The following is a 62,532-nucleotide window of genomic DNA, read 5'->3' on the forward strand; positions in this document are numbered from 1 at the left end:
AAAAAATGAAACTTAGAACACTCCCTAACACCATACAGAAAAGTGAGCTCAAAATGAATTGAAGACCTAAATGCAAGATGGGACATTATAAAACTCTTAGAGAAAAACATAGGCAGAACACTCTGACATAAATTGCAGCAAGATGTTATTGATATACTTTCTGGAGTGATGAAAATAAAAGCAAAACCGAACAAATGAGACCTAATTAAGCTTAAAAGCTTTGCACAGCACAGGAAACAGTAAGCAAAAGAAAAAGTAAGCCCTGGGAATGGGAGAAAACATTTGCAAAGGAAGCAACAGACATGGGATTAATCTCCAAAATATAAAAATAGCTCAGGAAGCTCAATATGTTTAAAAAAAAAACTCAGTCAAAATTAGCAAGGAACTTCCCTGACTGCACAGTGGATAAAGAATTAACCTACCAATACAGAGAACACAAGTTCGAACCCTGGTCCGGGAAGATCCCACATACCGTGTGACAGCTAAGCCCATGCATCACGACTACTGAGCCCCGCACTCTGAGCCCGTGCCCCACAACAAAGAGAAGCCACCACGATGAGCAGCCCGGGCAATGCAATTAGAGAGTAGTCCCCACTCACTGCAGCTAGAGACAGCCCAAGTGCAGCAGAGAAGGCCCAGCACAGCCAAAAATTAAAAACTTACAAAAAATAAACTAATTAAAATTGTAATTAAAAAAATAAAATAGATAGTTAAGAAAGATCTACTGTACAGCACAGGGAACTCTATTCAGTAGTATGTAATGACCAATATGGGAAAAGAATCTGAAAAATAGTGGACATATGTATATGATTCACTTTTCTGTACATCTGAAACTAACACAACATTGTAAATCAACAATATTCCAATACATTTAAAAAAAAAATTCAGGTCTCCCCACCTACTTCTGCCACAAACAGAACAAACAAAGACAAAATCCACTAAATTAAGTTAATTTTGCTGCATTGGCATAAGTGGGCACCATTGAGCTGCCTGTCTGAACAAAAAGGACAAAAGTAAATTCAGAGAGAGTAATTGGAAGCACCTTGAGAAAAAGGAAGGAAAAGAAAAAGATTTCTGACAGTTAAGGCTTATATTGATATCCAGAAAGTTCTCAAATAGTGTCTAATCAGATCGAGTAACAACCTGATTTGTTCTTGTAGACATTATGTATGTATGAGTGTGTGTGTTTAATTCAACTTTCTAAAATTTGGTTTTATGACGTCTATGGGGCTTCCCTGGTGACTCGGATGGTAAAGAAGCCGCCTGCAATGCGAGAGATCCAGGTTTGATCCCTGGGTTGGGAAGATCCCCTGGAGAAGGGCATGGCGACCCACTCCAGTATTCTTGCCTCGAGAATCCCCATGGATAGAGGAGCCTGGCAGGCTACAGTCCACGGGGTCACAGAGAATCAGACATGACTGAGCGACTAAGCACATCACAGAATGAAAATACAGACAAAATCAACGAAGGAAAAAGTTCCTCTGAAATGGAATCAGGAAGTAGAAGAAAACTGTAAGCCAACACTCCAAAGAGAATTAAATATAATCCAACAAACATTTCAGGATATGAAAATCACTATACATCAAAAATTAAAAACTAGGGATTTCCCTGATGGTCCAGTGTTTAAGACTTCACCTTCTGATGCAGGTCCAGTGTTTAAGACTTCACCTGACCAGGGATGAAATCCTGTCAGGTAACTGAGATCCCACATGCTGCAGAATGCAGCCAGTTTTTTTTTTTTTTTTTTAATTCAAAAGCTAAAGAGCCAAGTACTGATGTGATGAAGAGATATTTGAATCATCTAGGGAAAGAAATGGCAGAAAAAGACAAAATTATTTCAGAAATGCAGATTAAATAAAGTACCCAAGAGAGAATAAACTCAAATGAAAGTGTAATAAAAAGACATTGGAGAAAGACAGAAAAACAACAAAGAAAGTGACAATGACATAAAGAGAAAGAAATGGAAAAGCTTCAGAGTGGGGGAGAAATGAATGGCAATGGAATTTTGGACATTGAAGGAGGAATACACCCTTTTTTGGGATCCTTGAAGAAACAAAACAAAACAGAGCAAACATTTAAAGTCATAGGGAACCCCTTGGCAGTCCAGTGATTGGGACTCCACGCTTCTCCTAAAGGGACCATAGACTCAATCCCTCGTGGAGGATCTAGGACCATACATGCCACACAGGCAAAAACAAAAATCAATCAATTTTAAAAAGGCAAAATATGGGACTTCCCTGGTATTCCAGTGGTTAAGAATTCATCTTGTGATGCAGGGGATGTGGGTTTGATCCCTGGTCAGGGAATTAAGATTCCACTACTTTGGAGCAACTAAACCTGGGCACTACAACTATTGAGCCCTCGAGTCATAGCTGAAGAGTCCATGCGCTGCAATGAAAGAGCCTACATGATACAACAAAGACCCAACACAGCCAAATAAATAAAGTAAAATCATAATAAAAAATTTTCCCAAAATAGAAAATCACCTGAAATTACACATTGAGAGGGCTGATTAGGTACCTGGGAAAGCAGCCCAGAAGGTCAACTCTGAGACATATTCCTATGTCTATTTGAAGACATATGTCTACTTGATTTTGAAGATTAAGATAAAATTCTTAAGTCTTCCAAATCAAGAAATTTATGAAGTCATAAGAATTATACTGCTATTAGACTTTTCAAAGCTAATATTCAAAGCAATACAAAGTGGAGGAACCTTAAAAATTACTCAGTGCCTGAAAGTATGAACCAAGGATTTTATATCCAGCCCAGTTGTCTTTCGAACATGTACAAGAAATTAGGGAATTTAATTTATGTGCATATATATATACACGTGTGCTTAGTCACTCAGTGGTGTCCGACTCTTTGGGACCCCATGGACTGTAGCCTGCCAGACTCCTCTGTCCATGTGATTCTCCAGGCAAAAATAGTGGCGTGAGTAGCCATACTCTTCTCTAGGGGATCTTCCCAATCTCGGGTCGAACCTGAGTCTCCTGCAGCTCCTGATCACAAGTGGATTCACCTGGGAAGCCCCAATCCTAGGTGGCTCAGTGCTAAAGAATCTGCGGGCCAATGCAAGAGATGCAGGAAATGCAGTTTTGATTCCTACATCAGGAAGATCCCCTGAAGGAGGAAATGGCAACCCACTCCAGTATTCCTCCCTAGAAAAATCCCATGGATGCAGGAGCCTGGTGGGCCAAAGTCCATTGGGTTGCAAAGAGCCAGACATAACTGAGTATGCAAGAAATGCACAAACAGGAGGGTGGGGGCGGGGGGGGGGGTTGCGGAAACCAGGCAAACTCAATCTGAGGAACAATGTACAGAAAAATTGACCAGCACTCATCAGAAATGTCAAGAGCATGAAGGTCAGGACGAGATTAGACCATCACAGATTGGCGGAGACTAAGAAATGACAATTAAATGCTATTTGACATCCTGAGCCAGGAAAAGAAACAAATAAGTTCTGTAGTTTGGTTAATAATAGTGTATCAACCCGACATTCCTGGGTTTGATCATTAAACTGTGGATGGTAAGATGTTAACATTGGAGGAATGTGGATGAAGAGTATTTGGGAATTCGTGTCTATTTCCCCAACTTTTCTTCTAAGTCTTAAAATCATTTCACAGTACAAAGTAAAATAGATAAATGGACTCCAGTGCTTCTTTCACTCATAAATTTTATCTCAGCATTAAGTTTCTATTGAGTTTGTGTCTTTAGTGGTTAGCCCACCAGTTGACCCCACACTCAGGTGTGATTTATTTGGGAGATGAACCTGAGAGGCATGAATAAGGCAGTGGGGATGTGAGAAATGGAAAAGTGGGAATTAAAATAACAGATAGAAATACGGTCTTTAATTGACTTACCTGAAAATAGTGAGCTTAGACTGCTTATCCAGTGTGTGTGTGTGCTAAATCCCTTCAGTCATGTTCAACTCTTTGCAATCTTATGGAATAGCCTGCCAGGCTCCTCTGTCCATGGGATTGGAGTGGATTGCCAATGCCCTCCTGCAGGGGATCTTCCCAACCCAAGGATCGAGACTACGTCTTTTGCGTCTCCTACATTGCAGGCAGATTCTTTACCACTGAGTCACCTGGGAATCCTATGCTTATCCAGTGGGACCAATGTAATCACTGGGTCCTCTAAATGTGGAACAGAAGAAGCAATGTTTGAGCTACACAAGGTGAGAAAGACTTAGTCATGGCTGGCTTTGCAGATGGAGGGAAGGAGCCCCCAGCCGACAATTGCAGGCAGCCTCTAGAAACTGGAAAAGGCGAGAAAGCAGATTCTCCCCTGGAATATTCAGAAAGGAAGTCAGCCCTACTTGATTTCAAGCCCATGAGACCCATTTTGGACTTCTGACTTTCAGAAGTGTAAGATAACACATTTGTGTTGTCTGAAGCCACTAAGTTTGTGATAATTTATTACAGCACCAATAGGAAGCAAATGTGTACTTAGTCACTCAGTTGTGTCCAACTCTTTGGGACCCCATGGACTGTAGCCCGCCAGGCTCCTCTGTCCATGGGATTCTCCAGGCAAGAATACTAGAGTGGGTTGCCATGCCCTCCTCCAGGTGATCTTTCCAACCCAGGGATCAAACCCAGGTCTCCCGCATTGCAGGCCAATTCTTTACCATCTGAGCTACTGGGGAAGCCAAAACACACACCTAGAAATAGTGGGCTTTTTCAGATTCATATGAAGAAAATCATAAAACTTTACTGAAGGACATTTTTAAAGTACCTGAATAGGGGAGGGTGGGTGGGAAAGGGATAGCCTGGGAGCTTGGGATTAGCAGATGCAAACTGTTATATATAGAACAGATAAACAACAAGATCCTACTGTGTAGCACAGGGCACTATATTCAGTATCCTGTAATAAAACCATAGTGGAAAAGAATATGAAAAATATATATGCATAAAATCACTTTGCTGCACACCAGAAACTAATATTGTAAATCAACTATATGTTAATAAAATAAATTTTTAAAAGCTAAAGTACCTGAATAACAATTGGTTCATAAATAAATGAACACATAGCTAGACAGACACATATAAACATATACATATTGTATATATGCATATTCCCAACCAAAATTACAAACTGATTCAAAATGCTATCTGGGGACTTCCCTGGTGGTCCAGTAGCTGAGAGTCTGCCTGCCAATGTTGGAGACAGGGCTTCGATTTCTGCTCTGGGAAGATCCCACCTGCCGAAGGGCAAACTAAGCCCGTGTGCCACAACTTCTGAAGCCTGTGGGCCCTACAGCCCAAGCTCTGCAACAAAAGAAGCCACTACAGTGAGAAGCCCACGTATTGCAATGCAGCGTAGCAATCCCCCTTCCCGTTCCCCGCTTACCACAGCTAGAGAAAGCCTGCATGCAGCAACGAAGATCCAGCACAGCCAAACATAAATAATTTAACTATATTAAATAAAAACTGTATGTGGGGGACTTCCCTGGCAGTCCAGTGGTTAAGACTCCATGCTTCCAATGCAGGGGGAGGGAAATACAGGTTCCATCCCTGGCCAGGAAACTAAGATCTCACATGCTACGTGGTACAGTCAAAAAACAAAACGGTATCTGGGAAATCAAATACACACAAAAGAGAAAATCATATTGAAAAAAGACAATATCCTCGGGTGCATCAAACAGATTATCAAACTACAATAACTGAAACAGGCAAAGGAACAAAAATAAGTTCAGTGGGACACATAATGCAAGGTATGACTTTATTAAGGGGCTACCATGGAGGGACAGATACCATTAAGGGGATACCATGGAGCTGAGCCTATTGACAGATGAAGAAAAATGATCTATAGTTTGTGCAGAGATTGGTCTTAGAGGATCTCAAAGTCTTCTGAATAGTAACGGGATGGGCATTCACCAAAGCGGAAAACGGAAAGGGGTGGGGCCCAAGAAGAACCCTCAGAGTGCATGTTCCAGTAGCTGATCTCTGCTAATGGGGGGCGGGGGGTGGCGGGGCAGGGCGGGATGGTGGAGGCAGCAACTCTCTAAGGTCTGGGCAGGGGGCCGAGGGCTTCTCACAGATCCAGGGGTTTTCTGTAACACATCTGCCATCATTCCAGCCATCGTTGTGCAGTTCCACACAGTCCTCATCTCCGTGGTTGTTGGGCTCCCCTTTTTTCCAGAAGCTGTGAACCGCATCAGCGCTATGAGACCCCTACTCCACTCAGTGCCCACCCCCAATTTTGGAGGGGCTGGTCCCTGGACTTTGACAGCAAATTGCCTAGTATCAGCCAGAGGCTGGTGAGGAATTCGGAGGCAGGGTTTTTGAAATGTGGGTTCAAACACCACACCCACCAGAATCAGTTCTGGGAAAGTTAAATGTGGGCTGCCCTGGTGGCTCAGACGGTAAGGACTCTGCCTGCAATGTAGGAGACCCAGGTTTGACCCCTGGGGTTGGAAAGATTCCCTGGAGAAGAAAATGGGTACCCATTCCAGTCTTCTTGCCTGGAGAATTCCACGGACAGAGGAGCCTGGTGGGCTAGAGTCCATGGGGTCACAAAGAGTCTGACACGACTGACAACACTAACACAAAGTTAAATGCAGATTCCTGGGCTTGTACCTAGACTTACAGAATCAGAGTCCCACCCAGCTCCTACCCCCTACCCCCGGAGGAAGGCAGGACTCTGCATCTTCACCAAGCTTCTCAGGTGATGCTTTCCAGTCCAGAGTTTGAGTACCCTTGTTTTGGAGTTCCCGCCCACCTCTCCTGGGCCATTGTCACTGGGAGGTTACCTGAGTTGGACAGGACTGTCATCCACCCACCGCCAGGACCCCTCATTGTGGTGGTCGCTGAGGCCGATCCAGGTGGGTTTATTATTTCTGGCATACCAAAAGTTCAGGAATTTCTGCGGGTGGGTGGGAAGAGGAGTATCAGGAGGAAGATCCCTGAACGCCACACATCCCATGTCTGCCCACATCTCCATGGTCCCCCGCCTCCCACAGAAGTTCTTCTCACAGTCTAGCCTAGAGGCCCTATTCAAGTTGTATGTGTTCACACGTGCATGGAGGCTGTGGATGTGTGTTAACGTAATACACATGTGGATATGTCTTAACTTATGTCTCAGTTAACATGCATTGTATATGGCCTCAAGGGCACTCTGAATTCTCTTCCTATCCATACATGGGCTCCTCTCATCCATGTTCTTCTCTCACGTGACCTTCCTGAGTCCATTATGATCCCTCCTCCAAGAAGCCTTCCCTGATTGTATCTCACCTCTCACGCCCCCGCCCCACCCCCAGCTGCCCATCTCTCAGAGGGGCGGAAGAGGGAGGCAGAAGGTTCTTTGTTGACCTGGCAATATGGCCCAGCCTCTCGGGGGACCTTGCCCGGCCCACCTCCTCCTCAGTACTCTCGATGATAACTAGGTGGGCCCCAATAAGCAGACAGGCGGAGACGGCAGATCTCCAGTCACTCTGGGTCCAGGAGAAGAAGTAGCAGCTTCCGTCGAAGAACTCCCAATTCTGAGGACAAGGATGGCACAGGCCAGCTGGGGAGGAGGGGTGGAGTCGGGACAGAGAGGTTGCTTGGCTCCGAGTCTCCAGATCTTCGGAACCCAGGGCTGGGCCCTTCTATTCAGCTGTCAGAGCAGTTTCTCAAGAAACCCATGAGGAACACCCCAGCTCTGCTCTGCCCTCCTCAGCCTGGCAGCTGCAGTAGGTGTGGCCCAGCCCCCCACCCACCATCCTGTGACTTCCTCTTGACCTTGGTGTGGGTCCCTTACCTAGGGTGGCATTCATCCGGGTCAGGTGCTGTAGGATCTCCTCCAGGTTTGATTGCATCTGCTTCTGTGCAACTTCAGCTGCAGGGAAAGGACGTCAATTATTACACACCTACTGTGTGTGTGGTGCAGAGAGCCCCATGAGAACATCATGCGTGGATGTCAGGTGACCCGGAGAGCCCATCATACAGACGAGAACACTGAGGCTTAGAGAGGGACTTGCCCGACAACGCCAGCTCACCAGGACCTCCTGCAGGGGTCCGGTCCCCTCCCCCACTCCTGCCCTCTCTCCTCCACCCCTGGGCAGCGGCGACTTGTCCACAGCCATAGAGCGCAGAGCCCCCTCCCTACTCAGACTCCGGAACTTGGTGTCCAGCCACTTATCCAGGCTGTTGTTCTCACGGTCTCCTGAATCTCTCTGCAGACACCGGATCCTGGAAACTACAACGGAGCAGAGAATTCCCCCTTTAAGCACTGACCCTGAGCCAAATCTACTTTCAAGGTCTCCCCACGGGGAGGATGAGCTACCTTTCACATGAGGAAACAGACTTAGGGAGAGTGACTGGCCCATGGTCACACAGAAGGTGACACAGAGCCCGAACGACCCAGCCCTAGTAGGTCTAGGGACTGTGAAAAAGGGCAAAGACCATCCCAGAGAGAAAACCCAAAGGGACCGAGGACCCCAAGCCCTTGATGGTCACTCACCTTGAACCAGAGTGGTCAGCTGGAGCGTGAAGAAACCCAGGGAGATGAAAAGGAGCAACAGGAGAAGCAGAGGGGCCCAGGTCACACACTCTGTAGGACCAGCAGATGGGTGGGGCTCGGGGCCGGGGGCAGAGTCTGCCCCCACTCCACCCCCTAACCGCCCCCTTTCCCCCCGGCTGCCTGCTCCTGAACCAATCACCCCAGTACCTGGCAAGCTCCTCAAACTGTGCAGTAGTCTAGGGTGCCTCTCAGCCAGTCTCTGGCCCCCAAATGTCTCCTCCTCTGGAGAGAAGAGAGCACACACACGTGAACTTGGAAGTCTGCAGAGCCCTGCTCTCAGAGTTGCAAGCTGGATGCCAGACCCCAGCACCATCAGGACCCTGGGGCCCTGTCATCCCCACCATCACCCCAGACTGGGGGCCCAGCCTCACCAGAGTCATCTGGCTCCTTGGGTTCATACATCTCTGCCATCCTTCTCCCCTTTCTGTTCCTCTTTCCAGCTCTTCTCTGGACGATGGTTTTTATAACCTCACATATTTCCCTCTGTAGCCCCTCCTCAGACCTGTTCTTTCTCAACTCACAAAGAATGAGGAACACGATAGGGATACACTTCCTTCCAGAAAAATCTGGGGAGACATGAAGCGGCTGACACAACTAAAGGAAAGGTCACTTAGGGTGGGGCAGAGGCTGGGCCATCAGCTTTGCAGCCAGAAGGCACTAGTCCAACCCCTATCCAACTCTGGTACCTTCAGCCTCACGGTTCCAGAGCCTCAGTTTCCTCACCTGTGAAATGGCACAATTAGCCTGCCTAAAGGAAATTGACCCTGAATATTCCTTGGAAGGACTGATGCTGAAGCTGAAGCTCCAATACTCTGGACACCTGATGCAAAGAACTGACTTACTGGGAAAGACCCTGATGCTGAGAAAGACTAAAGGCAGGAAAACGGGGTGACAGAGGAGGAGATGGTTGGAGGGCATCATTGACTCAGTGGGCATGAGTTTGAGCAAAGTCTGGGAGATAGTGAAGGACAGGGAAGCCTTGAGCGCTACAGTTCATGGAGTCACAAAGAGTTGGACAGGACTTAGTGACTGGATGATAGCAATCCTGCTTCACACTATAATATGAGGTTGAATACAGTGCACTAGTAATGGATATAAACTGCCTATTCTAGTGATGAATACTCAGTAAGAACAGCACTTAAGCATGTGCCAACCATTCTCCTTGGTGTGTGTTCTCCCTCACTGCTACAAGTAATAAATCTAGATTTGTTAACCACAGTGTGTTCCTGATGGTCTAACAGTTCTCACCATAGCCCTGTGAGAAAGGTAGTTACTGTCCTTTACAGATGAGGAAATTGAGAAACAGAGAGGGCAAGGAACTGCCTGAGGTCACACAGCTCAAAAGCAGTGGGGCTGGGAGTTGACCCCTGAACCCACTTAACCACTACACAAAGCAGTTACTTTTCCCCCCTTTGTAACTACTAAATATAATATAGACAGTCACTTGGAAACTTTGTGTATCAAACTTCCAATTTACTTCTATATGGACCCTATCTGATTCAACTGAGTATATATAACTGTCTTTTTCCCCTTAATCTAAAGTGAGTCTTTTGTAGACAGCATATAATGGGATCATCTGTTTGATTCTTTCTGTCAATCTTTACCTTTTAGTTGGAGAATTTAACCCTTTTATGCTTAACATAATTACTGATAAGGTAGACTTTCCATCTGCCATTTTGCTATTTGTTTTTCATATGTCTTATTTCCTTTTTATTCCTCAGTTCCTTTATTACTACCTTTTTCATGTTAAATAATTTCTTCTTTTTTAAAAAAAAGAATTGATTTATAGTGTTAACTTATGTAAACTGGGAAGCCAAAGAATTTATGTGATTTGCTTTATTACAATATTTGCTTTATTGTGCTAGAACCAAAATTCACAATACCTCCAAGGTATGCCTTGTAATATAATATGGCAACTATGGATATCATATTCTACCTCCTCCTGAAGGTTTGTTGTCATTGCTATTTTCCATAGTAGTTGTTTCTTGTTTATTTAATGATTTTTCTGAACTAATTCTGCAAAGTCTCTATTCTCTGTCATGTACAATCACTTAAATCTCTACTTAGCTTTGTGTTTAGCTAGTGATTGAACAGTCTTCCTTGAAGATCTGAAACTAAAAGTCTTCACGCAGGATCTGTCTGTGTTTTGACACATAGTCAACACTCAGTCAGGAAGCTTGCAGCCCAGCCTTAGCCGCCACTTCCCGCTTTCTTAGAGCCTCGAAGTCAGCCAGAATTAAGAGCTTAGGAACTTGTCAGATCTTTCCTGGGTATGCTCACAGTCCTCCACATGCATGTGGACTTCCAGATTCCCAGGAAAATGTTGGAACTTTTCAAAGCCTCTTATGTGCATGCTCAGTCGCTCAGTCATGTCCGACTCTTTGCAACCCCATAGACTGTAACCCACCAGGCTCCCCTGTCCATGGGATTTCCCAGACAAGGATACTAGAGTGAGTTGCCTTTCCTCCTCCAGTGGGTTGTCCTGACCCTGGGATTGAACCCTTGTCTCCTGCATCTCCTGCATTGGCGGGTGAATTCTTTACCACTGAGCCACCTGGGAAGCCCTTTCAAAGCCCCTAGGGACATCTCATTCCTTAACTTTCCCTTTTAAGACTTTTTGGTTATGTTATTATTTGCCCCAGCTGTTAGCCACTTCCACAGGGAGCTGTGATGTTAAAATATTTGACAGACATCCCCTGGGGAGAGGTTTTTAGCATTGGGCAAGTTCAAGTGAGGTCAATGAAAGACAATCTTTGCAAGGGTGGTCTTCCAGGGAACCACTAGATAGACCAGGTAATACTATTCCTTGGGAACGAGGCTTTATAAGAGCTCTGACTCCATTTTTCTTCCTGTACCAGAAATGTGACCTGTTATTTTTTAAGGCTATCTTGTTTTTAAATTTTATTTCATCAAAGTATAGTCAGTTTACAATGCTATGTTCATTTCTGCTGTACAGTGAAGTAGTTCAGTTATTCACATATATACATTCTTTTTCATATTCGCTACCATTATGGTTTATCACAGGATATTGAATAAGGCTCCCTGAGCTCTACAGTAGGAACTTACTATTTACTCATCCTATATGTAATAGTTTGCATCTGCTAATCCCAAACTCCCAATCCTCCCCACCTCCTTGGCAACCACAAATCTATCCTCTACGTCTGTGAGTCTGTAAAGCTATTTCTGGGTTGGAGAGTGGGGAATGGGACTAGGGCAAGTTAAAATTCCACCAAGCTCACTGTTCTTTATTGAGATTCAGTCGTATTGCTTGTCTAAATACTCCCTGAATTACTGTAAGCTTTTGGTTGATTGCCAGCATTCTAAAAGTGTTGATTCTGACAAATTCTGCAGTTTTTCCATTGCTTTCATGGAAGGGCAAAATTTTTACTCTGCCATTTTTGCTGACATTTCTTTTTTTTTTTTTCATTCTGTTTTTTGATGCTTAAAGTGTCTTTGATTTGGCTACTGGGAGCCTTTCACTCTGGCTCTGTGTCCATTTGACATGTGCTTATCAGTTTTTTGCTGATCAGACTTTCCTTGCCCAAACCCTGGAATCACCCATTTTCCAAGAGACCTGGTTGCTTTTAAGTGGAGAATGACATTTAGAAACCAAGACCTGAGTGTTAAGTGCATCATCATTATTAGGGTGTCATTGATCCCAGGACCTCTGAGTAGACAGACAAGAAAACAGATACAAACACATGTATTTCTCTATCAGTTAGTTCAGTCACTCAGTCATGTCAAACTCTTTTCGACCCCATGGACTGCAGCACGCCAGGCCTCCCTGTCCATCACCAACTCCCAGAGACTGCTCAAACTTATGTCCATTGAGTCGGTGATGTCATCCAACCATCTCATCCTCTGTCGGCCCCTTCTTCTCCTGCCTTCAGTCTTTCCCAGCATCAGGGTCTTTTCCAATGAGTCAGCTCTTCGCATCAGGTGGCCAAAGTATTGGAGTCTCAGCTTCAGCATCAGCCCTTCCAATGAACACCCAGGACTGATCTCCCTTAGGATGGACTGGTTGGATCTCCTTGCAGTCCAAGGGACTCTCAAGAGTCTTCTCCAACACCACAGTTCAAAAGCATCAATTCTTCGGCGCTCAGCTTTCTTTATAGTCCACCTCTCACATCCATGCATGACTGCTGGAAAAACCATAGCCTTGACTAGACGGAGCTTTGTTGGCATATTTCTCTATATCTATCACAGAGTTGGAAATGACTGAGCGACTAAGCGCACACACATATATGTTGAAAACCATGAGTTCACACCAACACTAAATACAGTAGAGTTCATTTCTAATTTACTCTCCGTTCTTTTTTTTTTTTTGGGGGGGGGGGTCACACAGTTTGCGGCATCTCAGTTTCCCAAGCAGAGACTGAACTGGGGCCAGGACAGTGAAAGCCTGGAATCCTAACCGCTAAGCCACAAGGGAATTCCCACTCCATCTTTGTAACACTCCTCTCTGATGGTGGGAAACCTGATTCCCATTATCCTGGATGTATTTATTTACTTATTTCATCAATCCCACCATATGTATAGCCAACCTCATTTTCCCATCACCAACCCTTATACTGTGTAGATTCACTGGGCACTGACCACCCCCACCCCACCGGCCAGGCAGACGGGCCCTCATGTTGTCCTTCTTACCTCACTTGGGCTCTGACATCCCACACCACTCGTCTCTCCACTAGGATGCTCTCCTCCCCACGTCTGGACTCCAACACTCTAGCAGCCACCATTTTGAATGCTTCCTTCTGTCATCTAAGAACTGACTGATTTACCTTGTCCCCAAAACACTTCTCCATCCATGTAAGCCTGTCCATACCGAGAGCTTGTGCCTGCTTGTCCCCTGGTATAGAAGCTGCAACTGCTCTTGGCTCACCTACTAGGAGTTCTTTTATCGTTAATTTAAAAAAAAAAAAAAAAAAAGGCCATACCATATGGCATGTGGGATCCCAGTTCCCCGGCCAGGGGTCAAACCTGTACTCCCTGCAATGAAAGCACAGAGTCTTAACCACTGGGCCACCAGGAAGTCCCTGAAGGGCTCATTTTTACTTCTGAAACCCAGCTCCTCGAGGCTTCCTTGCATTTACCACTCTGACTAGTTCTATTGAAAAGTATGGGGTCTTCTAGTTATCACCGTAGAAAGGAGGATCTTTGGGAAATTTCTGCATTCTCACCAGCGGAAATCCTGTCATCACCCTTTCAACACTTATTTTGTGCTAAATGCTTTTCAGACACCATCTCAGCAAATCTCCACAACACAGCTACTACTGTCCCCATTTTACCTATGAGCAAACAGATTCAAGGGCTTCCCAGGTGGTGCAGTGGTAAAGAATCCTCCTGTCAATGCAGGAGGTCAAAGAGACGTGGGTTCGATCCCTGGGTTGGGAAGATCCCCTGGAAGAGGAAATGGCAACCCACTCCAGTATTCCTGCCTGGAGAATCCCATGCACAGAGGAGCCTGGCAGGCTACAGTCATAGGGTTGTAAAGAGTTGGACATGAGTGAGCAACTGAGTACACACACACAAACAGAGGTTCAAAGGTCGCATCAATTGTCCATGATCCATCAGCTTATAAATGAACACATCATTTTCTTTTCTTATATGGGTTTTTTGTTTTTTGTTTTTATTTTTTTTTTTTTTAGTTTTGGTCATGCCCTGTTGCCTATGGGATCTTAGTTCCCCCACCAGGGATGGAACCCTCATCCCCTGCATTGGAAGCACAGAGTCTTAACCACTGGACCACCAGTGAAATCCCAAGCACATCATTTTCGTTCATCACTGTGTCCCCTCAATTCAAACGAGCTCAAAAAATACCCATTGAAGTGCAAAGTGGGAATTGATAGTTTTGCGTCTCTTAACTGAGAAGTCTAAGAGAAAGAGAGCACCAAGGAATTGATGCTTTTGAAATGTGATGTTGGAGAAGACTCTTGAAAGTCTCTAGGACAGTAAGGAGACCAAACCAGTCAATCCTAAAAGAAATCTGTCCTGAATATTCACTGGAAGTTAAAGCTGAAACTGAAACTGAAGTTAAAGTTAACTGAAGTTAAAGCTTCAATATTTTGGCCACCTGATTCAAAGAGCTGACTCATTAGAAAAGACCCTGATACTGGGAAAGATTGCATCAAGAGAAGGGGGTGACAGAGGATGAGATGGTTGGATGGCATCACCAACTCAATGGACATGAGTTTAAGTGAACTCTGGGAGATAGTGAAGGACAGGGAAGCCTGGTGTGCTGTAGTCCATGAGGTCACAAAGAGTTGTACACAACTGAGTGACTGAACAACCACAGTAAGCAAAAGAGAGAAGAGGACAAGATTCAGGTTCAAAATCTGAACCTAGCTGTCTCACCCAGAAGATAACCTTCTAGACCAAAAATTGGCAAATGTTTTCTGAAAAGGACCAGATATCAAATATTCTAGGTGTCATTTCTGCCACAGTTATTCCACCGTACCCCTGTAAAAACTGGGACAATATGTATCAGTGGTTGGGTGGGGCTGAGTTTCACTAAACTATTTATAAAAACAGCTGGAGCCAACTGTTCAGAGGAAGGAGACCAAATCTGTTTTATTCACTGCTACATCCCAGTGTTAAGAACACTGACTGGCAAGTAATGGGCAATTCAAAGATGATAATAAATGAATTATCACTTGTATATTCTTTTTTCCCTTCATCTATTTCTCTTTTTAAGTTTTTTGTGGGGGGGGGGCATGCCATATGGCTTGAAGGATCTTAGCTCCCCAAACAGGAATTGAATGCACGCCCTTAGCAGCGAAAGCAGAGTCCTAACTACTGGTTGTTTTTCAGTTGCTAGGTTGTGTCCGACTCTTTGCCATCCCATGGGCTGCACCACGCCAGGCTTCCTGTCTTTCACCGTCTCCCAGAGTTTGCTCAAACTCATGTCCATTGAGTCAGTGATGTCATCCTCTGTCGCCCACCCCTCCTCCTGCCCTCAATCTTTCCCAGCATCAGGGTCTTTTCCAATGAGTCAGCTCCTCACATCATGTGGCCAAAGTACTAGAGCTTCAGCTCCAGCATCGGTCCTTCCAATGAATATTACCTAACCACTGGACCACCAGGGAAATCCCATCACTTGTATATTCTTAATGGAAAAGTAGTGATACAACCAGAGTGAACTGTGCTGGTGGGATGGTTGGACAGAGCATGGGAGATTCAAGTGTGCAACATGTTCAAGGTGTTTTGGAGGAGTTTTTGCTCTTTAAAGAAAGGAGGAGGAATGGGACTCCCATGGGGGTCCAGTAGCTGAGATTGTACATTCCAATGCAGGGGACACGAGTCCAATCCCTAGCTGGGGAACCAAGATCCCACATGCTATGGACAAAAAAAAAAAAAGTTTCTTTAAAGGAGAGAAATAAATTAATTTTATTGGGCAACTGTTTGGTACCAAGAGACCTAACTTTTCTCATGACAGACCTGTGAGGTGGGTCTGAATCATAGAATGAATGCTTATGTCCAACATCCCCACCTTGGTATTCCTACTTTGAAACCTAATCCCCAGTGAGATGATATTCAGAAGTGGGGTATTTGGGAAGTAATTAGATCAAGAATGGGATCAACACTCTTATAAAAGAGACCCCAGGGACTTCCTTGATGGTCCAGTGGTTAAGATTCCAAACTCCCAATGCAGAGGACTACCTGGTTCAATCCCCAGTCAGGGAACTAGATCCCACATGTTGCAACCAAGGGTTCACATGTTGCAACTAAGACCCGGCACAGCCAAATAAATTTTTAAAAATTTTTTTAAAAAGAGAGACACCAGAGAGCTCTCTCCTGCTTCTGCCACCTGAGGACATAGCCAGAAGGAGCTGGTCTTCCTTGGACCCGGAGGCATATCCTCAGGTTGTGCTAGTGGTAAAGAACTCGCCTGCAATGCAGGAGGTGAAAGAGACGTGGGTTCAATCCCTGGGTCAGAAAGATCCCCTGGAGGAGGAAATGGCAACCCCCTCCAGTATTCTTGCCTGGAGAATCCCATGGACAGAGGAGGCTGATGGGCTACAGTCCATGGGGTCACAAAGAGTCAGACACAACTGAGCACACACACACAAAAACGCAAAATTCTCAGCAGACACCAAATCTCTCCACATATTGATCTAATTATTTTATTTTTTGGCTGTACTGGGTCTTTGTGGCAGCATGTGAGCTCTTTGTTGTATTGGGCAGGTTTCTCTAACTTAGTTTCTAAGCTCAGGCTTAGTTGCTCCCTGAATGTGGGATCTTAGTTCCCTGACCAGGGATTGAACCCCCTGTCCCCTACATTGAAAGGTGAACTCTTAACCACTAGACTCCCAGGGCAGTCCCCTCACATGTTGAGCTCAGACTTCCAGCCTTCAGAACTCTGAGAAATAAATGTTGGTTGCTTAAGCCCTCAGAAGTCTATGGTATTCTGTTACAGCAGTCTGAATGGACTAAGATGATCTGTGTCCCCATTTCTCATATGGGGAAAACTGAGGCTCAAGAGTTGAGGAGACACACCACTCATGGCCTCAGAGTTAGAGACACAGTTGGGAAGGTGGTGGCTTTCCCATCTCCAAAGACACATCGGCAGAGTTGGAACACCAGCCTCTCAGAAAGGTGAGACAAGACACTCTACTGGATGGGCTATTCCTACTACGTTCACTACAAACCTCTCTGCCTTGTAGGGCTTCCTTGGTGGCTCAGCTGGTGAAGAATCTGCCTGCAATGCGGGAGACCCAGGTTCAATCCACGGGTTGGGAAGATCCCCTGGAGAAGGAAATGGCAACCCACTCCAGTATTCTTGCCTGGAAAATCCCATGGACAGAGGAGCTTGGAGGGCTGCAGTCCATGGGGTCACAAACAGTCTGACACAACGGAGCAACTAACACACACTGCCTGGTGTTCAATACTTCGTGATTGGATCCTGAACTGGCCACCCCATTTTTCTCTCCTGGGGCTGCAGAGGCCTGCTGAAAAACTTTCTGTTCCTCTAGGAAGCCACATTCTCTTTCACTTCCTGACCTCTGCACGTGCTGATTGCCCGAACAGAAAACACCCATTCTCCAACCACCCTGTCCCATCTCCTCTTGAACAATCAGTCCTTCAGGATGTAACCTTTCCCCTAGAATATGATCTTAAGAAAGCTCCGGAGTATTTTCCAGCATCCTTGAGCCATTCTTCAAGTCTCACCGGACTCCAACGGGGTGTCCTGCAGACTGAAGGCAGTTCTGACATCATCCACCTGGAGACCAAATCAGATCTGTTTTTTAAAAAAAAAAAAGCAACTGCGTATATGTTAAAGATCTCGTTGGCTTTATCCAGTGACGCATGAATCGGGCAGCATCCAGTTTGGCAGACAGAAAGGAGCTCTGAAGGGCTGTACAAGGCTAGAGGTTTTCTAGGCAGATGGGAGCAGGGTCAAGGAAGTTGTACCTGAAAAAAAAGTGGGTGGGTCATTGCAAAGTTACTTTCCAATAGAGGGATGGCAGGGGTCTATCAGATGATTCCTGATTGGCTGGTTTAAGATTTCATTTCTGAAACAGCTGAAACTGTCAGGAAGACTGAGTTAGGCTTTATGGAGGCTTTCACCGGCTAAGTCAAAGATATCCCTTGGTATTAATAAATGTCACATTGCACTTGAAAATATGTGGGTTATTTTTAAATATCTTTTGACATTGATTTCTGACATAATTCCACAGTGATAAAAGAACAGACTCTGTATGGTTTCAATACCTTTAGACCATGAAATTTTTGCACCTTGTTTTATGTCCCTAGATATGTCCCTGTGTCTCCTAGTTTGTAGTCTATGGGAACTTGAATAGAATTTGTATCCTACTGTTGTGTGAAAATTGTATAAATTTTAATTATGTTGAATTGGTTCATAGTGCTTTTCAGGTCTACTATATCCTTCTACTTTTCTGTATATTCATTCTATTAATTTTTGAGAGTTTTATATTGAAACTCCAGCTAAAAATCTTAACTTATCTACTTTAAAAATTTTAATATATAGTGGAACAATTGGAGAAGGAACCCACTGCAGTATTCTTGCCTGGGAAATCCCATGGACAGAGGAGCCTGGCAGGCTACAGTCCATGGAGTTGCAAGAATCAGACACAACTGAGTGACTAAACCACCACCACCAGGTATATGTAACTTTGTATTTTCCAAGTCTCCTGTAAATGTGTTATCATGCCTTCATAGTTTAAAAAAAATTTTAAAGAAAAACTGGGTTAGGTGTCATGAAACTTACCATAAGTAACTCCATTATTGGTCTGCTGCCTTATTATTTTTTAAATATTTATTTCTAAGTTGCTAAGTCATATCCGACTCTTTGCAATCTAATAGACTGTAACCCACCAGGCTCCTCTCTCCATGGGATTCTCCAGGCAAGAATACTGGAGTGGGCTGCCATGCTCTCCTCCAGGGGATCTTCCCGACCCAAGGATCAAACCCACGTTTCTTATGTCTCCTACGTTGGCAGGCAGGTCCACTAGCACCACCTGGGAAGCTCCATTTATTTCTGAATGTACCTTTATTTTTGGCTGTGTTGGGTCTTAGCTGTGGCAGCGGGCTCAGTAGTTGAGTCCCTCAGGCTTAGCTGCACCTCAGGCATGTGGGATCTTAGTTCCCTGACCAGAGATTGAACTCATGACTCCTGCATTGGCAGGTGGATTCTTAACCCCTGGAGCACCAGGGAAGTCCAGATATATTTCCTATTGTATCACAGAAGCCGTCCTAGGTTCCCTCCAGGCTGGGTCAGGGGCCTCTTCTGGGCAATCCCAACCCCTTTTTCAGGTATCACACAAAAGTTCTCTGCTTTCAGATCTGTGTCCCCATCCAGATTGTGAGTTCCACAGGAGAACGTGTCCTTGGAATCAAAGCAGGTGTTTGACAAATGTCTAGTAAACAGATGAGATGAGTGAAGAAATCTTGTCTCATTCTATTGCCTATTATCATCTTCTTTACCACCCAGACATGCACAACTGCCCAGTCCTCCGTTCCCACCCAGAATTTCACCTCTCTCTTCCACTGACAAATCACATCTTTTAATACCACCTTCCTCCAGGAAGCCTTCCTTTCTCAGCCACTTGGAGCCCCATCCAAAACCAGGTGAGGAGCAGACTCTGTCATCCCTTAGAAGATCTCACCTGACAGCAGGAAGATTTCCCCAAAGACTTGCCCCCGGTTAGACCCCACCTTCCTCCACAGCTCTCTGACGAGTGCCACTCGCTGCTATAGAGGTGTCATTGAAATAGGGCTCAATGGGCTGGGCTGGCCTCACAGAAACTTGCCAGCAGCAGAATTCCAGAACCACAGCTAACATCGCAGACCAGGAGAAGACCGTCCTGGGCTGTGGGCCGGAAATCAGGGAACCAACAGCCTAATGGGTTTCGCGCCAGGCTGGACAGCGCCACCCAGTGGTCAAGAAGGCTTCGACATAGGTTAACAGAACAGACACCTTCCTGCCTCCTTGACTTCGCTGCGGCTGGTCCTTTTGCCTGGCATGCCGCTCTTCCTCCTCTCTCAATGTCTTACCTGCTCTTTAGAGTGACATCACAGTCCTCCAGTTTGCTCGTTTCCTCACTTTAAGCCTTAGCTCCTCTAGAGCCCCAGGAAGGAAGGCATGCCCCACCACACATTCTGCCCTGCAGTAAAATGTCCTGAGCCAACTGTTCCTCCAGCCTCCACTGCTCCACTCCTGGTCATGTGGGTAAACTGTGCCCCATGTCTTGGAACAGGAAGACTTCCAGGAACAGGACCATGCTTCTTTCATCTTTGGGGGGAAAACCTCTGGGTTATCATCACACTTCTCAGAAGAGGGCTGTTTTCATTCCTGCATTCACCCCTGCCCCAAATCACCAGTGACGGTATCTACCTTTCCTTTGAGAAAAACAGCAGACCCATTTTTGTCTTGGTCCCACCCGTGAAAAAGAGAGCCACTTCCTCCTTCCCACCTGAACTCCACTTTCCTGGGACTCCCCTGATGGCCTTACCTGCTGTGTCTCCTTCTTCCTCCTGGGCTGTTCCAGCTCCATCTCCCTTCCTTTTCTTTTGCCTAACCTTGCAACTTGCCTGTCATTGATGAATCTTTGCTATCCAAATCCTCTTCTTCTGTTGGGAGGACGAGAAAGGAAGAATGCCAGGGATGGAGTGATTGTTCAGTTTCTCCAGGATTGTGGCCAGCCTGAGGTTGCAGAGGGCAGCAAAGTCAGAGGGAGACACCAGGGCCAGAGCTGAGTAAGAAACCATCCAAGATCCAATAGGTCAAAAGTGAAAGCCCAGGGACTCCCCTGGTGGTCCTGTCATTAAGACTTCAGGCTTCCAGCCCAGGGACCTCCCTCCTGGCGCTAATGATAAAGAATCTGTCTGCCAGTGCAGCAGATGCAAGAGACGCAAGTACAATCCCTAGGTCAGGAAGGTCCCCTGAAGTAATAGGAAATGGCACTCTGCTCCAGTGTTCTTGCCTGGAGAGTCCCAGGGACAGAGGAGCCTGGCGGGCTACAGTCCATGGCGTCACAAAGACTGAGAACATGCACACCTGCGCAAACACACACACATACTCTTTTCCAGTGCAGGGGGGCATGGATTTGATCCTTGGTCAGGAAACTAAGATCCCACATTCTGTGTGGTGTCACAAAAAAAGAAAGAAAGCCCAAACTGGTTTTAAACACCAAATGGCCACAGTTAGGGTATAGGGAGACCAGGGTGAGGCTATACAACCATCTTATCCTGATGCTATTTTAGGTACTTGGTCTTTAATTATCTTCCTTTCGAGCATCTCCTACGATGTTTAGTCTGCTCAGTTTTCAGACCTCTCCTTTTTTGGATCCCTTCGGATATCTTGTGTCATTCTATGATCTATTTCCAAATTGTTCTTTGATTTGTTTGTTTCAACTCTGGCTCCTCTACACAAAGTTATCTATTATTGTATAACTAATTGCTACAAACTGAGTGGATTAACACATATTTATTATTCCAGGTTTTTGTAGGTCAGGAATATAACCATGACTTAGTGGATCCCTTGCCTAGGATCTTTCTTGATGACCTAGGCGATGGGATGGGGAGTTGGAGGGAGATTCAACAGGGAAGGGATGTGTGTATATATATGACTGATTCAGTGTTGTGCAGCAGAAACTAACACAACCATTGTGAAAGTGAAAGTCGCTCTGTCGTGTCCGACTCTTTGCAACCCCATGAATTATACAGGCCATGGAATTCTCCAGGCCAGAATATTGGAGTGGGTAGCCTTTCCCTTCTCCAGGGGATCTTCCCAACCCAGGGATTGAACCCAGGTCTCCTGCATTGCAGGCGGATTCTTTATCAACTGAGCCACAAAGCCAAACCCAAGAATACCAGAGTGGGTAGCCTATCCTTTCTCTAGCGGATCTTCCCAACCCAGAAATCAAACTCGGGTCTCCTACATTGCAGGCAGATTCTTTACCAACTGACCTATCAGGGAAGACCAAAAACATGTCAAAGTAAAAGTCGCTCAGTTGTGTCCAACTCTTTGCAACCCCATGGACATTTCCAGGTTAAAATACCAGAGTGGGTAGCCTTTCCCTTCTCCAGTGCATCTTCCCGACCCAGGGATCAAACCGGGGTCTCCTGTATTGCAGGCGGGCTCTTTACCAATTGACCCACAAGGGAAGCCCAAGAACACTGGAGCGGGTAGCCTATCCCTTCTCCAGGGGACCTTCCAGACCCAGGAATCAAACCGGGGTCTCCTGCATTGCAGGTGGGTTCTTTACCAACTGACCTATCAGGGAAGCCCACAACCATTGTAGAGTGGTTATATATTTCAGTAACAAAATAACTACCTTCAGTGTCAAGCTGGAGGACTCATACATTCTGATTTTAAACAATGTAAATCTATGGTAACAAAAAAGTTCAAAACAGTGTGGTTCTGACCCAAGAAAAGATGTGTTACCAACGAAAAGAATTGAATGTCCAGAAGTAAACCCATACATTGATGGCCAGTTGATTTTTCACAATGGTGCCAAGTCCATTCAAAGGGGGGAAAGTAGTATCTTCAACAAATGGTACTGAGACAACCAGATTTCCACAAGCAAATGAATGAAATTGGACACTTGGATCACACTGCACATAAACATTAACTCAAGAGTGGAACAACAGCCTAAATGTAAGAGCTAAAACTATTAAACTCTTAAAAGAAAGCATAAGGGTAAACCTGTATGACACTGAATTTAGCAACAGATTTTTAGACGTGACATGCAAAGCACAGGTGACCAAAAAAATAGATAAACTGGACTTTATCAAAATTTAAAACTTTCATGCATTAAAGGACATCTTCAAGAAGGTGAAAACAACCTACTGAATGAGTGAAAATACTTGTAAATCACATGATAAGTGCTTGATGTCCAGAACATATAAACAAATTCTGCACCTCAAGAACAACAAAAACATACAATTCAGTTTAAAAATGGGCAAAAGACTTGAATAGACATTTTTCCCAAGACGATGTACAAATGGCCAATAAGCACATAAAAAGATACTCAATATTATTAGTCATTAGGTAAGTGCAAGTCAAAGCCACAATGAGATAACAATTCACACCTACTAGAATAACTATAATTTTTTTAAAATAATAAATATTGGTAAGAAGCTAAAGAAATTGAAACACTCAGACTTTGCTGCTGGGAATTTAAAATGGTGCAGCCACTGTAGAACACACATTGGTGGCTCCTCAAAAAGTTGAACATAGAATTATCATATGATCCAACAATTCCACTCCTGTTGTTATTCAGTCACTCAGTCCTGTCTAACTGTTTGCAACCCCATGGACGGCAGCACACCAGGCTTCCCTGTCCTTCACCATCACCCAGAGTTTGCTCAAACTCACGTCCATTGAGTCAGTGATGCCATCCAACCATCTTGTCCTCTGTTGTCCCCTTCTCCTGCCCTCAATTTTTCCCAACATCAGGGTTTTTTCTAATGAGTCAGCTCTTTGCATCAAGTGGCCAAAGTAGTGGAGCTTTAGCTTCAGTGTCCGTCCTTCAAATGAACATTCAGGATTGATATCCTTTAGGATTGACTGGTTTGATTGCCTTGCAGTCCAAGAAACTCTCAAGAGCCTGCTGCTGCTGCTGCTAAGTCGAGTCAGTCGTGTCCGACTCTGTGCAACCCCATAGACGGCAGCCCACCAGGCTCCCCCATCCCTGGGATTCTCCAGGCAAGAATACTGGAGTGGGTTGCCATTTCCTTCTCCAATGCATGAAAGTGAAAAGTGAAAGTGAAGTCACTCAGTCGTGTCCAACCCTCAGCGACCCCATGGACTGCAGCCTACCAGGCTCCTCCGTCCATGGGATTCTCCAGGCAAAAGTACTGGAGTGGGGTGCCATTGCCTTCTCCGCTCAAGAGTCTACTCCTGGGTATACATCAAAATAATTGAAAGCAGGGTCTGAAACAGTTACTTGTACACCTGTGTTCATAGCAGCATTATTCACAGTAGCCAAAAGGTGGAAACTACCCATGTCCATTTACAGAATAGTGGATAAGCAAAATACAGTTTGTGCAAACATCAGAATATGATCTAACTTTTAATAAAAAGGAAACAAGTTCCAACACAACATGAATGAACTTGAAAATATTTGCTAACCGAAATAAACCAAACACAAAAGGACAAATATTTTATGATTCCACTTAGATGAAGTGCCTAAAATAAATTCATAGAGACAGAAAGTGAAATAGAGGTTACCAGGGTCTGGGCAGGGTAGGGGGTGGGTAATGGGGAGTTTTTAAATAGGGACAGAGTTCCTACTTGGGAATGATGAAAAAGTTTTGGAAGTAGGTAGTAATGATTGCTCAGCATTGTGAATGCAGCTAATGCCACTGGATTGTACATTTAAAATGGCAAATGTTAGGTTACGTATATTTTACCACAATCAACTATTCTCAAAAAAATAAATAAATAAATAAGAAGAAGAAGAAGCTGCCTTGTCTCTTAAGTTCTAGGCTCAGAACTAGCCCAACATCACCTCTGATGTATTCTGTTGGTCAGAACAAGTGACAAAACCAGCTCAGATTCAAGTGATGGGAAAACAGACTCCACTTCTTCATAGGAGGAGCTATATGTATTATCCCCCTGTCTGCTCTTTATAAGACCAAGTATCTAGTCTCAGCCCACGTTGATCAATATTCACAATAAACAAATTTTGAGTTAAAATCTTAATCTCAAAAAAAAAAAATTGTGCTAAAACTTCTTATCCACTAAATACTGAGAGAAAAGTAACTTAATAAGTTGAAAGATGCAAAATTTGACTCTGAAGAAATGATAACCACCTCCCCCTACTGAAAAAGACAGAGGGAGAATTGACAGTTGGTAAAAAAAAAAAAAAAAAAAAATTGGACAAAAAGAACCCAATGAATCAAATGTTTACTGCGAAGATCACATGGAAAAAACGTTCCTGTTAAAAATGATTTCAATCAAATAAAAGTGAACACTGAAACAAAAATTGGGGACAGTTTAAGTGCACTGAATAAAAGCAAAATTATCCAGGAATCTAGTTGGCTAGATGCAGCTTAGGATTCAAAATCTTTTCCAACAGAAATGTGTTGGATTTTTTTTTTCTCACTGAGCTTTTAAGAATGGAATCAAAGTGTCCCCAGAATAAAACCATCCTTTGTGTGAGCATGGCAGGGTGAGCAAGAGAGGGTCAAAAGCCCTGGGCATCTTTCTGGCATTTAATTTTATTCCCCAGACACCAGATGCCAATTATCTCCTAGGCAAATTCCCAGAAATGATCCAGTCCTTATATCTTTCTGGGCTTCCCTGTACCCCACCCAGGTTTGTGTCTCTGCAGACCCCTGTCTCCTACCTCCCATAACAGTCCAGGTATTTTGTTCCTTTAAAGTTGTGGGTCACACTAAACTGTTCTTTTCTGGGGGTGAACCCCAAGATTTGTCCTCACTCCTCCAACTGGGGGACCATGGGCAGCCAACTCAGAGATTACCCCTTGGTGGTTACTTGGCCCTCACCACATCCTGGGTATTCCTCTTGCCCTCCTGACTCGAGACCATGTGTCCCATCTCTAGGGCTCACCTAGTGCTTCCCAGGTGGCACAGTGGTAAAGAATCCACCTGCCAATGCAGGAGATGCAGGTTCCATCCCTGACTTGGGAAGATCCCCTGGAGGAGGAAATGGCAACCCACTCCAGCATTCTTGCCTGAAGAATCTCACGGAGAGAGGAGCCTGGTGGGCTACAGTCCATGCGATTGCAAAGAGTCGGACACAACTGAGCGACTGAGCACAGAAACACATCCCGTATCTAACCATGTCCATAGGGATCCTCCCCCACCTCTTAAGTCTGCTAGGAATCAGTGGACAATGTCCATGAGGTTCACTTCAGCTTCATACTCTGCAAATACAAGACCACCTTGTGACTATGTGAGGACTATGAAATGTCCAGCACATAAATTTTAAAGGAAGGGAACAAATAGAGACTTCCCTGGTGGTCCAGCGGTTAAGGCTCCACCCTTCCACTTCAAGGAGCATGGCTTCAATCCCTGGCCCAGGCAAAAAGATCCTCCTCCCAAAAAGGAGGGGGAAGGCAAAGATATGCTTTTTTAGCCATGTGGCATGCAGGATCTTAGTTCCCCAATCTGGAATCAAATCCCAGACCCTCAGCAGTGACAGCACAGAGTCCTAACCACTGGACTGCCAGGGAATCAAAGATGTGTTCTTTAAAAAAAAAAAAAGAGGAGTATGGGGGAATATGGGCATGTGGAGGAGAAGGAATTCATTATAATTATTTTTACCATTGAGTTTTTAGAAATATGCTTCAAAGCTTTTCTGAACAGTTCCAGAATTTTAATAGATGCAATGTACAATAGATAGTAAGAGAGAGGGGGAGAGAGAAAACACACAATGAGGGAGTATAGACAGTGGCAGAGAGGGTGTAGACAGTTTCAGAGTGGAGACAGAGACAAAGAGAGAAGGAAGGCAAAATGTAGATTAGACAGAGTGTAGACAGGGGCGGAGACAAATAACAGGGGCAGGGAGTGTGGCCCGATGTCGTTCACTGCTCCCCAAACCAAAAGGAACCCCCTACCTACTATTTAGAAGATTGAGATCTCAGACCTCAGTATGTCCTGACATGGCCCATCTTAGGTCCCAGGCTTCCCGTTCCCATTTCTGTCTCTTTCCATTTTCAGCTCCCATTCTGAGCTGACGATATCACCCTATCTTCTGTGACAGGGTCCTTCTTCCCCGCCCCAGCCCCTCGAGGACCCTTCCTTGCATCTTGGGGTATAAGCGTGTCCTTTTTGCTAAGTCTTGTCCCCCTATCAGTAACTCCCCAGCCTGAATGATCCTTCCTTCCACCCTTCCCTTCCCTGTTAATCATCTTGGGCCCGCCATTCATTCACTTATCAAACATTTTATAAGCAGTTCCTATGTGCCGGGCCACTACTCAGCAATGCTGGGGACCCCCCGAGGAAACCTGACTTAGGTCCTGCATCACTCCCACCCTGCCCCCGTGTGTCTAAGAGGTGTGGGGGGTGTGGGAGTAATGTAAGCAGTGATAACGACATGCTCAGAGTTTGATGGAGGAACATTAGACACTTAAGGTATTTAACCTGGCCTAGACTAGAGCAGGGCCTGAGTCCCCGCTGTGACACCCCAACCCCCCAAAGTCCCGCCCCCAACACAAACTGGGCAGTGTGAAGATGCTGTCCCTCAGCCGCAGGGACTTCTGGCAACGCCCCTTCTCAGACCCAACCCTTTGGCCGCTGCCTGCTCAGCCCGTCTCAGGGCTGATCTAGGCCACGCCCCTCTCAGCTCCTCCCCTATTTCATTCACTCCCGGTCTTAAGTCCCACCGCCCGGGAGGGCAACTGCACAACAATATCGCAATTTCATTGGCCAGAAAGCGTTACTTCACCGCCCTCCTTCAGTGTCATTGGCTTGCTAGATGTCAATTTTATTTATAGCGGCCCAACAGTTGCCAAGGCCGAGGTTTGAGGGACAGATAATAATGGACGTCCCAGGACGTCTCTTTATTGGGCAAAAAGCCCGGCTCTGGGCGGGGCTTAGCGCCAAACGCTCGCCTGCCTCTGTCTGCGGTTCCTCAGGGACGCAGTCTTTTCTTAGAGACACACCCCTCTCTCCTCGCTATTGGTCCTGCCAAGTGTTGATCAACAGGACGCCACATTTCGATAGGCAAAACTACCCGTCCTTCACTGCTTCCCTAACTTCAATTCGCTTCTCTCCTTAAAGGCGGCAACCTTCTGGCCGTAGCCAGGGCCCGCCTTACGGTATGGCCACGGATTGGCCAAATACGCCATCACTCCTTGACAGTGGGCGGAGCCAGAGTGGCTGGGGGCGGTGAATTGGCTGACTGGGCTTCGGGGGCGGGGCAGCGGCTCCTGTCAGCGGGTGAAATGGCAGCGGCGGAGCCGGCGGCCACCGCGGTCCCGGGGGGCGGCTGAGGGGGGCCGGGCCGGGCCGGGGCTGCGGGGCGAGCGACGCGGCGGGGATCCGGCGGCGCGGCCCGGGACGGCGAGACTCGGCATGGCGATGGCGGCGTGCTCTTCACAGGTAGGTAGGCGGCGCGGGCCGGGCCTCCCGGGCGCCTTCTCAGGCCCGCGGCTCCGCGTTGCGGCCCACGGGGGCCGGGCAAGACCGGGACTCCGGGCCCCTTGCCCCGGAACCCGCCCCGGGAGCCCTCGGCACTCCCAGCACGGACACTGGCCGTCGACCTCGGGCCTTGGCCCCTGCACATCCTCGTTCCTGGCGCTTCCCGACCCCTCTGGGCCCCTCCCAGCACCCTTCCAGGTGCCCTCCTCCCCCGCACCGCCCCCTTCCCGGGAGCCCCCCTCAGGCCCGTGACCCCCGCTCACCCTCTTTACTGACCCTCAGGACCCCTTTCCAGGCCTTTCAGGGCTCCCGCAGTCACCACCCCACAGACCCGCCCCCTACAAGCGTCCCCCACCCCGCCGCAAGCCCAGGACCCCTGCCCTCCCTCTCTCCGAATCCCCCAAGACTCCTTTCATCTGTAGACCCCTGGTCACGCCGTCCCTTTCCTCACTTCATATCCCATCCCTGGGCCCAGACCTGCCCCCACCCCCAAAGATACCAGCCTTAGAGCCATACCCCTCCAGTGTGACCCCTCCTCAGCCTCTGTAAATCTGAATTCCTGCCCACAAGCCTCACCTCAGCCTGCTGGCCCATCACCCACCCCCAGCAGCCCCATGCCCAAGGGCACCCCTGAAAACCACTCCTGGGATCCTCCACACACACACCCTGATCCTGACTCCTCTTGATCCCTGCTTCCGGAAAGTCCACCCTCACCTTGTGCTCGGGACAGCCCAACAGATGGTCTGAACCCCCTCCCCAACCAGGGACACCCACCCCTCTGAGGGCCCCACTCACTTGCACAGACACACACACACATACACACTCACACCTGAGAGCCAACAGAACGAAACCTGTGAATCCTCAACAGCTCATACTGATATGAGTATGAGGGGCCCAAGGTGGGTGTGATAGATGGCCTGGACCCCTCATACACAGACATTCAGGAGCCCTTCACACAAACACACACACACAGACAGAGTCTGACTCTTGGATCCCCAACACACACAGAAACACTTAAGACCTCCAACACAGATCCAGGCAGTTGGGACACCCCCCCCCCCGCCCCCGCCCCACTTGCCTCCCATACACACACAGACACACACAACTCCTCAGCACTTTAGCACTCCTCCTTGGAATTCACCTGCCCAGGTCCTCCTGGAAGCCGCCACCAGCTCCCAGCTTAGGCAGAGACTCCGATGTCAGCTGCCTGCCCTGCCCCAGGTGGCCAGCCTTCCCATCCACACCAGCCTGCCTGAACCGGTGCCCCCACTGGGGCCTTGCAGGTGGTGGAGTGACCCAGAATCTCCCAGCATCCCTGTGGACACCTGTCCCAGACCTCTTCCCATTCATCCATCTCTCCCCATTTTTTCCCCCTTCAAAGGGAAGGATGCTCCCTGTTTCTCTCCCCTACACCAGTCTCCCCCAAAGACCCAGTGCCTGCCCCCTGATTGATGCCAACCCGTGGCAGGGGGTGGGGATACCGGCTGCCCCTGGCCCCAGTCCTGCAGTCTGACGAGACTGGTAGGACCAGCATCCTGACCCCATCACGCCTGCTGGCTTCTGATGGCAGCAGCTACCCAGGTGCCGCCCCTGACTGGCCCGGGAGCTCCTTCCCCCATGGCCAGTGTGTCATGAGAAAATGAAACAGCTTCCACCCACCCTGGCATTTGGGACCCGTGTGGGGCTGGGTTTGGGCCTGCCAGAAGCAGGCAGCTCTTTGTTAAGGAATATTTTCAGAAGGGAAAAATGTGCTGAAGAGGCTCGGGTGGAACACAAGTGAGGAGTCGGCTTGGTTTTTGTTGTTTTTTTTCCCACCTTGGCCTGACTGGGATGGAGCTGGGGGACCCGTGTCCACATGTCTGGCTCTTTTTGCCCAGCCGGCCCTGGCCGGCTGACCCACAGCCCACCCCCTCGTGTCCACCCTGTGGGTTCCCCTGGGCTTTGGCGGTCGCCCGCAGGTGGTCCGGCCCTGGCCCAGGAAGGGGGCAAGTCACAGAGGGGGGCAGATCAGAGAACTGGGGAGACAGCATGTCCAGGACCACAAGGTTGAGGAGGAGCCCCAGGTCGCCCTCAAGGGGAATCTGGATCAGTCCAGCGCTGCCTGCTGTCTCCTTCGTCTGACCTAAGCCTACCTGGAAAACCCCAGAGAAATAAGCCCAGATTCTCTGTAGACATTCACCAGTGGTTTCTGGGTGGTTCTGGGGAAAAGCGCATCTTGGCTTGAGGCCTTGACTTACCCATCTGGAAAATGGGGAGAGAAATCCCACGACCAAGACTTGGGACTTCAGGGGAGCCAGCGTGATTAGGATGTGTCCCTGAGTGTCCCCCTGGGCACCATGTGGAAGAGGGGTCCATAGGGTCTGTGGGGCAGTCGCCCCACCTGTGGGTGCTAGCAGAGTCACTGACCTTCTCTGTCCCCTCGTTGTAATTCGCTGCCTCAGTGAATAGTGGCTGTCCTTCCATGTCTGGGCTATGCTCAGGGCTGAGAGACAGTCTGTTATGGGATTTGTGGTCACACGTGGACCTCCCAGAGGGACAGAGGGCAGTTGGGGGTTCCACTGGCTGGTGATGTCCACGCATGGAGCCCTCTGACATGGGGCAGACCGAGGTTTGTTCTGTCCACGTGCTGAAGGGAGGAGAGAAGGGGAGACTCCTGAAGGTCACAAGGCACACCGGAAGCAAACTCCACAGCTTCCCTGGGGAGGGGGAGACTTTGTGCTGATGCACTGGGGTCAGGAGGCTCCCAGGACAGACTGTGAGCACCTCAGGAAAAAACTAGAAGGCTCCCAAGGAGGGCTGGTGAGCGACATCAGTGCCCTTTTACCCTGGCCTGGGGGTCCGGGCAGGTCTTTGTGTCTGTGCTGTTGATGTACGGTACAGGGGGCATGGAGCATCCTGATCTCAGTTTCCCCCTGCAGAATACAGGTGCTGGTTGTTCCAGGTGAGGCCCCCCAACAATGAACTGGGAATTGAGTCAGGGGTTAGGGTATGAAGGAATGTCAGGTGTGGCCCATGCCCTGTGTCTAAAGCCCCTCTCCATGTCAGGAGGCCAGAGCTGAAACCAGTAGCTCATGCCAATCAGGCCATGCCATGTGCCATGCCTGGTGCCAGCCCTATTTACACATTATCTCACTTAATCCCCCCAAACCACCCAGAAGAAGCGGTATTCCAGCCCCTGCCCTGACCACCATATCCCGTGTGGAAGCAGGAGACAGATTAATGGATGGCATGTGCTGGGAGCAGAGGGAAGGGCCCGGCGCATCCCAGAGGCGTCAGGGAAGGGGGAGCAGGGATGACGTATGAGTTGGGAGAGGAGCTCTCTGGCTCTCCAGGCAGGCGTGGCTGGGAAGGGCGTTCAGGCAGTCCGAACGCTTGGACCAAGGCCTGGGCAGCAGGAGCGAGCGTGGCGAGGTGCACCTCCTGGGTGGGTTTCATCCTGTAAACCTTCATGTCCTGCATGCAGTCCACGGGGCACACACCGGGGGACCCTTCCTGGTCAAAGGGGTCAGTATTTGGAACTGAACTTGGAACAGCAGTCAACCCCACCCTGCCCAGGGATGTCTGCAGCACGCATGTTCTAGAAGCTGAACACAGGGCAAGGGGGAGGTGAGTTAGGAGAGCTGACCGCCAGGGCCGAGGAAGAGATTGGGCCCTCCAGGGAGATCTCAAGGGCCTCACTGGCACAGTTCACCTGCACTTCCATTTCATTTCTCATCATGGTGTGTTGGTGAGATTGTTTCTTTTCTTTTTCTTCAATCTTTCGACTGTGCCACGCGGCACGTGGGAACTTAGTTCCCCAACCAGGGATCAAACCTGTGCCCTCTGCATTGGAAGCATAAAGTCTTAACCACCAGACCTCCAGGGATGCCTCCATGAGATTGTTTCATTGGCGGCTGTTTTCCAGCCCGCAAGTCCCACAAGGGCAAGGCGCGTGTCTGTTCATGGCTGAGTCTAAGGCAAGAACAGGGCATGCAGGTGTTCAGTAAACACTTGGTTGGTTTCAGGAGCTGAGTGTCCTCCCTACTCACCCACTTCTGCAAGAGTGCCTGGATCTCTTCTGCAGAAAGAGGTTGTGTCCATCTACTTGGAGAGCCCCCAAAGACAGGACAGATGAACCCCACCCCAGCCCCCAGCCTAGCCAGCCTTCTTCACAGCAGGAAAGCTACCATCTTGACTTGAAGAGCCAAGAACCTGTACAGGATGCAATTTCTCTTACTCACCTGTCCCTGGAGGGCTTCTGGGGGCTTTAAATTGTTTTCTTTGTCATCCTCAGGGACACTGAAATATAGAGAAATGAAGGATTTGCCAGGAAGGAACTTGTGACAGTGGCAGGAAGTATTAGCTGCTGACACTAAGGATAGTAAAGTTTTGGGTTTTTTTAGGTCAGAAGAGATTCCACAGGTCATAATGGTCATCTGCCCCTCAGATTTTAGCCTGAGGTTGTTTACTGCTGCTGCTGTTACTACTAATAAAGATGATTATAGTTTTACTGCATTTCACATTTAAACAGAGCCACCATGGAAGCGATGGGCCTGCTGAGGAGGGGAAGTTTGTTTCTTCAGTCTGCAAATGTCAGATGCCTGATGGTACGCTGGATGCTGGGGATCCAGTAGTGGGCAGGTCAGCCCCTGCCCTCATGGAACTTTCCATCCAGGAGAATATTACAGGCCAGTTCCCTCCTAGGCACTTGACAGGTTTTAGCTTGTACATTCCTCCCAACAAAACCTGTGAAGTCGGTACTGTCATCAGCCGTGTTTTCAGATGAGGAAATTGGCATAAAGTGCATCATACCCAGATCAGAAAGCAAGAAACTGGGAGAAGAGGGATTTGAACCCAGGCTTCTGGCCCCGAAGTCCTCCTCGGAGACCAGGAGACCTGGGATCAGTTATCTACACACATGACCGGGGTGGGGTGAACATGGACATGGAAACATTCTGTGTGGCACAGAGGAGAGGCTAGAACTGGGGAATGAGAGGAGGGCCAGCAGTGACCACTTGGATTCCAGCAGCCATCCTTGTTACCCAAGGGGCAGCTCGCCCATCAAATGCCCACCCCATTGCCGAGGGAAAGCGCCCAAGACATCAGAGTCAGGGTGGTCTGTGTGGCCCAAATGACAGTCCGTCAGGCTGGGTAGATGGGGTCAGGTATCTCTGAAGACTTCAGGTTCAGAAATGATTCTGTGTCCCTATAATCCTTAGAGGTAGAGCAGGGGACTTCCAGGCCAGGGACCAGTACTTCCTGTCAGATCAGTGGCAGCATTAGATTAGAAATAAAGTGCATGATAAGTGTACTGTGCTTGAATCATCCTGAAACCATCCCCCCGAACCCCTGGTCCATAGAAACACTGTCTTCCATGAAATCAGTCTCTGGTGCCAAAAAGGTTGGGGACTGCAGAGGTAAGAAGCTGGGGTGAGGGGCGGGGGGCAGAGGCAGGGCAGGTAGGGAAACAAAATTAAAGGAACCATGGGGTCTTTCTTCCTGCCTCAGAAAGATGGAGCACACACACTTACTCTCCCCGCTGAGAAAGAGTAACTCATTTACAGAGTGCCCACTGCACTCCATGTTTTACGTGAGTTATTTCTAAAGTATGCAGAGAGAGTGGCAGCTCAGCGGATCAGCTTGGGGTTAAGACTCTAGAGTCAGAAATCCAAGTGCAGGGAATTCTCTAGTGGTCCGGTGGTTAGGACTCCGTGCTTTCAGTGTTGAGGGCTCAGGTTCAATCCCTGGTCAGGGAACTAAGATCCCTCAAGCCATGTGGTGCGGCATGGAAGAACAAAATGAAATAATTTTTTTAAAAAATACTTGAGTCACTCAATATTTTAAAAAAGAAATTCCAAGTGTAAATCCTTCCCCTACGGCCTCATCTGGAGACCTTGTGAATGACACTACCTGCAAGGGCACCTCTCACTTGTTATCACTGTCCTGTACTTTTCTGTCTACCCTGGTACAGAATCTTCTCTCTCTCTTTTTAAAAAAATTTTAAATAGACTTTAGGGACTTCCCTGGTTGGTCCAGTGGTTAATAAGACTCCACAATTCCACTGTAGGAGGCACTAGTTGTATCCCTAGTCTGGAAACAAAGATCCCACATGCCTCATGATGCAGTCAAAAAATAATAAAATTTTAAAATAAAGTAGACTTAATTTTCAAAACAGTTTTAGGTATACAGAGAAATTAAGATAGCACAAAGTGTTCACACAGACCCTACACCCACACCCAGTTTCCCCATTAGTAACGTTATCTGGTATGTTTGTTATAATGAATGGACCAGTATTCAGTTCAGTTCAATTACTCAGTCGTAACTGAACTCTTCACAACCCTATGGGCCACAGCACGCCAGGCCTCCCTGTCCATCACCAAGTCCTGGAGTCTACTCAAACTCATCTCCATCGAGTCTGTGATGCCATCCAACCATCTCACCCTCTGTCATCCCCTTCTCCTCCTACCTTCAATCTTTCCCAGCATCAGGGTCTTTTCAAATGAGTCAGCTCTTTGCATCAAGTGGCCAAAATATTGGAGTTTTGGCTTCAACATCAGTCCTTCCAATGAACACCCAGGACTGATCTCCTTTAGGATGGCCTGGTTAGATCTTGCAGTCCAAGGGACTCTCAAGAGTCTTCTCCAACACCACAGTTCAAAAGCATCAATTCTTCTGTGCTCAGCTTTCTTTACAGTACAACTCTCACATCCATACATGACTGCTGGAAAAACCATAGCCTTGACTAGACAGACCTTTGTTGGCAAGGTAATGTCTCTGCTTTTTAATATGCTGTCTAGGTTGGTCATAACTTTCCTTCCAAGGAGTAAGCATCTTTTAATTTCATGGCTGCAGTCACCATCTGCAGTGATTTTGGAACCCAAAAAAATAAAGTCAGCCACTGTTTCCACTGTTTCCCCATCTATTTCCCATGAAGTGATGGAACCAGATGCCATGATCTTAGTTTTCTGAATGTTGAGCTTTAAGCCAGCTTTTTCACTCTCCTCTTTCACTTTTATCACGAGGCTCTTTAGTTCTTTACTTTCTGCCATAAGGGTGGTGTCATCTGCATATCTGAGGTTATTGCTATTTCTCCTGGCAATCTTGATTCCAGCTTGTGCTTCTTCCAGCCCAGCATTTCTCATGATGTACTTTGCATATAAGTTAAATAAGCAGGGCGACAATATACAGGCCTGATGTACTCCTTTTCCTATCTGGAACCAGTCTGTTGTTCCATGTCCAGTTCTTTTTTTTCTTTTTCCTCCATGTCCAGTTCTAACTGTTGCTTCCTGACCTGCATACAGATTTCTCAAGAGGCAGGTCAAGTGGTCTGGTATTCCCATCTCTTTCATAATTTTCCACAGTTTATTGTGATCCACACAGTCAAAGGCTTTGGCATAGTCAATAAAGCAGAAATAGATGTTTTTCTGGAACTCTCTTGCTTTTTTGATGATCCAGCGGATGCTGGCAACTTGATCTCTGGTTGCTCTGCCTTTTCTAAAACCAGCTTGAACACCTGGAAGTTCACGGTTCATGTATTGTTGAAGCCTGGTTTGGAGAATTTTGAGCATTACTTTACTAGCGTGTGAGATGAGTACAATTGTACGGTAATTTGAACATTCTTTGGCATTGCCTTTCTTTGGGATTGGAATGAAAACTGACCTTTTCCAGTCCTGTGGCCACTGATGAGTTTTCCAAATTTTCTGACATATTGGATGCAGCACTTTAACAGCATCATCTTTCAGGATTTGAAATAGCTCAACTGGAATTCCATCACCTCCACTAGCTTTGTTCATAGTGATGCTTCCTAAGGCCCACTTGACTTCACATTCCAGGATGTCTGGCTCTAAGTGAGTGATCACACCATCGTGATTATCTGGGTCATGAAGATCTTTTTTGTAGTTTTTCTGTGTATTCTTGCCACCTTCTCTTAATATCTTCTGCTTCTGTTAGCTCCTTACCATTTCTGTCCTTTATTGTACCCATCTTTGCATGAAATGTTCCCTTGGTATCTCTAATTTTCTTGAAGAGATCTCTAGTCTTTCCCATTCTATTGTTTTCCTCTATTTCTTTGCATTGATCGCTGAGGAAGGCTTTCTTATCTCTCCTTGCTATTCTTTGGAACTCTACATTCAATGGAACTCTGCATTCAAATTGGAACTCTGCATTCAAATTCAAAATCTTTCCCTTTCTCCTTTGCTTTTGGTTTCTCTTCTTTTCACAGCTATTTAAAAGGCCTCCTCAGACAGCCATTTTTCTTTTTTGCATTTCTTTTTCTTGGGGATGATCTTGATTCCTGTCTCCCGTACAATGTCACGAACCACAATGTCACGAACCTCCGTCCATAGTTCTTCAGGCACTCTGTCTATCAGATCTAGTCCCTTAAATCTATTTCTTACTGCCACTGTATAATCGTAAGGGATTTGATTTAGGTCATACCTGAATGGTCTAGTGGTTTTCCCTACTTTCTTCAATGTAAGTCTGAATTTGGCAATAAGGAGTTCATGATCTGAGCCATAGTCAGCTCCTGGTCTTGTTTTTGCTGACTATATAGAGCTTCTCCATCTTTGGCTGCAAAGAATATAATCAGTCTGATTTCGGTGTTGACCATCTGGTGATGTCCATGTGTAGAGTCTTGTGTTGTTGGACCAATATTGATACATTATAATTAGCTAGATGGTAATGTGGTAAAGAATTCACCTGCGAATGCAGGAGATTCAAGAAACCCAGCTTCTATCCCTGGGCCCAAAAGTTTCCCTGGAGTAGGAAACTGGCAACCCACTCTAGTATTCTTGCCTGGAAAATAGGCAGAGGAGCCTGGTGGGCTACAGTCCATGGGGTTGCAAAGAGTCAGACATGACTGAGCGCCTGGGCACGCAAATGATTAACTAAAATCCATATTTTATTCAGATTTCCTTAGCTTTTCCCTTTTTCTGTCTTAGGACCACATCCTGGATCTCACAGGACATTTTGTCATCACATCTCCTGAAACTTCCCTTATCTGGAGCAGCTTACTTAGGCTTTCTTTGTCTTTGATGACTTTAACACTTGAGGAAGACTAGTCAGGAATGCTCTAAAGCATCTCTTAATCTGGATTGGTCACATGATTTTCTCGTAGTCTTGGGGAGGAAGACACATAGATGAAGGGCCCTTCTCACGTCAGCCTATTAAGTGCACATGCTCTCCACGTGACTTATCACTAATCCTGTTGACCTTGATCACTTGGCTGAGTGGCACAGGGACTTTTCTCTTCATTCATCCAGCAAAGACGTTGATTGAGTACCTACTAACAGCCAGATGCTGCATTAGAGGCTTGGATTAGAAAATTAAGAAACCAAGCCTTTGCCCCCGGTATGTTCATGACCCAGTAGGGCAGGCAGGTGTATATACAAAGAATTGCTGTAGAATGTGTCTTGGGGGACTTCCCTGACAGTCCAGTGGTTAAGAATCTGCCTCCCAGTGCAGAGGATGTGGGTTCGATCCCTGGTGGGGGAACTAAGATCCCACATGCCATGGAGCAGGTAAGCCCGTGCGCTGCAACTACTGAGCCTGTGAGCCTCAACTAGAGAAACTCATGTGCCACAACAAAGACCCAGTGCTGCCAAAAAAAACCAAAAAAGTGTGTCTTGGGCTGGGGTGTAGGGTTAGATATTTTTGAAGAGAGGGGAGAAAAGTGAACCCACATACTGGAGGTGGTGGGGTGAGGGGATTTACCAGGGAAGAGTTCACCAGAAAAAGTCTGTTCCTTTTTTATGGCTGAATACTATTCCATCATATGGATAGACCACGTTTCATTTATCCATTCATCCACCAATGGACATTTGGGTTGTTTTCACTTTCTGGCTATTGTGAATCGAGCTGCTGTGAACAATTGTATACAGGTTTTCATGTGGATGTACGTTTTTCCATTCTCTTGGGTAGAATTCCTAGAAGTGGAATTGCTGGGTCATATTGGTAACACTTTTTTTTTTCTTAAGAGAGAGCCTATTTATTTATTTGACTGCACTGGGTGGGCCTTAGTTGCAGCACACAGGATCTTTTCAATTGCATCATAAAGGGTCTTTAGTTGCAGCATGTGGGATCTAGTTCCCCAAATAGGGACCAAACCCCAGTCCCCTGCACTGGGAGCATGGAGTCTTAGCCACTGGACCACCAGGCAAGTCCCATATTGGTAACTGTTTACCTTTCTGAAGAACTGCCAGACTGGTTTCCACTCTTGTTGTTCAGTCACTAAATTGTGTCCTAATCTTTGCTACCCCAAGGACTGCAGCACACTAGGCTCCCCTGTCTTTCACTGTCTCCCAGAGTTTGCTCAAACTCATGTCCATTGAGTCGGTAATGCAATCCAACCATCTCATCCTCTGTCACCCTCTCCTCCTCCTGCTTTCAATCTTTCCCAGCATCAGGGTTTTTCCAGTGAGTCAACTCTTTGCATCAGGTGGCCAAAGTATTGGAGCTTCAGCTTCAGCATCAGTCCTTCCAGTAAATATTCAGGGTTGATTTCCTTTAGGATTGACTGGTTTGATCTCCTTATAGTCCAAGGGACTCTCAAGAGTCTTCTCCAGCACCACAATTTGAAAGCATCAATTCTTCAGTGCTCAGCCGTCGTTATGGTCCAACTCTCGTATCCATACATGACCACTGGAAAAACCATAGCTTTGACTATGTGCACCTTTGTGGGCAATATGATATCTTTGCTTTTTAATATGCTGTCTAGGTTTGTCATGGCTTTCCTTCCAAGGAGAAAGAGTCTTTTAATTTCCACTGTACCTCATCTTTTATTTCATGGGTTTCTCTCAGTAATAGAAAGTTCAGATGATCATTTCTGAGTCTCTTCTCCTCCCTGCTCCATATGCTCTGGGCTGGCAGGGGCTGTGTCTCTCTTTGCCCAGCAGTCTTCAGTCCTCACCTTGGTGAGGTGAGGAAAAAGAGAGAAGGGAAAAGCTGGGGATGCAGGTGTCACAATCACAGACAAGCCTTTCTGTTCATTTAAGTCCTGAAAGCAACACCACCAAGAGCCTGAAGGGATAAGGGCCAAGGCGGGGCCTGTGGAAGAAGGGGCCTCTTGCTGGGCTGAGGCAGAGGAGGAGCCCCAGGAGGCCAAGGAGCCCAGTGTCTCAAAACTATGGGAGTGGACTTTGAGAAGGAGGAAGTGTGGGGGATTTCCCTGGTGGCCTAGTGGTTAAGACTCCAAGCTCCCAGTGCAATGGGCATGGGTTCCATCCCTGGTCAGGGAACTAAGATCCCAGAAGTCACATGGCATGGGAAAAAAATAATATTAACAGAAAAAAATGTAGCAGGAGGAAGAAGCATGGTTGTCAGTGTCCAAACGCTCCTGCGAAGGAGGAGAAAAGAGAGGTAGAGCGACCCTGGCATCTGGACCCTTCTGTACCAGCCCCGCCCCGCCCCTGGCCCCAGCTCACCAGCAGTCTCCTCCCACTCCTCTGGCTTGGCTCAGCCTCCTAAGCCACGCAGCCAGCGTCTGGGGGCATGGAGGGTAGTGGTGCCAGCAGAGGCTGTTAGGTGGCCCACCACCCACTCTTTAGGCCGGGACCCCACTTTGGGTGGCCATAGTGGAGCAGAAACAAAGGGCATTGAAGTTGAAGCTGTTGAGAGGCTGGGACCCCAGACCTGCAGCGTCTGTGCATGGATCTCAGAGGCTAGTGGCTCCTCAGCACTCGACGGGACCTGTCTTGTCTCTGTGCCCAGCCAGCAAAGGGTGGGACGTCTGCATGCCCTGAATGTGTGTGTGGGGCGGGCGGGGGCGCTCATTCACCTTGTTCCACTCCACATCCCCGTCCCTAGGAGAGTGCAGGCCCTCAGACAACACCCAGTAAGTGCCAGGGGAGGAGAGGCTGAGCCAATAAGAGTCCAGGTGCTCGGAGTAGAGTGGGGTGGGAGACAGGCCTGCTCACCGAGCTCAGAAGGCAGAGAGCCCACGTCCATTCCTGTCTACTGGATTCAGGCATGGGGAGCCTTGGTTAGTGCAGGAAGCATGAGTGTGAGCGTGTATGTGTGTGCGTGTGGGCAAAGGGGTGTGTGGGTGTGAGATCACGTGTGAATGTGTATCTGAGTGTGTAGGTGTGTGATTATGTGTGTATCAGAGCATGTGTGCATGAGCATGCAAGACTATCTAAGTGCATCCGTGTATTGATGTGTGAGATGGTTTGTAAGTGGGAATGCATCTGAGTGTGTGGGGTGTGAGGAGTGAGTAAATGTGAGTGCATGAGTGTGAAGTAATGTGTGTGTATCAGCTTCCAGGCTGTGCAGTGTTCAGAGAGTCGGGGGTGAGTCAAGAGAAAGTGCCTGACGGATTGGAAGATTCCCGCCTCTCAGACTGCACATTTCAGCCCTGGGTGTGGGATCAGGTTTATTTCTTGTGTGAAATACACATTAATATGTGATAAGTATCTGAGCAAACTCTGCGAGCAGATGGCCCTAGTTGTTTCTTTTCATCAGAAACCCAGAGCTGAACCACTGGGCTCTTTGAAGGCCAGGGTGTGGGGTAGTGGGGCGGGGAGGCAATGCACTTCTGAGATTAGGGTCCCCTGGGTACAGCCGGGAAACAGTGGGCCCCAGCCCCAGCCACATGTGGCCTTTGTCCCTGAGCCCCACATGACTCCTCAAATCCAGCTGTGCTTCCGGGGCTCTGATCCTTCTCTCCACCTCTCCTCTCCCACCCCAGTCCTGATGTCAGGAAACCCACACAGCCTTTCCTGCCCCTGTCTGCCCACAGAAAGCCTTCCAAGTCAGCACTTCTTGTCCGCAGCCCATCTCTGTCCCACAGCCACAGACTTGGACTCTGCGGGAAGCCCCAAGCGGCCCCCACAGTCCCTCTCTCAGGAATGATCAACTCCTGGCTTGGAGGTGTGCGTGGCTTGGTCTTCAAGGCAGGTGGTCCTTGGGCCGGGCAATGGGAGGAAAAGTTCTTCCGGTTCTGAAGGGAGCCATCACCTCAAGTTTGTACCACTCACTTAAAGCTAGAGCGCTCAATGCCCTTGGGGGCCAGAGGGAGAACCAGTTCCCTGGGGAGCCACAGAGTCCTGGGGTAAGAGGGTTCTGGGTACCCCCACGAGGTGAAAGAAAACTGGTGCCCCCCCTCCCACCCCATGACAGCCCTGGGAAAGGAGACTAGAATCAAGTGCATGGCCAGGGTCAAGTCCCACCGACCTGTGGGCCCGCAGGTGTGGGTGGGGGGTTGAGCTTGGGCTGTGGGAAGGTGCCCAGTGACCTGAGGGTGCCAGGCAGGTATGTTTTTGTCCTCTGACTGTCCTGCTGCCACCTAGGGGACCAGATGCCCCTTCTCCAAAAACTGGCTGAGAGCCCCTCTGTGGTTGAGCTGTCCGAACCTCCACTGGGGTCCAGGGGAGCCTCACTTCAGACACTGGTCCATTTGAGTCCAGAGCCTCTGTTTCTGGTGTAGTGCTGAGCCACCTCTCCTGGGGCTGGCAGAGGGGAGATGCCAGTGTCCCTGAAGCTCCCAGGAGGGTGGGATCAGACCCTCCCCCAGAAGAATAACAGAGATGGGCCAGCACCAACTCGGCACATGGCAGGCCAAGATCAGGACACCAACCAGAGCCTGTGCCTCTCGCTCTGTGGCCGCCAGAGCACAGATTCCCAGCACTTGGACGTGTCCCTGGCTTCCCAGCCCAAGAGGAGTCGGCTCTTCCGGCCATTGGCAACACCAGACAATTAACAGTAGAGAATAATTGCTTCTGGCTGTGCCAGCAGCCCACTCTGGTTGATGAGACAGGGCAGGTCAGATGCTAAGGCAGGGCTCTCAGGTCAGACCACAGCTGGGGACAGGGACCAAGGCTGACTAGAACAGCCACCAGAGCAGGGATGTCTGCAGGTCCTGGCAGGGGCCCTGGGTAACAAGCAGCCTTGGCCCCTGGCCCTGCTGAAGACTCAGGGGTGTCCGCTAAGAATTGGTGTCCATGCCCAGGGAAAGCAGAACAGCACAGGCCCTGGCCGTGGCCCTCCTGACTCCTTGCTGGCATCTGGACCATAAAAGTGGGGAGCCTAGTAGCCAGCACCCAGAACAGAAGGAACCAGCAACTGGACTGGGGTGCCTGGGGACAAGAGGTGACCGAGTAGACAGACCCAGGGCGGGAAGCCTGGGGTGAGGAGGTGTCTCAGGTGAGCAGCAGGCTCACTGGTCCAGAGCCAGCAGGACAGGGCGGGCAGCCCTCCCAGTGCTGACCACGCGTGTCTCTGGTCCCCAGACAGTGCTGTGACCTGGCCCTGCTCACAGCTGAGGAGCCTGACCGCCATGGCGAGCCCCACTCTGAGCCCCGACTCCTCATCCCAGGAGGCCCTGTCAGCCCCCACCTGCTCTCCCACCTCCGACTCTGAGAACCTCAGCCCCGATGAGCTGGAGCTGCTGGCCAAGCTTGAAGAGCAGAACCGGTGAGTTGGGCCCTGGGGGACAAGGTGGGGCCCCAGGGTACAGCCTGGGCCCCAAACAGAAGCGCCTGGGTGCCCCCTGCACTCGGAGCCCTGGGCCAAGTAACACTCCTGCAGAGGCTCTGCAAGAGCATTTGCCACCACCTCCCAACAGACGTTCTCCCATTCAGATGAGGAGATCGCGGGATCAGGGCCCAGGGAGCCCCGCCTGCACTTTCAAGCCTTTGTTGAAGGGAAGAGTAAAACTTCTGACTCTGGAACTGGCCCTTCTCAACCGTCTCCTCTGGCTTGGCCCCTGTTTTAAAGTGTGGGTTTTATTATTATGCCAGTAAGTCGAGGCCAGCAGATCAGATGACCCCAGGAACTCTGGGGACTTCCCTGGTCAGCATTTAGAATGCTGAGCTTCCACTGCAGGGGGCATGGGTTCAATCCCTGGTTGGGGAACTAAGATCCTGCATGCCACATGGTGAGGCCAAAAAAAAAGAAAAAGACAGTTTGTTACTCACAGATTCCAAGAGGAGGGGCACAGCACATCGTACACCTTGCAGGGCTACGCGGGGAAGCACCAGGATCAGGAGGCAGAGGGAATGAGAGGAATGTGGGTGAGAGCCTTCACTGTGGTCTCTGCCAGGAGGAGTGGCGAGGCAGTGGAATCAGGGTGAGGACTGGCTAGTCTGAGTAACTTCAGCAAGCTGGGGCACAGGGGCTGTGCCTATTAGTCTAGTATCCAGCCCTGGGTAATTAGGGCAGAGGACAGTGGCCCCGAGTGCTAGCACCTAGTTGAGGTGGTTGGTTTGTGGACTCTGGATTGGTTGGTTTGCATATAATAGGTACACTGACAAGTCTGTAACCATTTCTGGGTATCTGCTAGGCCTGGGAGGGGCTGTCCCTCCAGGGTCAGGGAGGCGCCAGACATCAGAGCATCAGAAACAGCTGGTTAATGCAGCCTCTTGTGGCCCGGGGGCCCCCAGCCAGCCACTCACCCTCTCTGTACCTCATCTGTAAACATATCTTAACAAAGCCTGCCCCTCGGGACTAAATGAGCTGATCCCCAAGCTTCTCAGCCCAGGGCACAAAGTGGGACACATGCCTGGCAGCCTTTCCAGGGACCCAGGATCAAAACCAGGGCTCAGAGAGGTTAGGGTACCGGCCAAGGTCACATAGCAAGTGCCATGCAGGAAGAACAACTAAGATCTAATCCGGGACCCCAGGGAGGAGGGGCCGGGCTCTCTGGGGTCCAGGGGGTGGGGCTGGAAGTACCTGCAGCCACCCCCCACCCCCTGCCTGCCTGCCTAGGCTACTGGAGGCTGACTCCAAGTCCATGCGCTCCATGAATGGCTCCCGGCGGAACAGTGGCTCCTCGCTGGTGTCCAGCTCCTCAGCCTCCTCAAACCTGAGCCACCTAGAGGAGGACACGTGGATTCTGTGGGGCCGGATCGCCAACGAGTGGGAGGAGTGGAGACGCCGGAAGGAGAAGCTCCTGAAGGTGGGGGGACTGTGGGGCCAGGGCGGGCTGGTCGGTGGCTGGGGGAGGGCAAGGTCCAGGGCTGGAGGTGTGCCAGGCGGAGGGAGGGGAGGGGGGAGAGTGGGCGGGGCTGGCGTCCTAGACACCCCTGCCTGCTTCCTGCCCGTGTGCTCAGTGACACTCTGTGCCATGAGGTGGCTTAGCCAGGCTCTCTGGGCCTCCGGTGAGGCATGGACAGGCCCCATCTCCGAGGCCAGGCTGGGCAGCCTTGGGGAGGCCACTCTGGGACCGGGTCCAGCCCGGTCTTCCACGTCCCCTCTGACCGGTCTCCAGGAGCTGATCCGCAAGGGCATCCCGCATCACTTCCGGGCCATCGTCTGGCAGCTCCTGTGCAGTGCCACAGACATGCCAGTCAAGAACCAGTACTCAGAGTTGCTCAAGATGTCGTCCCCCTGCGAGAAGCTCATCCGCAGGGACATCGCCCGCACCTACCCAGAGCACGAGTTCTTCAAGGGCCAGGACAGCCTAGGCCAGGAGGTCCTCTTCAACGTCATGAAGGTGAGCCCTGGCCCTGGAGAGATGCACCGTGGTCGCCGGCCCCGGGGGACCCCGCCCTGATTCCTGTGTGTTCCCATGCAGGCCTACTCGCTGGTGGACCGGGAGGTGGGCTACTGCCAGGGCAGCGCCTTCATTGTGGGCCTGCTGCTCATGCAGGTAGGTGGCCTGGGCCAGCCCAGCCCGCTCTGTCGGTCCCCTGGAGGTGGACAGAAGCAAGTATTCCCTCCATCAGTGTAGGCCTGGGGTCAGAACCTCCCCCCGCCCGCCTGTGACCTCCGACAGTCTCCCGACCAAGCACAGAGGGCTGGTCCTGGCCACTTTCCCATCCTGCTCAACCACCTCCCAGGGTCAGATGGGGAACCCAGGCGGAGGACTTGGTTCGGCCAGTGCAGTGTTTATGGGGCTGGGGCTTTCCTCTGGAGGCTCCAGCAGGCTCAGGAGGGGAGAATGGCAGGGACTGGACGAGAGGCTGCCTCTACCATGGGCTCTGGAGTTCAAGTCCCAGCTCCACCGTTTCTTGCCAGGCGGCCATGGGCTCGTGACTTCAGCCTCTAGACGCTTCCCATCAGTGAAACAGGGGGACGATATTGACCGGAGGTTTGCTGTGGGGGTCCGGGCAGCCCAGCACCGTCTGTGTTCAGTCAAAGTAAACCAAACAGAAACAAGCGAAGTCAGGAGAAGAGCAGCGGGCACCCCCTCCCATGCCACACCACTCACAGACAACCCACCCCCCTCAGATGCCTGAGGAGGAGGCCTTCTGTGTGTTTGTGCGGCTGATGCAGGAGTACCGCCTGCGGGAGCTCTTCAAGCCCAGCATGGCCGAGCTGGGGCTCTGCATCTACCAGTTTGAATACATGCTACAGGTGAGCACGCCCAGGTGGTCACGCCTGCCCACTCCGCCCCCCCATACCCTGCCAGCCCACACTCACAGGTGCTGACCTTGGCTCTCCCAGGGAGTCTCTTCTACTGAAAATTCCAGGCCTGAGAACCCACCCAGACATTCCAGGGCAGAAAGGGGTCCTACTCCCCAAGGGGCCAGGGAGTACTGCCTAAAGGATACTTCAGCGGCCAGACAGGGGCCAGTCCTTATAGTGGGGGCTTCTCAGAACTCAGGGTTCCCAGAGTCATCCAGGCCAGGATGGAGGGGTTGGCCTGCCTCAGACACACCCCCACACCGTCCCTTCCTATCTGCTCCCCAGTGTGGTGGAAGGGGGAAAGTGTTGTCTGCCTGCCTTTGCTGATTACTAGAGAGCCGCAGCCGCCTCTGTTTATAAATAGCAGCCCCCGCAGGGCCCGCTCCTGGCTGGCAGACAGCACCGGTGTACATACACACACACACACACTCCAGCCTGCTCTGGAAGCCGGTTGCAGGTGGGGCTGTGTGTCTCTGTGCCAGTGGGCAGGATGCGTCTGGTGTAAAAGCCCCCTCCTCAGGTCTGGAGGACCAGGAGGTGCTGTCAGTCAAGGGGACTGGAAATGCCAGCCAGCAGGTGGCCCAGGGCCACAGAGAAGGAGCCGAGAGTTCCTGTGGCAAAGTAGCTGGCCACCACCAGAGAGTCCCTGAGTCAGGAGGAGGCCCAAGGCAGCCCAGGCGACAGCCAAGGGTCCGTTCTCCCAGTGAAGGACCACCAGGGGCTCCTAACATCTTCTCCAGCCTCAGTTTCCCCAGTTTCTGTCAATTTCCAGCCATCTAAAGTTCAGGCCAGTCAGACATCCCTTAAGCATGTCTGGGCACAAAACGCAAAGCATTGTTGGGGGTGGTGGTGAGGATCCCCGGGCAGCTGGGCCTCCTGCTATCCCTGCCTGGGTCTCCCCTCGTGCTGCTCAGAGCCCTGGGGTGCTTCTGCCCCACCCAGGGACAGTGTGGCAGGGGGGCTGCCCAGGGAAAGTCAGGGAAGGCTCCCTGAAGATGCAGGCACTCACGGGAAGAGGGAACCTAAGGGTGTGGACTGCTACGCCCAGCGCCCTCCTCATGGTGCCTGGCCGCCTCCCTGACCCCAGGAGCAGCTCCCGGACCTGAACACCCACTTCCGCTCCCAGAGCTTCCACACGTCCATGTATGCCTCATCCTGGTTCCTCACGCTCTTCCTCACCACCTTCCCACTGCCTGTCGCCACCCGTGTCTTTGACATCTTCATGTATGAGGTGAGGACCCCTTCCTCTCCTGGGCGCGCTGGATGGAGTGACTCAGGCCCCACTGGAAACGATCCCAGGGCCCAGGGAGGGCTCAGAGGCCCCCGGCAGAGCAGAGCTGGAGATGCGCTGCCCCGCTGCCTTTGCAGGGCCTGGAGATCGTCTTCCGGGTGGGCCTCGCCCTGCTGCAGGTGAACCAGATGGAGCTGATGCAGCTGGACATGGAGGGGATGTCCCAGGTGGGCAGGGGTCCAGGGTGGTGGGTTTGCCCCTGTCAGGGCACCTGGGCAAGTGAACCCTTCCTGAAAGATGGGGACACCCTGGACTTCCTGAGCACCCTGATCCTTTCCCATCATCTCTGCCCCCCAAGATCTCCCTGAAGGGCCGGGGGGGAGCCCTGAGGAGCCCCCAGCTCTGCCAGACTTGGGCCAGGGCCAGCAGCCTGGCAGCAGGGAGAGAAGTGCCAAGCCCAGAAGTCCATTCCCCTTTACGTGCCCCCAGCTCCAGATCCCCTAGAGCCTAATGTGACAAATAGCAATCCTAGCCACGCCTGGAGGCCTTGGGTGTGGTTTCAGCCCCAGCAACCAGGCCAGGCGAGGGCCCAGGAGGGAGTGAGGGTCTGGGGCTGACCCTCCCCCTGCCTGCTCTGGCCAGCTGCCCTGCCTGCGGAGAAGAGGCCGGCCTGCTTCTCACCGCCGTGTCCCCATCATGCAGGCCCCTGCCCCCTCCCCGCATTCTCCAGCTGGTGGTTTGGGGAAGAATGCACAAAGGCCACAGTTGTGTCCACGAACACGGGCACCCATTGTCCGCAGCTGCCGGAGGGGGCCAGCTGGGCTGTAGAGCAGAGCCGGCCCAGCCCCAAGCCGCAGCGAGCTATGTCCGCCGGCAGCGTGTGCTTCAACTCTGCGTGGAGGCCCCAGGGGCCCTGAGCGAGCAGGCAGGCCCCCAAGGGCTCCTTCTTTCGGCTTCCTTCCTGCCACCCTAATCCTTCAGCCTCTTCCATCTCTTTTCATTACCCTGGGTCAGCGGCATGGCTCCCCTTCCCCCCATGAAGGCCCCTCTTCTCAGACCGCACCCCGGCCTTCCCCCTCAGGAGCTCCCGAAGCCTGCTTCTCCTGTAGACAGAAGTCCTGGCCACAGGCAGCTCCTTCTCACGATTCCTGCTTCTCATGCTCGCTCGCTCAATCCACATACACTGATGGAGCGCCCACAGGGGGCCAGGCCATGCAAGGCCCCAGGCCAACGGGCTCTGGCTGACACTTCTGGCACGCCCAGGCCCCTCCTCCAGGGAAGCAGGGCCTCCCAGGGGCTCGGGTGGTCCCAGGTGGTCAGGGCCCACACGTCAGTGACCACCCATGTCTCCACAGTACTTCCAGAGGGTGATCCCCCATCAGTTCGACAGCTGTCCAGATAAGCTGATCCTCAAGGCTTACCAGGTCAAGTACAACCCCAAGAAGATGAAGAGGTCAGTAGCAGGCATCCACGGTGCGGGCAGTAAGGGGGTCCCTGAGGGTGGGACAGTGAGCACATCGGCCCTCCCGTCTCTCTGCAGGCTGGAGAAGGAGTACGCGGCCATGAAGAGCAAGGAGATGGAGGAGCAGATTGAGATCAAGGTGAGTCCAGGTGGAGACAGGTCGGGCTGGGGCAGGATGCTCCAGGAGCCTCCTTGATGAGGGTGGCCCCACCCAGCGTGGGCCACACACCAGGACGTCCCATAGCCACGAGGGTGATCCCTTGGCCCAGCTGCCCTTTCACTCACCACCAGGCCGCGTGAGAGCAAGGGCCACCCCTACCCCCTAAACTGGGGACACGGTTTAACAGGTGGACAGTTCCCTGTGCACAAAGATTCGACTCTTAGCCCTCTCCCTTCCCTGAGGTCAGGCAGAAAGTTCCAAACCTCTCATCACAGGATCTGGTCACTTGGCTACCAGCCCCTTGCTTAGGTGACCTGGAGGATTTCCAAAAGTCACCTCATTAACATAACAAGTGACACCTTGATTCCTTCCTTTCTAAGAAAATTCCCAGGGTTTTAGGAGTGCTGTGCCAGGACCAGAGATGAAGACCAAATACATATTCCTGGTAGATCACAATATCAGAGGGGCTTTCCTGGGCACACAGAGCCTCTACACACAGACTCCCTTCCATCTCCTTCCCTCTGCTTTCAACCCTCCAGATGTGATCTTGGTTATCTCTCCACAGGCATCTAGCAGGCACCTACTGGATGCCAGAGTCACGGCAGAGACTGGGGGCCCCCAGTCCAGTGGGGGTGGGGGACAGACACAGATGCAAACCCCAACACAGCCTGGCTCTGTCTTCTTCAGGGACAGAGTCCCACAGTGCCTGGGCCTGGAGTCCCACAGACCAGAGTTCAAATCTCAGCTCTACTACAAACCAGCTGGGTGGCCTGCCAGGAACATGAATTCACCTCTCTGAGCCTCAGTGGCCCTTCTGCACAATGGGATGACACTTGCTCTCCGGTTCAAGTTATTATTATGAACCACCACCATCATCCCAACTTCCTCTCGAAAGACAGAAACAGAACCTAGATTTAGAATCCAGGTCACACGCTGCCCATATCTGACTGGGGAAAGAGGACCTTATTGTCCTGGCCCTGTTGGGAGGTTTTCTGAGAACCAGTTTTGTGTGCTGAACTTTTAAGCATCTCCCTTTGTCAGGAATGGCACCAGTTTGGACTGATGCACCAGTCCAAACATGTACATGTGTCTTGCCCATGCAGACAAGGACCTGCTCTCACCTGGTGGCCAGGAGGGCTCAGCAGTAGGGAGGGATGCAGCAGACCCTCAGACCACATGCCCAGCCTGGAAATTTCCCACAAGACAGGCCTGAGCACCGCCAAGGGCAGGGCAGGACAGATGCCTTCTCCCTTGTCCCTGCCCTGTGCCCTTTCACCTTTTGACTGTTTTAAAGCAAACCTGGGATTTGTTTTCATCACGTACAGTGAGGTGACAAACACAGACAACCGCCTTTAGAAGGAGAGTTTGTTACTCAGAGTTCCCGGAGGGGCACACCTCTGCTGTGTTTGCGGGGTCACGTGGGGAAGCATCAGCGCAGGGCAGGAGAAAAGCCTGGGCCAGAGCCCTTGCTGGGATTTCCATGGGAAGGGGTGGGTGAGGGTTCAAGAGCGTGCGTAGGCAGGTTCAAGAGAGTCAAGATTGGCTGGTTTGAATAATTTCCAGGGCTCTGGGCTACAGGAGTGGTCACCACCTGTCCTGGGACAATTGAGGGCATGGGAAATAATGGTTTGGTGTGTGAGAGGTAAGGGGGGTAGGCAGAGGTGTGACCGGTTAGGGTGTAAAAGGCAGACCAGCAGGCATGCTGTCTACTCTCCCTAGGAATTAACTAGTCCTAGGAGCAGCAGTGTCTCTGGGATTAGCAAGGCGGCAGGATATCAAAGTATCAAAAATACGAAACAAAAAATTTTTCAGTACTGTGATTAGTATGTAGGCCTCCACAGTCCTTGTTCACACCCTATCTGGTTTTCCCCGGGAGGAAGAGGAGCGAGGCGAGGTGTTAGTCAGCACACCCAGCTCCTCCAAGGAGGGCTGAGCTTGGCCATCCATGTGTTGAGGCCAGAAAGTGGACAGAACTATCCAGGGGTCAGGGGTCAGGACTCTGGTTCTGGATCCCTATGACTGACAGAAACCCGGGCCTGCAACAGCTCCGACTCTGGCAAGCCAGGAGCCTCCAGCAAGACCCTGCCCGCCTCCGACTCAGTTTCTCTTGACATGAGTCAGTGCCCATCAGTCAAGTCTGTGATCCTCTCTGACCATAGCTGCTTCCTGGGTGTGTTCTGCATGTTTCCATCACCTTCTTCTCCCTGGAAGAATGTCTTGTGTAATACACAGGGAAGCTGGACTCTTGCTGACCCGCTGATGGAAATGATTTCTGTATCCACTGCTTAAAGGGCCCGGGGGTAGAAACTAGGGGCGAGGCGGATGTCAACCTCCCCCGCTTCCCAGAAGGCTGTGGGGAAACCTAAAACCACAAGTACCCCACCAAAACCACAAGCACAGCATGGAAGGCGGCAGGAAGGAAGACCGCCTCGAAAATTAGTGGGGGGTGTGGGGGACACAGTGACAACTGTCGGGCGCAACTGGTTCTCAAAGGGACACAGAAATGTAGTCATCAACAGCACGCACGTTCTGCAAGACCCCTTTCCTTTCCTGGACCTAGACTCAGAGTCTGTCCTCTAAGCTTTGGGGCTCAAATCCAAGCCGTGAAGGGTGGGGACTGTCTGCCAGCAGCTTCCCCCAAAACGCAGAAGGCTCTGCCCTTGACAGGCCCAACTCGACTCGACAGGAGGACACGGGTGCTGACTGCCCCCTCATACCCGCTCCGTCCCTGACATACCCCTTCACACAGTGCATATCCACCCAAGCCATCACATTGGTTTTCCTGAACCAAGATTTGGTTTGGTTTGGTTTGGTTTTAAATAGCTAGTGGGCCATTCCAGATGGGAATTGGCCTTGACTGTTTTCTGGGATCACCAACTTGGACCATTAGACGCTGGTGCCCTCCTGCCCGAAGATGGCCTAGCCCCAAGGGGACAGACTTCTGGGTACACAGGAGCAGGACACGGGGCTCTGACGCACTTCCCCCTTCCCCCAACTACAGAGGCTTCGGACGGAGAACCGGCTCCTGAAGCAGCGGATCGAGACCTTGGAGAAGGTGAGGGGTGCAGCCGCCAGCCTGTGGCACCAAACCCTCCCAGTCCTGAGCAGGACCTAGCAGCCAGAGGGCCGGCCAGCCAGCCTCCTGCCCCAGGCGCGACCCCCCCTTAAACCCCATGGCATAAATCCCACGGGCCCCACCATGTGTTTCCCTGAGACTTGGGCTGCTGTGTAAATTGAGGACTGAGGAGCTTTGCCTGAAGGGGGACTGAGTTATAACCCCATTAACTGCAAAGAGAAATCCATTTGGGTCCAGCGCCCTCCCGGGCTGCCTGGGTGTGGGCTGCTCTGACAAAAGAAAGGAGAGGGTGGCCATGCACCATGGAGGGGGTGCCACAGCCTTGACCCTTGCCCCCAACCCGTTTTTAAATATGGGAGTAGAGACAGGGGCTCTCAACTTCCAGCTCCCCGCTCAGTCTCTCTTGACTTACTACTGACCACAGGTGGAATTTGTCCTTGCCCCAAAGCCTTGAGTCTTGTTCTGCCTCCAAATTAAAACTGCACTCACGGGGCCCAGGGCTGCCCCCCACAACCCTCCTCACGCAAGGCCCCAGCCCCGCAGCTCCCATGGGTGACCCTGCGCCCCCCCACCCCCCGCCCCGCTCACACAGACTCCTCCCCAGGACGGAGCACACTCTGGCTTTGGTCTTCCTCCTGGCCCTCTCCTGCTGGTTCTCTGGTTCTCCGGTCTCACTCCTCTCTCCCGCTTCTAGAGATAGCCCACCGCATTAGTGACATGTGGTTCTTGTCTGTCTCCCTTCTCCTGTCCCCGCGCCTTCCGCTCTGCCTCCTCCCCCTGTCGCTCGGAACCCCTCCGCCGGGTAGGAGAGCGCTGCTCTGGCTGATAGGTTAATACAGGTACTGTAGCTTTTCCTCTCCCTCTCCCACTTCTTCCCGGTGCCCACACATGACCACCAGACGCCTCTGCCCTGGCCGCTGCCATCCCTCGGGGGAGGAGGGGGGAGGGGCAGACCTGGCGCTGTGCATGTGGGCAGCTGGGGACCGCTTCTCCAGGAGACAGAGGCTTCCCTCTGGGGGAGAGAGCATGCGTGTGAAGGCCTGATGCTTGTGGGCGCGTGTGAGTGTGCCCGCAATGCACAGGTTTCCACTGATAGGGATAAGGGTGGGGACCCTGAGGCTACATCAGCAACAGGCCCTGGTTGGTGTCTGCACAGCTGAGCCACCCCCACACAGACACACACACACACACACACAGACACACACACTCCCCTACCCCTTATGGCCCCTCACGCTCTTCTCTGCTCTGACCTGCAAGGCCTGCCCTCTTCTCTCACTCGCCTGCTTCTGCTGCTGCCTCATCTTGAATGGCTTTCTCTGGAAGCTTCTGCCTCACCACCTGGTGGCTCTGAGCCTGGAATGGGGGGCCTAAATTGGGGGTTGAGGGGATGAGGCTGGGAAGTCTTAGTCTTGGGCAGGTGGAAGTCTGGGGGCCCAGGACTGAAGAAGGTTGGGGGAGAGGTGTACCCCCCATCCTGGCCCCCAGGAGCCCGTCCTGAACCTCTGGGCCCTCGGCTGTCCCCAGATCCCCGTCATCCCTGGCAGATCCTGGCCTCTGCTGTGCTGTCCACCCTGTGGACAAGGACTTATTTCTCCTCACCGGGACAGAGGCTGCACGCGAGAGCCTGGGCCCCGGGTCGGTCTGTTCCTCCAGGTTCCTCCTGGTTCCTGTTCCTGCCTGCGCCCCACCCCCCCAATCCCCAGGCCCCACGGGGCACCCCATCCCAGGCTCTGAGTGTGGAAGGTCCTTCTCCTCCCACCCCGCCTCCACCCTCTCTGAGCCTTCCCCCAGGCGGGCCCCAGGCACAGCGGGGGGTGTGAGCGTAGAGTCACGGCACCCCGTCCTCGCTGTCCTCAGGGGCAGGTGACGCGCGCACAGGAGGCGGAGGAGAACTACGTCATCAAGCGGGAACTGGCTGTGGTGCGGCAGCAGTGCAGCTCGGCGGCCGAAGACCTGCAGAAGGCGCAGAGCACCATCCGGCAGCTGCAGGAGCAGCAGGTACCAGGCCGGTGGGCGGGGCCCCAGGCCACGCCCTGCGCCTGGCTGCCTGCCGAGCTCTGGGGCACCTGGCCCCAGTCAGCCCTTCCTCAGCCCCTGGCCCTCCTGTTCCTTCCTGGGGGACCAGTGACCCAGCGTCTCCCCCAGCCCAACACCCAGGGGGGTCCTGTGGTTTCCGCTTCCCACCCCCTAGTTAGGTGTCTGGCCTACCACATTACCACACTGAGGGCAAGACAGTCAGCCTCCCCTCCTTCCCCCAACACCAGGGCACTTGGGAACCAGCTGTCCCTGCAGGGACCCCGCCCTCCACTGATAGAGCTGTGATTCCTTGGGGAAGCCTTGATGTCTCCCCAGGGTCTGAAGGGCCGTTGGGCTGTTATCAAACCAAACCCAGGTCCACTCATCTGACATGCAGCAAAACCAGCTACCAACACGGGTTGTGGTGAAGGAAACTGCAGCATCTTTTGCAAATAAGGAGAAAGGGCAGCTCATGCTCAAAAGAACCCAGAAAGTCCCCGATGGCTTTTAGGCAGGGGATTTTTTAGTATTTTCATTTATTTATCTGGCTGAATCAGGTCTTGGTTGTGGCACTTGGGACCTTCTGTCTTCACTGCGGCACATGGAATCTCTAGTTGCAGCATGTGAACTCCTAGTTGTGGAATGTGGGATCTGGTTCCCCAACCAGGGATCAAACCCAGGCCCCCTGCGTTGGGAGTGTGGAGTCTTAGCCACTGGGCCCCCAGGGAAGCCCCTAGGTGGGTTTTTTTTTAACGCAGTGCCAGGGAGAGGGTCCTAGGATGCAGGGTCAGCTCGTGGACCTTCTTCTGATTGGTTGGTGGTAAGGAAACAGGGTGATGTTTAGGGAACCTCAGTCATCATCAACCCTCTGGCTACAACCAGTCTGGGGTCTGGTGTTGGTGGTCAGTGTGTAGTCACCATGCTCCACCTGGCTGGGGCTCTTACTTTCTGCAGAAGAAGTCAAAGACCCATGTCAAGTAGTTATCTCTACTCCCTCAGGAGGACCTAGGCGTCCTGGGACTCTATGGTCCTCATCATTTACTGCCTGAGGCTGCTCTCGAGAACTCAGTGGAGGCCTTGGAGACTACAGCCTTTTTCTACAAGCAAGAAACAGGGACACGGAAGGGCTTTTGTATGCAGGAGGGCCCACGGGGTCCTGCTTGGTTTCAGCCCGCCATTTTCTTTGAAACCCAAGAGAAGGGTGGCACATGAAAGGCAATAAAGTTTTGGGAGGTAGAGAGGTTAATCATACACTCGACTGGGGAGCTGTTTCAGGGCTTCCTCGGGATGGGTAGGCAGCCATGCATGGTAGGAGCTGGGACAAGGGAGGGTAACCCCCTCCAGTGCCCAACACCTTGCCCTCAGAAGAGGGTCTGGTCTGTGCCCACCAGCCTGATCTGATGGGTTGGGAATGAGGTGGGGGCAGCCCAAGTCTGTTGTGGAGTCATGAACTCGGGTGGGTGGTAGAGGGCCCATGGACTGAAGCATGGCAGAGTCTACTTCTCCCAGAGAGGACTTCCAGAACTCTCCTCCAGCCACACCCAGCAGCTGCCTTCCTGATGTGGTAACCCACTGGCAGCTGTGGCCTCCAAACTCAGCAAGTATGCCTGAGCACAGGCCCCGAGGGACAGGGAAGGGTGCTGTCAGCTCCCCACACCCCAGGGCTGAACCAGCAGGGCCTAGCAGTGAGGTGAGGCTCCCTGATGTGGAGAAACCACAGGGTGCTTGAGAAACAGTGAAGAGAAGGAATGGTCATTGGCTGAGGAGAATCCCTCCCTTACGTGTTGACCCTCTGCTCCTGGGGACAGAAGGGCAGAACTTCGCTATTGCTTACCCGCACCCACCTTCCGGCCAAGTTCACGTGCTGTAGCCCTCCCTGGCTCTGAAGCAGCCAGGCCAGTGGGGAAGCTGAGGCTGGGTGAACCCTACCTATGGCACAACGCCCTCCGTCAGGCCAGTTGGAGAGACAGTCACCTGCCCCCTCTGGGCTCCTGCCCTTAGGCCTGCTGCAGAGCTGGTGAGGCAGGGAGGTCGCTGCAAGGCAGAGGGAGGCAGGGAGGGAGTGTGGAAGATGCCGGTGGGGCCCCTGGAAGAGATGCAGCTGGGCAGAGCCCATCTGGGCCGAGAGAGAACCACCCACACCCCTGGACTTCAGAGACCCCCAGTGGTCAAAGGTAGCGAGCAGACCTGGGCAGTTAGGCAGGAGGGCCCCATAAAGACCTGGTCAGTGGGGAAGCAGGGGGTGGGGCAGCTGAGCAGCAGGGTGGCTGGGACAACTTGCCAGAGAACTGCCCTGCCAGGCCACCCAGGCAGCAAGATGCAGGCTGTGCTTTGACCCCAAGCGCTTCCTCCCTCACTGTCGAGGTCTTCTGTATGGGGCCCACCCATCACCCCTTGGACCCCCAGGTACCTCTGAGAAGCCCCTGGACACCGACCAAGAAAGTGGTCTCAGCCAACTCTCCCCCACAATGCAGTCAGGCCACAGACCACACAGTAGGAAGCAGCACCCAGAGAACTCGCTCTGCATACTGCCCCCAATGATCCTGTGAACCAGGCACTGGTGTCCCTAGGACCCCAAGACAAAGCATCAGGGCCCCCGTGGTGTTCTGCCCCTCCAGGGGATCTGGACTTTCTCCTTGCCCCCTCTCCACCCACAACCTAAGCCCCGCTCCTGGCCCTGGGGATGGAGGAGGTGGGACCAGGCTTGGGCCCTCACCTGGCTGGCAGGAAGGCTGCCCACCTCCGGCCGCAGCCTGTCGCCCAGCACTGCCCTCTGCCTGCCCCCAGGATAACCCGCGCCTCACCGAGGACTTTGTGGCCCATCTGGAGACGGAGCTGGAGCAGTCACGGCTTCGGGAGACTGAGACCCTGGGGGCCCTTCGGGAGATGCAGGACAAGGTTCTGGACATGGAGAAGGTGTGACTGGGCGGCCGCTGGGGGCACCCTGGAGATGGGGCAGTGAGGGCACCCCTGGGAGGTGACAGCCAGGCCCTCGCTGTCAGGGGCAGCCCCAGGGACCTGAGGGCCAGGCCCTGGAGTCAGAGCCCCTCCCCTACCTCCTCCGCCATAGTCTCCACAGCAAGGTGTGTACCACTCAAGCCCTGGAGGCGCGCGCGTGCACACACACACACACACACACACACACAGCAGCACGACTCCATGAGAGGCACGCCTGCCCTCGCATGCCACGCACCAGGCCAGCAGCACAGCGGCCGCCACGGGCCTCCTGGACAGCCCATCCTGCCTGTGTACGACCCCCTCAGGCCCTGAGCTCCAGGGTGAAGGGAAGGCGCAGGCCCGTCAAGGATGGAGGAGGGCCCTCCCCCCTCCACAGCCCACCACCCAGGGGGCCGCCTTCTCCCACCTGCAGCCCTGCAGGGAGCGCCAGGCCTCTTGGTCCCTTCCCAGTTCTTCCACCCTGGTTATTGTGTCAATTTCCCTGAGCCCACCAGAAGGGAAATGCCCTGGCCACCAGAGGGCAGCACTCACCCACTAGCGGAAGCCGCGGCCCCCCCAGCTTCAAGCTGCAGTTTGAGGTGTCCTCCTAGGTGGGGGTCTCTGCTACAGCCTTGCATGGGGCCATCAGCCTCACAGTCCCTAACAGACTCACCACCCAGATTGGGCTTTCCTCTCCCCTCTCTACATCAGAGGGAAATGTGGGCCCAGAAGTTCCACCACCCTCCCCCCAACTCCCAGACAAGGGGCAGGGAGAACCTCCTGCAGCGAGTTGGCTTTTGGTCCAAGAGGCTGGAGCACAAATCTCTCATCACTGAGCCCTTGGGAGACCAGGATAGGGCCTAGGCCGGCCCTCTGCCCCCAGAGAGACAGTGCCCACACCTGCCATCTGCTCAGCTTCTGCTGGGCCAGGTCTGGGCTGGGAGGGCGAGGATCTCAGACTCCCAGGTGAGGAGCACCTGGCCTCCCGCCCTCTTAGTGTTATTAACAACCACATGTGGTGTGGGGGTTGCCCTGGACCAGCCCCCGGAGAGAGCAGGTGCTGTTACTACAGCGGCTTTACAGACCAGGATTTCTAGCCGGGGCTGCGAGGGTGGGGTCTCCTCCCCTGGGGGCTCGTCCTCCTTCGCTGGGCATCCGGGCGTCCAGGGTGCACCCTCTCCCAGCCCGGCCGCCAACGGTGAAGCCCAGAGGAGAGGGGGGCGGGGAGTGAGGCCCGCAGGCAGGGCCACGTGGCCGCAGCTCGCTCCTCTCCCTGCAGAGGAACAGCTCGCTGCCCGACGAGAACAACGTGGCTCGGCTTCAGGAGGAGCTGAAGGCCCTCAAGGTTCGGGAGGGTGAGGCCGTGGCCTCGGCGCGGGAGCTGAAGCTGCAGCTGCAGGAGCTCTCGGACACCTGGCAGGTGAGGGCGGGCCTCGTTCCAGGCGGTCGAAGCGGCCTCGGGGCCCCCAGCGCAGACCGACCGCCGACCTCTCCCCGCAGGCCCACCTATCCCGCGGTGGCCGCTGGAAGGAGTCCCCGCGGAAGCTGGTCCTGGGCGAGCTGCAGGACGAGCTGATGAGCGTGCGGCTGCGCGAGGCCCAGGCGCTGGCTGAGGGTCGAGAGCTGCGGCAGCGCGTGGTGGAGCTCGAGACGCAGGTGGGACGAGGCCGGCCCGGGGAGGGAACCCGGCGCCCGGGGTCGGGCCCTGGGCAAGTCTGTGACCCCCGCGCATCCGCTCGCAGGACCACATCCACCGCAACCTGCTGAACCGTGTGGAGGCTGAGCGCGCGGCGCTGCAGGAGAAGCTGCAGTACCTGGCGGCGCAGAACAAGGGGCTGCAGACGCAGCTCAGCGAGAGCCGCCGCAAGCAGGCGGAGGCCGAGTGCAAGGTGCCCACACCCCCACTCCCCCCATCCCCTAAGCCCTGCCGCGCCCCTTGACCCCTTTTCCCCCACCCCCGCCCCCAGAGCAAGGAGGAGGTGATGGCCGTGCGCCTGCGGGAGGCGGACAGCATGGCGGCGGTGGCCGAGATGCGGCAGCGCATCGCGGAGCTGGAGATCCAGGTGAGCGGTGAGGCGAGGGGGGGCGCGCCGCGGACTGGCTCCGGGACCGGACCCCGTGCTGACTGGCACGGCCCGCCCTCAGAGAGAGGAGGGCCGCATCCAGGGCCAGCTGAACCACTCGGACTCGTCGCAGTACATCCGCGAGCTCAAGGACCAGATCGAGGAGCTGAAGGCCGAGGTGAGCGCGGGAGAGGCGTGAGAGCCCCCGTGGCCGCGGCCAGTGATGGGCCGGGCGTCGGCGCTTCGGGGAGCGGGAGGGGAGGGGGGCCCGACGGCCAGACTCGGTCCGTGGGGACATCGATGCACGCCTCCAGCGCGCGGGTCCCACCCACCCTAACCCCCCGCCCCAGGTGCGGCTGCTGAAGGGCCCGCCGCCCTTTGAGGACCCGCTGGCCTTCGATGGGCTGGGCCTGGCGCGGCACCTGGACGAGGACTCGCTGCCGTCGTCCGACGAGGAGCTGCTCGGCGTGGGCGTGGGCGCCGCGCTGCAGGACGCGCTCTACCCGCTGTCCCCACGCGACGCGCGCTTCTTCCGCCGGCTGGAGCGGCCGGCCAAGGACAGTGAGGGCAGCTCCGACAGCGATGCCGACGAGCTGGCCGCGCCCTACAGCCAGGGCCTGGACAACTGAGGCCGTGCCCCGGGTGCTCGGAGCCAGGGGGGACCGCCGCCAGCCCGCTCCTGCGTCGGCGCCAGCTCTTCACAGACTCCAACCCTCTGCGGTTTCACCCACCCAGAGGGCCAGGCCCAGCGCGCAGCCAGGCATAGAGGGTAGGGCCGGAGGCTGGGGATCCTCACAGTGCCCTGGCAGGCCCACCCTCCCCAGCAGTGTTTACCCATCTTGGTCCGTTCCCCTCTCGGCCCATTTATCTGGAAGGTCTGCCCCTCTTAACAGCCAGGGCCAGGAGGACCCAAGGGTCCCAGGACTGCACCAACAGAAGCTCCCCCTCCTAGTCTGCCTCCTCCTGGGACAAGAGCGGCCCTGCCGGGAAGGGCCCAGACTCTGGGGCAGACCTGAGGAGGAAGGTGCCCCTGTAGGCCGGACTTTACCACCCATGCAGGCCCTGGGGACCCTTGGCCTCTGGAGACAGATGGCCAGGCGGGGCTTCCCTGCCTGGAGCAGGCATTGTGGCCCCTGCAACAGAAACCAAAGTCCCCCTACTGAGTGCAGGGCTGCCAGGGTGTGAGTGGCCAGCTGGAACCAGCCAGGGCCTGGGCAGTATCTGTCACTGCTTCCTGGGGGCCAGAGCAGCTGTAAGGAAGTGGAGAGACCTCCCCCTCCCCAGCACCCCACCTCTTCCTCTGTGGCAGTCCCATCACCTCAGCTTGGCCAGTGACGGAGGGAGGGGGGCTCCCCGCGCAGGCTAGCCTCCTCTCCAGGGGGTCCCCAGCCTACAATTCCCTTCCTCCTCTGTATCCCTAGCCCCACCCTCCAGCCCCAGGGGAGGAGGCCTCCTGGCTGAGTGCCCCCCCCCCACCACCTGCTCACAGTGGTCCCGTGGTCTCTGCTGAGTCAGAGCCAAGAACGGTGCCAAAGTCCAACGATGCCCCCAGACCCGACCCCCCGGGACCTCCTGACCCCCGGGCTGACCTTCTCGGTGCTCCTGGAGCCTAGAACAGCATCACAAACAGTCCCCCTGGCGCTTCCTGGGGTGGGGATCCATGCTCAGTCCCCCCTTCCCAGTCACCCACTCAGTGTTACAAAGCCTGGGGATCAGGGTGGGCATCCCAGGGGCTCACCCACATGCCCCCTGCACTGCCCACCACCATTTTGCACACTGCCTGTTCACACTCCACATGTCGCCCAGGCGGGAAAGATGAAAAATAAAGTGTATTTACACAGTCACGACAAGGGGTGCTGAGCGGGGTAGGCCTGGGGGTCCCTGGCCCTTTGTGAAGCAGTAGGGAAGGGAGGAGGCTGTCTATGCCCTTGGGAGCCTCCCACTGTCTAAGAGAAACAGGGGCACAGGTCACAGCAGGCCAGCAGGGGCCCAAAGAGGCTGCCCAGGACGGGGTGCAGCGTGGAAGAGCAAAGTTCACACTGTGCGTGTGAACATTAAGTGTGGGGGTAGGAAGAGCTAGGTTGGTATTGGAGGAACAGGTCACCACGTACCTGGGACGTCCAGCTTGCAGATGCACCCTTAGAGCAGGCATTTTCAGGAGGATGGCCCTGGACATGGGGAGGGTGGGCCATGATTTCCCACCAGGGCAATTCAGCCAGGGCCTCCCCTGAGAGTCATGGAGAATGAAGGGGCTTGGGATAGGGGCCTCAGGAGGATTCAGGATCTAATTTCCTCCATTTGGCATGTACTTCCTGAGGCCTTCAGGGTTTTCTGCTCTGAGCCTGGTTCTGAGGGGTCCCAAGTGCAGTGAAGGAGACAGACATTGGGGTGGGGGTGGGGTAAGCTTGCGCTAAAAGTGGTGAGTGCCTAGATGAATGTGTAGGGAGATCAGGGAAGGTTTCTTGGAGGACATGGGGGGTGGGTGCATCTCCAAGGGCAGAAGCATAAGGGTGAGATGTGGCGGGATCAGCAGGAGACACGTGAGATCTGTGAAGAAAGAACAGGAGAAAGTGGCCATGGCCAGATTGGGAAGGGGGTTTTCAAGTCAGGAGAAGAAAGACTTTGCACTTTGAAATGAGGGTACTGGGGAGCCATGGAGGGCTTAGGTGAGAGGGGCACCATCAGAGGGACTACAGTCTTGGGGGTCAGCACAGAGACAAAACTGAGCCAGCGGTGGGTATTGCCCTAGGGAAAGAAGACCCAGAGAGGCGGGTCCTTTGTAGGGTTGCCCACGGAGCTGAGGTGTAGTCCCAGCTACTGCAGGGAGTCAGATCCAGGGATGGCAAGGAAGTCTTCCTGGGGGAGACATTTAATGGTCCAGCCAGATACCAGCCTGGCCCTGGCCTCTATGCCCAGTGTGGGCCCACAAAGTGTACCCCATTCTGCTGCATGATACCTGCAGAGCAGCGAGCAGGACACCTGTCATGCACCAGGACAGCTGAGCCCCTCTCACGCCACAGCTCCTGTGGATCCATCACCATCCCCACCACACAGTTTGAACACTGAGACCTCGACTGTTGCTGCCTGCCTCTCCTGCTCCCACCGAGTAACTCCACCCAGTTAGCTCCCAGGATGGGGCATGAAGTTGGGAGAACTGGGGCTCTGCCCTGCTCCCTCTCAAGGGCTGGTCTTGGGGCCTCAGCTACCCAACATGTCATGAGTCAACTCAGGCTTGTCTCAGCATCTGGAAACAAGGACACCCAGGTCCTCACCAGGGCCCAGCTTAGGAAAGGAACCTCTGTAGTTTGTCAACTTAACTGATTGGCTCCCAGGGGTGTAGGTGACAGTATCCCATCAAGACTGGGCCAATTTCTCTTCAGATCCTAGGTTGGGAGGCAGTTGCTTCTGGGGTGGGGACCAGCAGGAACCCAGCTTCAGGGACTGGGTCTATGGGCAGAGAGATAACCCCACATGGGGTCTCTCCCTGTCCTTCTACCTGTCCTGAGGATTGTGGTTCCCCTCAGGCCGCTATCATTTTGGGTGTAAAGCAGGACACCCATGGGGAGGAAAGGCCTAGGGGGTCCATTTCTTGCAGGGGTACTTGGGAAAAAGGAGGGCCTGGGCTGTGGCTTAAAGGAGCTAGAGTCAGGATGACTGGACTGTGGGAGGAAGGGCAAGGAATTCTGACTTGGGGAGACAAGCAAAGGCAGTGGTTGGCTCTGGTGAGGACCCGCGACACTGGTGCACAGGCAAGGATGCCTGGCTAGAGGGCTTAGGGGGGACACCCTAAGTTGGGATGAAAGGCAAGGCCCATGGCTGGGAGGCTGGCACAGAGGGGCATGGTGAGGGCACCTGGAGAGGAGTGGGCAACAGAAGGATGCCTAGATCTCCCATCAGCCTTGGAGAGGCTGCTCCTTCCCTGCAGGCTCCTCAGCGTGGTCCGCCCAGGAGGCAGTGACTCCCCTTTCCAAGCCCAGGGTTCAGCTGCGGGCCTGCCTTTTGCACTGCAGCCTCCTTGGTGAGCAGCTCTTGGGAGGCCCTGGAGGGACCCGAGACGGCCATCAGTCTCAGGCCTCTTCTGTCTCCCTCTGACACCCCAGGGCATGGAAAGTAAAGGGGTGCACACTGTGAGGAAGAACCTCAGGAAGTGGCTTGCGCCCTGAGATCCAAGCAATCCCTCCCTGTGTCTTCCCC

The 62,532-nt window shown here is 52.0% G+C and overlaps 2 protein-coding genes across 5 annotated transcripts; one reads left to right on the forward strand and one right to left on the reverse strand.

Annotated features, from left to right (window-relative positions):
* Positions 1-5,700: 5,700 nt before the first annotated feature.
* LOC133061275 (CD209 antigen-like protein E) lies at positions 5,701-9,030 on the reverse strand. The gene is made up of 8 exons (XM_061149275.1): positions 8,874-9,030; positions 8,650-8,724; positions 8,443-8,532; positions 8,089-8,178; positions 7,741-7,818; positions 7,355-7,506; positions 6,752-6,864; positions 5,701-6,144 (listed from the first exon to the last, which is right to left on the reverse strand). Exons 1-8 carry the CDS (start codon positions 8,911-8,913, stop codon positions 5,949-5,951), a joined length of 834 nt encoding a protein of 277 aa, XP_061005258.1. The 5' UTR covers positions 8,914-9,030; the 3' UTR covers positions 5,701-5,948.
* An 18,913-nt stretch (positions 9,031-27,943) lies between these two features.
* On the forward strand, positions 27,944-60,182 carry EVI5L (ecotropic viral integration site 5 like). 4 transcript variants are annotated; one of them, XM_061150472.1, is made up of 20 exons: positions 27,944-28,035; positions 42,276-42,459; positions 43,753-43,942; positions 44,255-44,479; positions 44,561-44,635; positions 45,217-45,342; positions 46,481-46,624; positions 46,762-46,851; positions 47,980-48,077; positions 48,165-48,225; positions 51,248-51,301; positions 52,129-52,161; positions 53,180-53,320; positions 56,126-56,254; positions 57,555-57,695; positions 57,776-57,931; positions 58,018-58,164; positions 58,243-58,338; positions 58,421-58,516; positions 58,689-60,182. In XM_061150472.1, exons 2-20 carry the CDS (start codon positions 42,323-42,325, stop codon positions 58,965-58,967), a joined length of 2,418 nt encoding a protein of 805 aa, XP_061006455.1. In that variant the 5' UTR covers positions 27,944-28,035; positions 42,276-42,322; the 3' UTR covers positions 58,968-60,182. The 4 variants fall into 4 exon arrangements, with proteins under 4 accessions (XP_061006455.1, XP_061006454.1, XP_061006457.1 ...); XM_061150471.1 differs by lacking the exon at positions 52,129-52,161 and adding an exon at positions 52,847-52,957; XM_061150474.1 differs by lacking the exon at positions 52,129-52,161.
* Positions 60,183-62,532: the final 2,350 nt, after the last annotated feature.

Source organism: Dama dama, chromosome 9 (genome assembly GCF_033118175.1).
Source record: "Dama dama isolate Ldn47 chromosome 9, ASM3311817v1, whole genome shotgun sequence".
NCBI lineage: Eukaryota > Metazoa > Chordata > Mammalia > Artiodactyla > Cervidae > Dama > Dama dama.

Excerpts from the sequence above, each read along its gene's own strand:
- LOC133061275 (XM_061149275.1), bottom strand. The coding sequence starts at position 8,913 with ATGGCAGAGATGTATGAACCCAAGGAGCCAGATGACTCTG. Across the intron at positions 8,533-8,649 it reads CAGTTTGAGGAGCTTGCCAG|AGTGTGTGACCTGGGCCCCT; the intron begins GTACTGGGGTGA and ends CTGGTCCTACAG. Across the intron at positions 7,507-7,740 it reads CCGGATGAATGCCACCCTAG|CTGGCCTGTGCCATCCTTGT; the intron begins GTAAGGGACCCA and ends CCTCCTCCCCAG.
- EVI5L (XM_061150471.1), top strand. The coding sequence starts at position 42,323 with ATGGCGAGCCCCACTCTGAGCCCCGACTCCTCATCCCAGGAGGCCCTG. Across the intron at positions 45,343-46,480 it reads AGTTTGAATACATGCTACAG|GAGCAGCTCCCGGACCTGAA; the intron begins GTGAGCACGCCC and ends CCCTGACCCCAG. Across the intron at positions 48,078-48,164 it reads AACCCCAAGAAGATGAAGAG|GCTGGAGAAGGAGTACGCGG; the intron begins GTCAGTAGCAGG and ends GTCTCTCTGCAG.